The sequence below is a fragment of the Henckelia pumila genome, chromosome 2 (genome assembly GCF_033568475.1).
Source record: "Henckelia pumila isolate YLH828 chromosome 2, ASM3356847v2, whole genome shotgun sequence".
In the NCBI taxonomy this organism is placed as follows: domain Eukaryota; kingdom Viridiplantae; phylum Streptophyta; class Magnoliopsida; order Lamiales; family Gesneriaceae; genus Henckelia; species Henckelia pumila.
The window spans coordinates 159,901,186-159,973,274 of NC_133121.1; the positions used below are offsets into that span (position 1 = coordinate 159,901,186).

Genomic DNA, 72,089 nt, shown 5'->3' on the forward strand with positions numbered 1-72,089 from the left:
AAGAGATAGAGAAAATGACACATGTACCATATGCGTCAGCCATAGGTAGTATCATGTATGGGATGATATCTACCAGAACGGATGTAGCATTTGCTCTGAGTGTCACGAGCAGATATCAAGCTAATCCCGGTCAAATGCATTGGAAAGCCGTGAAGGACATTCTTAAGTACTTACGAAGGACTAAGAATATGTTCATGGTATATGGAGGAAGAGAACTAAAATTGGAAGGCTATACCGACTCTAGCTTCCAAAGTGACGTGGATGACTCGAAGTCAACCTCTGGATTTGTGTTCATGCTCAATGGCGGTGCTGTCTCTTGGAAGAGTTCCAAGCAGGACACCACAGCGGATTCCACCACTGAGGCAGAATACATTGCAGCATCAGCTGCTGCTAAAGAGGCCGTTTGGATGAGGAATTTCGTCCAAGAGTTGGGCGTTATTCCGGAAGTTGTTGGTCCAGTCCCGGTGTACTATGACAACACGGGTGCCATTGCTCAGGCAAAGGAACCTAGGTCTCATCAAAGATCCAAACACGTACTGAGGAAATACCACATCATCCGGGAGATCGTGGAAAGAGGAGACATCACTGTCGAAAGAGTGGCCTCTGCAGACAATATCGCTGATCCACTTACTAAGCCCTTGCCAGGACCATTATTTGACAAACATCGCGAAGCAATGGGTCTACGTAGTATGACTAGTTGGCTATAGGGCAAGTGGGAGATTGAAAGAGTGGGCGCCCAGTGAGCCAACTTGTGGCTAAGGGTTTTGATGACTCTTTGTATAAACAATCTTTTGTTTAATATAATTTACACTTTTATTAATGGCAATGACTTTATCTTTCTTCATATTGTTATATTGTGATATACTATTGTTGTTTTGATAAAGACCTTGAATATACTATAATGTATGTAAGATGTGGTAGAACATGGAGATGTCTATCATGAAACACATCTTATAGTCACTGTGTATTCTAAACCGTTCCTAGTCGATTGAGCCGTCCGATAATAAGGATAAGGATCGCTCGAGTTTGAGACTAGCTTTTGCGATGCAGAGTACCACGTTTCATTGGTAAGGAACATAGAGATGTTCGAAGCATGCAAATGGATATTCATACGATGAATGATCGAACTACCCTATCCGGACTTTCCAAGTGGTTATCACTTATCGAGTGGATAAAGTCCGCGGTTTTGGTTGTACACCATTAGTCCTTTCTACTTGAAACATCATTGAGACTCTATATGCTAGTACTGTGCTTTGACTCGTTTACCGACTCTATTGGGGTCATCAGGTGTCAGGATTGGGTACAGTTACAACACATATAGGAGTCGATGCTTTGTTGTCAAGGATTCACCACATACTTGCGAGTGTGGATATCCTATGCGATCTGAGGAGATATTAGTGTGACGAATCTCTGGCCAGAGTACATGATGTGTTTTAAGAAATGGTTTCTTAGTAGCACATGCGATGTCACTATTTGATCTTCAAGATGTATTGCATAGTTATCGAATCTCGAGCGACTCTTGATTTACCAATGGTTGTTGATTCGATCGGGATATATGGATGAAGGGACCATACTGTACGCTAACCAAAATCTATTGGTTCTTGCAGGCACTATCAGTGATACCTAGGGAATCATGGGGCGATGTTGCTAGGCGCTCTTACCATGATTCGATGGGCAAGTCGGAAATTGTTGTTCCGAGTCACAAGGAGTTGTGAGCCCACGGCTAGCTGTATCCCTGAAACATTGAGGGTCACACAGAGTAATGGATTTTTAATCCCCGTTGAGATAGTTAAATTTAAAGAGTTAAATTTAATGAACAAAGAAGTTGGACTTCTTATTTAAGAGTAGAGGAGTAAGATTTCCTAAAATGACATAGGGATGGGCATTTTTGGAAACCACTGAATTCAGATTCAGAAAAATTTATCTTGACTTTAAAAGGTGCAGAAATGGTTTCTGTACACATTGGTGAAATCGGTTTATCAATCGGAGTCATGATGAATTTTATATTAATTTCTGAACATGCGGGCTTTGCTTGTCGGGCTTGAACTTATGACTAATGGGCCCTAAGCTGTTAGCAGCCTACATTATAAATAAGTTATTGCAGTACAGAAATTACACACAACAGGTCACAAAATTATTTTCGAAAAACCCTAATTTTATTCAGTGTGGCCGCCGCCCCCCTCCCCTCTGCTCGGAAAAATCCAGTCTGTGAATTTTGAATTATAGTCTGGTTTAACGGATCAAATTCATTAATTCTCTTCGTAGAAACTTCTGATAGATTTTCTAGTGCAATCTATCAGAGGGATTAATTATCCGTTCGTGGACCTGATTGAAGAACAGTTCGTCCATCAGTTCTAGGGATATACAACAAGAGCAGAGCAATCTGTTGGTGTCCATAATCTTGCTTCGAGATTGGAGGTAAAAATTTATAATTGTTATTTAATTTTTACACACACAATTTAATCGTTAAGTTTTGATACCCATTATGGAATCGTTCCATATAAAATTTTTAAACTTCCGCTGCACCGGGTATCAATTCTGATTGATCTGATCGCCCCGTTCTCCAACACCCTGGGCCCGATCTATGATCTTGTTTCTTGACCTGAGTGTTTTGGTACCCAGTTCACTTGCATACATGCACGTATAATACCGTTTACTCATACTCTCGTACTGAGCGTTTTATGCTGACGTCCCGTACATTGTTTCTGGACACCCTATTCCATGGGCAGGTTTGCGGTTGGATGAGGCGGGTGGTTCCAGGAGGATTTAGGCTTTGGAGGGCCAGTAATGATGTCTAACTTTACTGTTTCATGTATTTGGGATAATACATTTAAATTCGATATGGTTGTATAATAATTATGTTTTCTTAAGGATTTAATTATGGATTCCGCTGTTATTTTTGATTATTTGATTTGTTAAGTTAAATGTATGCTTAAGCTTCTGATTAGTAGGTGATCACGTCGAGGGTCACTAAAGAGAGTCACCTCTTGATGCGACGGCCCAGCGTGCTACATGCCATGGCGCCTTGACTGAGCAGTCTTCTGGATAGGTTTTCCAGTGCCCATCATTTTACATATCCATGCATGGTATATGTATATTCGTACTTCTGTACTGAGCGTTTTATGCTTACGTCCATAATTTTTGTGTTGGACACATTATTCTATGTGGCAGAGCTTAGATTGGACGTACACGAAGGTAGCGGTCGTTGAGCTGCAGTGGTTCCTTGGTTTTGCCTGTTTTTATATTAGGTTATTAGTTTATGATTTTAGTTTTTTCCATTCGATGGGGTTGAAAAATATTATTCGATTTTAGCCTGGTTGTTTTGCCGGTGATTTGTATTTATGGCTTAAGTTTCTGCTAAAATAAATTATTTACGTTTTAAATTGCATGCTTAATACTCTATTGGTAGTTGATTCCGGTCTGGATCACTAAAATAAACGAGGTGAAAAATCAAGTTAAGTGTTGAGACACACTTAAACTAATATTTGCACGATGTGAATATTTATATATATATATATATGACATACGCTTCTAAAAGGATGAAGAATCATATCGTAGCATGTGTTTCATACCACGTGTGCTGAAGTGACCATCTATATAATGAATAGATGAGTCTCAGCTCATTGTGTGAGATCAATAGGTTTAAATACAAACCTAATCTTATACCCTTAAGACTTTCAATGATTTCTTTAAATTTTATTTAGTGTTGCTACTTTATCATGATACCAATAACTATGGATGATTCGGTAATGCGGTATGTTAGAGTAGGTGCCCGTCGAGCCAAGTGTTGGCCGATGGTCCTTGAGAGAACTCTTATATGACAATCTTTATTTTAATAATATTTGACATTATTTAATTTGGCACACCTTTATCTGTATACCCATGCTAGCTGTAGTGAACCTGCATGGAATCACCTACTAACTGGTAACTAATAGCATGCATTAAACTTAATACAACAAAATACTTAACAGAGTAAAATATGCGGAAACATAATCCATAAATTACATATCAGCTTAGTAAAATATATCCAGGCTTAATACTGTAGTGATACAACCATATCGAAAAACTTAAAAGTAAACATTATACAGCTATATCGAATCCTGCTGTATAATAAACTCCTCAAGGCTCCTGCTCCCTAGTCCTGCCTTGAAATACCAGCTCCGTCCATCCTGCGACCTACCCCATGGAATAGGGTGTCCAAGATAACAACTAGGACGTGAGCGCTAACGCCCAGTACATATACATGAGTAAACATATGTATATATAGTGCATGCAACATGATTACTGGTAAAGGGTGATCTGAAAAGTCATGCTCAGTACCGGCACCACATGAGTGCTGCCACCGCACGGATCAACCTCTGGGTGCAAACACACTCGTCAAGTACACCAGAGTAGTCAGACATAAATGTCCCCGCCGTCGCGGTACTCTCAGTGACAAACTATCTAGTATAGAGCTGAGCGGCTCTATAATCAGGTATATCAAGGTATAGGCTCAACGTGTATATGCACATGACATATGAATATAGAAATCGGTAAATCATATATCATGCCATATAATAATGCCAAATAAATGCAACATATAAACATGTATACTCGCTGGAAATCTCAGTCAATGTGCACGTACCTCTAGGCTAGTTCAAGTATAGTAGATCCTAGGTTCCAAGCCTATATTCAAAAGTTCACCGTATCACTACATAAGTTCTATAAGCCTTAACTAAGCTAATAAGTACTCCCAAAACTTAAATAGATTCCCGAACCATACCTTCGTCCGTAGATAGCCCTTTGGAGTCGCTGGTCCCGGATGACTATAACCACACCTTGGTTATTCTAGAACCTCGATTATAACCGATAGGGCTCTCAAGTGTATAACTCACACTATAAAACTGGAGAAGGAAACTCCAAAATTTGTAATTCAAATTGAAATCGAACGAGTCCTATTTATAGGAAAATTTCTTGTCGAGTTCGGGCCCTCCGAACTGGGGTTCGGATCGTTCGATCCAACTCACTGCCTGCATGCGAGACACTTGGACCGTCTGATCACCACTTCGGGTCGTCCGAAGTGTCCTAAATTTGACACTTGTCAAAAACCATGGCTGAGTAATCCTGCCTACTTGGCACAGGTGAAGTTCGGGCCGTCCGATCCTACTTCGGATCGTCCGAACTTGCCTTAACTCCGAAGTCAACAAGCTCACCTTCGGAGCCCCCGGTGTGCTGAGTTCGGGCCGTCCGAAGTCCTCTTCGGACCGTCCGAACTGGCTCAGAAAATGAAAATCCAATTATTGATTCTGAAGTTTGATTAAGCCTCGAAATTGGTTAATTACCAACCCTTAATCATGTTTAACATATTATTATCTTAAAATAGAATCTGGGTTACTACATTCTCCCCACCTTTAGATGTTTCGTCCGCGAAATAAAATCTAAAGACAAATCAAGATAACAATATGAAACATCAAACCATGTTTTATGACAACAATTGTAATTACATCTTTACATGGTAATCAAAAATACACAGCAAACAACTCAGGATATTCTGCTCTCATATGGCTCTCGGTTTCCCAATTTGCTTCTTCAACGCCTCGGCGCTGCCACTGTACCATCACAAGTGGTATAGTCTTGTTCCGAAAAATTTTCTCCTTCCTGTCTAGGATACGGAGTGGTCGTTCAACATACGACAGATCTGGCTTTAGCTGAACATCAGTAGATTGAATTACATGTGATTCATCAGCTATGTACTGTCGAAGTAACGACATATGAAAAACATTATGTATACTGGAAAGAGATGGCGGTAACGCCAAACGATAAGCAACATCTCCAATCTTCTCCAGTATCTGGAAAGGCCCAATGAAACGAGGTGACAACTTGCCTTTCACACTGAATCTCATCACCTTCCTGAAAGGTGATACTCGTAGGAACACATATTCCCCAGGCTCAAACTGCAATGGCCTGCGATGAATATTAGCATAACTGGCTTGTCTATCTTGAGCAGCTTTGATCCCTCGCTTGATCAAATCTACCTTATCTACAATCTGCTGCACCAACTCAGGACCCTCAACTTGTCGTTCTCCGACTTCATCCCAGAATAACGGAGTACGACACCGTCGACCATACAATGCCTCGAAAGGTGCTATATCAATACTACGATGATAACTGTTATTGTAGGAAAATTCGATCAAAGGTAATTGATCCCGCCAAGATAAGCCAAAGTCCATGACAGAAGAACGTAGCATATCTTCCAACGTATGAACCATTCGCTCTGACTGCCCATCAGTCTTCGGATGATATGCAGTGCTCAAACTCAGAGTGGTACCCAAAGCCTGGTGAAAACTACCCCAAAAACATGAGGTAAATCGCGGGTCTCTATCACTAACTATACTCACTGGAATCCCATGTAATCGCACTATCTCCTGGACATATAAGCGTGCCATGCGATTATAAGAATATTCCTGGTTGTAAGGAATAAAGTGTGCTGATTTCGTCAAACGGTCAACAACAACCCAGATAGCATCACACTGACGTGAAGTTATAGGCAAGTGAGTAATAAAATCCATAGTCACGTGCTCCCACTTCCATTCGGGAATCTCAAGACTCTGCAGTAATCCACCTGGTCGTCGGTGTACAGCCTTAACCTGTTGACAAACCAAACATCTCGAAACAAATTGATACATACTCCTCTTCATCCCTTTCCACCAGAATCTAGTTCGCAAGTCCTTATACATTTTCATGCTTCCAGGATGAACTGATAATCGAATTCTGTGAGCTTGAGAAAGAATATCGTTTCTGAGTTCCACAACATCAGGTACAACCACTCGATTAGATAAGCACATTAATTCATCTGCCTGAAAATGGAATCCAGTGAAAGAGTGGGTGCCCAGTGAACCAACTTGTGGCTATGGGCTTTGATGACTCTTTGTACAAACGATCTTTTGTTTAATGTAATTTACACTTTTATTAATGGCAATGACTTTATCTTTCTTCATATTGTTATATTGTGATATACTATTGTTGTTTTGATAAAGACCTTGAATATACTATAGTGTATGTAAGATGTGGTAGAACATGGGGATGTCTATCATGAAATACATCTTATAGTCACTGTATATTCTAAACTGTTTCTAGTCGATTGAGCCGTCCGATAATAAGGATAAGGATCGCTCGAGTTTGAGACTAGCATTTGCGATGCGGAGTACCACGTTTCATTGGTAGGGAACATGGAGATGTTCGAAGCATGCAAATGGATATTCATAGGATGAATAATCGAACTACCCTATCCGGACTTTCCAAGTGGTTATCACTTATCGAGTGGATAAAGTCCACGGTTTTGGTTGTACACCATTAGTCCTTACTACTTGAAACATCATGGAGACTCTATATGCTAGTACTGTGCTTTGACTCGTTTACCGACTCTATGGGGGTCATCAGGTGTCGGGATTGGGTACAGTTACAACACATATAGGAGTCGATGCATTGTTGTCAAGGATTCACCACATACTTGCGAGTGTGGATATCCTATGCGATCTGAGGAGATATTAGTGTGACGAATCTCTGGCCAGAGTACTTGATGTGATTTAAGAAATGGTTTCTTAGTAGCACATGCGATGTCACTAATTTGATCTTCAAGATGTATTGCATAGTTATCGAATCTTGAGCGACTCTCGATATACCAATGGTTGTTGATTCGATCGGGATATATGGATGAAGGGACCGTACTGTACGCTAACCAAAATCTACTGGTTCTTGTAGGCACTATCAGTGATACCTAGGGAATCATGGGGCGATGTTGCTAGGCTCTTTACCATGATTCGTTGGGCAAGTCGGAAATCGTTGTTCCGAGTCACAAGGAGTTATGAGCCCACGGCTAGCTGTATCCCTGAACCATTGAGGGTCACACAGTGTAATGGAGTTTTAATCCCCGTTGAGATAGTTAAATTTAAAGAGTTAAATTTAATGAATAAAGAAGTTGAACTTCTTAAATAAGTGTAAGGGAGTAGGATTTCCTAAAATGACATAGGGATGGACATTTTTTGGAAATCACTGAATTCGGATTCAGGAAAATTTATCTTGACTTTAAAATGTGCAGAAATGGTTTCTGTGCACATTGGTGAAATCGGTTCATCAATCGGAGTCACGATGAATTTTATATTAATTTCTGAACATGCGGGCTTTGCTTGTCGGGCCTCAACTTATGACTAATGGGCCCTAAGGTGTTAGTGGCCTGCATTATAAATAAGTTATTGCAGTACAGAAATTACACACAACTGGTCATAATTTGAGAGACAGAAAATCGAAAACCCTAGCTCTCTCTCAAAAGAAATTCGGCCGCCCCCCTCCCTTCTCTGCGTGAGAAATTCCGGTCTGTGATTTTGAATTGCAGTCTGGAATAGCGAATCAAATTCGTTTATTCTCTTCGTAGAAAACTTCTGATAGATTTTCTAGTGCAATCTATCAGAGGGATTAAACCTCCATTCGTGGACCTGATTGAAGGAGTTCATCAGTTCCTGGGAGAGACAACAAGAGCAGAGAAATCTGTTGGAGTCCAATAATCTCGATTCGAGATTGAAGGTAAAAATTACATAACAGTTATTTAATTTTTACACACACAAATAATTTAATCGTAAAAGGATTGATACCCACACTATGGAATTGTTCCATACAAAATTTTAAACTTCCGCTGCACCGGGTATCAATACCGATTAATCTGAGAGCCGCGGTTTTTCCAACAGTGGTATCAGAGCCAGGTTGCTCAGATCAAACGATTAAATTAATCGATTGTACAAAAATTTTTGAGTCTTGGTTTTTTAAAACAAAATAAATATTTTAAATAAAAAAAAATTTCGGGAAAAACCCGGGCAGCGATTGGATCGCTGCCCGGTGGGACAGCGACGGTCGCTGCCCCGGGCGGCGCACGGCGATGCCCAAAGGGGGCGCACAGCGCCGCCCAGGGGCGGCGCTCAGCGCCGCCAGGGCAGCGCTCGGCGCTGCCCAGGGGCGGCGCCAGGCGCCGCCAGGGCAGCGATTGTCGCTGCCCTAAAGGGGCAGCCGGGCTGCCCCGTCCCGCGCCCACGGGTGCGGGCCAGCCCGGGAGTGTCCCAGGCGGCCCGCGGGAAAAATTATTTTTTTATTTAAATTAATTTTAATGTGTTAAAATTTTATTTTTGGTCCGGTCAAAAATTGTTTTTGATTGGTTCACGAGGCATCGGATCGAATTGTTCGAGTTAGAAAATTTTAAAATTGATTTTTGGATAAATTTGAATTTTTGGAAAATTTTAATATTTTATCCTTAAATTGAATTTTGAAATCAATTATTTTTGGTACAATTGATGATAAGATTTGATCTTATGTATATATTAAGTAAAATATGATTTTATCTATAAAATTAGATTCTGTAGATAAAATATGATTTTATTTAATAAAAGGTAAAATATGATTTTATATGTAAAATATGATTTTATCCTGTTTAAATTTAAATTGTCATATGCATGATATCCAATAAATTAATTTTGAATTAAATGTTATTGGATAAGGATGATCGATTGCCATGACCAATTTTGTAGGTGTATGTTAGGAATTTACATTTGTTTTATTGTTGTTGGTTTTATTAATGGGCCTGGTTTATGGCCCAATATGAATGTCATATGTAATAAAAGTGGGCTTGGTTTATGGCCCGTTCCCACCCCTAAAATGTATCCCCTACTTGTCATTGCTATTTATTGTAAATACATTAGATTTAGTGGGAGATCAAGATTTGAAGATGGTGGGCCCAGCAGACAATAAAGACGAAGAAATGTAAATTGGAAGCTAATGTAATAGGATTGCATTGCATACTGCATATTACCTAGGATTGGACTAAGACTCGTGATTGGCAACCACGAGTCAATTAGAAATGGAATCGATCATCCTATATATAATATATGATATTATGATTGTATGCATGTTTTAGACATAATTGTATGAATCCGGCAAGCATACAATAAATTGAAAAATGATGAGACAAATTTTCATAATTAAAAATCCCTCATTTTAAATATGATTTAAAATTGATATCAAGATAAATAAAGGAAATTTAAATTTGTTTAAATGTTCCTACCTTCCATCAACGGTCAATGTATGTGATGCTACCCGCGGATACGGTCCGGCTCATATTATTGGGGGGGCCCGTCCGTCGAAAAGCTGTACATTGGATCGACACATGTTGTAAGTTGGGTGGAACTCCCATGGGATCGGCTCATATTATTGGGGGATCCACATGGCGACCGTCCATCACAACTTAATATTGATGGGTCATCTTGACATGTCACTATAAACGGCGTCATATTATTGGGCCCTTATTGGACATGAGGTAAATACATGGGGGTTGCTTTGGAAGCAATTGGGCTCTACCTTTTGAGAATTATGGTTGGCTGATATTATTCGGGACCATAAGTTTGTCAATTGGACTCCATGTTCTCACTAAGGAAAAAGTTTCCCGTTTTCACTAGAGGGTAGTGAAATCGTTAAAATAGTGGGAGTGAGATTCATAAAATTAAATTCGCCTATTTTATGTCTTAGTAAATTGCTTAAACAATCATTGATATATGTCTGTTTTTCTTTTCAGTATTTCATACAATGAATTCGCGTAATCCATTATTCTCGATCCTCGAACAAAACAAGTTGACTGGCGCAAACTATACGGAATGGTTCCGGAAGTTGAAGATTGTCTTGACTTCGGAGAAGATGCTCTACGTGTTAGAGAAATCACCTCCAAAGGAAGCACCAGCTGACGTAAGTCCGGAGGAATTGGCCAAACTTGATGCATGGTGGGACCATGACATCAAGACCAAATGTTATATGCAAGCCTCGATGTCTGATGAACTCCAGAGGCGATTTGAGGACACCGTGAATGCTGCTGACATTCACGCTCAACTCAAGGAACTTTTTGGGGCTCAATCGAGGGCTGAAAGGTTCGCTACTGTTAAGGAGCTAATGACGTGTCGCATGCGTGAAGGGACTTCGGTCCGTGATCATGGGGTATGAGTGATTTGGCTCATACAGAAGTTAGCAACTCTTGATTTGGTGTTGGAGCATGAACTCAATGTGGATTTACTGCTTCTGTCTCTTCCTTCTTCGTTTGACGGATTTGTGGTAAATTTTAATATGAACAAGATAGAGGCCACCCTTGAAGAGATGGTCAATATGCTTGTGACATATGAATCCACACTAAAGAAGGATAAACCAGCTTTCTTGGTGGGCTCCTCATCTTCTGCTAAGAAGGGGCCAAGTACGAAGGGTAAGAAACGTTCTGCCCCACCCAAGAAAGTCGAACCCGAGAAGAAGCACAAGACAAAGGCTTCAAACAATGGAAAATCCAAGGATGTTTGCCATTACTGCAAGAAGCCCGGTCATTGGAAGCGCAACTGCAAGGAATATCTAGAGCAGTTGGGAACTGCAAAGGGTATGTTCTATATTGAAATAAACATTTCACTTAATACTACTTCTTGGGTATTGGATACCGGATGTGGATCTCACATTTGCAATGATTTGCAGGTGATGACAAGAAGTCGCAGGCTTAGAATGGGTGAGACCCAGCTGAGGCTCGGGAATGGTTCCAGAGTTGAAGCTACAGCCATTGGAGATGTTTGTTTAATTTTGCAGAACGGTTTTAAGTTATTTTTAAGAGATGTTTTATTTGTTCCGGATTTAATTAAAAACATTATTTCTGTTTCTATGCTAGATAGAGATGGTTATTCTTGCAATTTTGTGAATGGGATTTGCAATATTTACAAGAATGAATGTTTGATTGGAAATGGACAACTTGAAAACGATCTATACAACTTAAAACTAAAAGACGTTCCAATAAATTATGTTGATAAACCGGCGACAACAAACAAAAGGAAAATCGATAGTCAAAACCCGGCAAACCTTTGGCACGCTAGACTAGGTCATATTTCCTCAAGGAGGATGAACAAGCTAGTGGGAGAGGGCATGTTTGATATGTCTGATATTAACTCTCTACCTACTTGTGAATCCTGCCTAAAAGGGAAAATGACTAAATCTCCTTTTAAGGGGAAACCTGAGCGTAGTCAAAATCTGTTGGATTTGATCCATACAGATGTTTGTGGTCCATTTAGAGTTGGGACTCAACATGGCCACACCTACTTCATTACCTTTACTGATGATTATTCAAGGTATGGGTATTTATATTTAATGAAATATAAGTATGAAGCATTTGAAAAGTTCAAAGAATTCAAGGCTGAAGTAGAAAACAAGCTAGGTAAAAGTATTAAAGCACTTCGATCGGATCGAGGTGGAGAATACTTAAGTACCAAGTTTTTGGACTATCTAAAAGAGAATGGGATTCTCTCTCAGTGGACTCCTCCTATGACACCACAGCTTAATGGTGTATCGGAGCGTCGTAATCGAACTTTGTTGGACATGGTTCGATCCATGATGAGCTTCACTGAGATTCCACCTTCGTTTTGGGGCTATGCGCTTGAAACGGCGGTAACAACGTCCACACTAAAGCAGTGGACAAAACACCATACGAGTTATGGAATGGCAAAGCTCCTAAGTATTCGTACTTAAGGATTTGGGGATGTCCTGCTTACGTGAAGCAGACACTGGGAGATAAGTTGGATAGTCGATCCAGCTTATGTTATTTTGTAGGGTATCCGAAGAATTCAATCGGATATTATTTCTATTATCCTGCTGAAACAAAGGTGTTTGTTTCTAGGAATGCCACCTTCTTGGAGAAGGAGTTCTTATTGGATAAGAAAGGCGAGATGATGGAACTCGAAGAAGTTCGAGAAGAACCCGAAATACAAAATAACGATCCTACGCCTCAGGAACCATTACTGGACACGCCTGAACCTAGAAGATCCGCGAGGACTTCTAGACCTCCTGTTCGATATGGTCTTCTTCTTGAAGGGGATCAAGATGAACCCGACATTGGATGTGATCCAAGAAACTTCAAGGAAGCAATTTCTGATGCGGATTCAAATTTATGGCTTGAAGCTATGCAGTCTGAATTGGATTCAATGCATACAAACCAAGTTTGGTCTTTAGTAGATCCTCCTGATGGAATTGTTCCAATAGGGTGTAAATGGATCTACAAGAGAAAGCTTGGGCCTGATGGTAAGGTATTGACCTACAAGGCGCGATTGGTGGCGAAAGGTTACACTCAAAGACAAGGAGTTGACTATGATGAAACTTTTTCACCAGTTGCAATGTTCAAGTCCATAAGAATCCTTATTGCCATAGCTGCATGGTATGACTATGAGATATGGCAAATGGATGTGAAGACTGCTTTTCTTAATGGAGACATTAAGGAAGAAATCTATATGAAGCAGCCAGAGGGGTTCACATCCATGGGAAGCGAGCATAAGGTATGCAAGCTTCAGAGATCAATTTATGGTCTAAAACAAGCATCAAGAAGTTGGAACCAGAAATTTGATGAAACAATAAAAGATTTTGGTTTCATCAAGAACCCGGAGGAACCGTGCGTGTACAAGAAAGTAGTTAAGGATGCTGTGACATTCTTAGTACTTTATGTTGATGACATCCTACTCATTGGGAATGATGTAGGGATGTTGCAGTCAACAAAGATATGGTTATCAGGTAGATTCTCGATGAAGGATTTGGGTGAGGCATCCTACATTCTTGGGATACAGATCTATAGAGATAGATCTAAGAGAATGATAGGACTCACTCAATCAACCTACATCGACACCATATTGAAACGGTTTTCAATGGATGGGTCCAAGAGAGGACATCTACCCATGTGTCATGGAGTTTCTCTATCCAAGTCTATGTGTCCCAAGACGGATGAAGAGATAGAGAAAATGACACATGTACCATATGCGTCAGCCATAGGTAGTATCATGTATGGGATGATATCTACCAGACCGGATGTAGCATTTGCTCTGAGTGTCACGAGCAGATATCAGGCTAATCCTGGTCAAATGCATTGGAAAGCCGTGAAGGACATTCTTAAGTACTTACGAAGGACTAAGAATATGTTCATGGTATATGGAGGACGAGATCTGAAATTGGAAGGCTATACCGACTCTAGCTTCTAAAGTGACGTGGATGACTCGAAGTCAACCTCTGGATTTGTGTTCATGCTCAATGGCGGTGCTGTCTCTTGGAAGAGTTCCAAGCAGGACACCACAGCGGATTCCACCACTGAGGCAGAATACATTGCAGCATCAGCTGCTGCTAAAGAGGCCGTTTGGATGAGGAAGTTCGTCCAAGAGTTGGGCGTCATTCCTGAATTTGTTGGTCCAGTCCCGGTGTACTGTGACAACACGGGTGCCGTTGCTCAAGCAAAGGAACCAAGGTCTCATCAAAGATCCAAACACGTACTGAGGAAATACCACATCATCCGGGAGATTGTGGAAAGAGGAGACATCACTGTCGAACGAGTGGCCTCTGCAGACAATATCGCTGATCCGCTTACTAAGCCCTTGCCAGGACCATTGTTTGACAAACATCGCGAAGCAATGGGTCTACGTAGTATGACTAGTTGGCTATAGGGAAAGTGGGAGATTGAAAGAGTGGGTGCCCAGTAAGCCAACTTGTGGCTATGGGCTTTGATGACTCTTTGTACAAACGATCTTTTGTTTAATGTAATTTACACTTTTATTAATGGCAATGACTTTATCTTTCTTCATATTGTTATATTGTGATATACTATTGTTGTTTTGATAAAGACCTTGAATATACTATAGTGTATGTAAGATGTGGTAGAACATGGGGATGTCTATCATGAAATACATCTTATAGTCACTGTATATTCTAAACTGTTCCTAGTCGATTGAGCCGTCCGATAATAAGGATAAGGATCGCTCGAGTTTGAGACTAGCATTTGCGATGCGGAGTACCACGTTTCATTGGTAGGGAACATGGAGATGTTCGAAGCATGCAAATGGATATTCATAGGATGAATAATCGAACTACCCTATCCGAACTTTCCAAGTGGTTATCACTTATCGAGTGGATAAAGTCCACGGTTTTGGTTGTACACCATTAGTCCTTACTACTTGAAACATCATGGAGACTCTATATGCTAGTACTGTGCTTTGACTCGTTTACCAACTCTATGGTGGTCATCAGGTGTCGGGATTGGGTACAGTTACAACACATATAGGAGTCGATGCATTGTTGTCAAGGATTCACCACATACTTGCGAGTGTGGATATCCTATGCGATCTGAGGAGATATTAGTGTGACGAATCTCTGGCCAGAGTACTTGATGTGATTTAAGAAATGGTTTCTTAGTAGCACATGCGATGTCACTAATTTGATCTTCAAGATGTATTGCATAGTTATCGAATTTTGAGTGACTCTCGATATACCAATGGTTGTTGATTCGATCGGGATATATGGATGAAGGGACCGTACTGTACGCTAACCAAAATCTACTGGTTCTTGTAGGCACTATCAGTGATACCTAGGGAATCATGGGGCGATGTTGCTAGGCTCTTTACCATGATTCGTTGGGCAAGTCGGAAATCGTTGTTCCGAGTCACAAGGAGTTGTGAGCCCACGGCTAGCTGTATCCCTGAACCATTGAGGGTCACACAGTGTAATGGAGTTTTAATCCCCGTTGAGATAGTTAAATTTAAAGAGTTAAATTTAATGAATAAAGAAGTTGGACTTCTTAAATAAGAGTAAGGGAGTAGGATTTCCTAAAATGACATAGGGATGGACATTTTTTGGAAATAACTGAATTCGGATTCAGGAAAATTTATCTTGACTTTAAAATGTGCAGAAATGGTTTCTGTGCACATTGGTGAAATCGGTTCATCAATCGGAGTCACGATGAATTTTATATTAATTTCTGAACATGCGGGCTTTGCTTGTCGGGCCTCAACTTATGACTAATGGGCCCTAAGGTGTTAGTGGCCTGCATTATAAATAAGTTATTGCAGTACAGAAATTACACACAACTGGTCATAATTTGAGAGACAGAAAATCGAAAACCCTAGCTCTCTCTCAAAAGAAATTCGGCCGCCCCCCTCCCTTCTCTGCGTGAGAAATTCCGGTCTGTGATTTTGAATTGCAGTCTGGAATAGCGAATCAAATTCGTTTATTCTCTTCGTAGAAAACTTCTGATAGATTTTCTAGTGCAATCTATCAGAGGGATTAAACCTCCATTCGTGGACCTGATTGAAGGAGTTCATCAGTTCCTGGGAGAGACAACAAGAGCAGAGAAATCTGTTGGAGTCCAATAATCTCGATTCGAGATTGAAGGTAAAAATTACATAACAGTTATTTAATTTTTACACATACAAATAATTTAATCGTAAAAGGATTGATACCCACACTATGGAATTGTTTCATACAAAATTTTAAACTTCCGCTGCACCGGGTATCAATACCGATTGATCTGAGAGCCGCGTTTTTTCCAACATCCAGATGTATTAACCCCATTGGCTAGACGTGCCAAACGCTGAGTCTTAACATCAGATATCTGAGCATCTCTGATCCGAGAATACAATGCTGGCTCAGATAGAATAGTATTCAATCAAATCCCATTTCTCCCTTTCCTGTGCTTGAGTGTAAAACTCAATGAACAACACTCTTGTATCATATGAGATATTTGATTAGTCTAAAGTACAGACAGTCTCACCTGCCGACTCAAGGCATCAGCAGTAAGATTAGCAGAACCTGGATGATATTTGATTTCACAATCATAATCCTTCAGAAGATCCATCCAGCGTCTCTGTCGCATATTCAACTCTGCCTAAGTGAATAAATACTTCAAACTCTTGTGATCCGTAAATATCTCAAATTTCTCGCCATAAAGATAATGCCTCCAAATCTTGAGTGCAAATACAATGGCGGCTAACTCGAGATCATGTGCTGGATAATTATTCTCATGCGTCTTCAACTGTCGAGAAGCATAGGAAATAACATGTCCATGCTGTGTAAGAACACATCCTAACCCCTGACCAGAGGCATCAGTATAGACAACATAACCTCCTGATCCAGAAGGTAGAGCTAACACAGGTGCAGTAGTAAGACGTCTACGCAGCTCGTGAAATGACTCCTCACAATTCGAGGACCATATCATCTTTCCGTGTAAGCTATGTCAAAGGCCTGGCCAACTGTGCAAAATTCTCGATGAACTGACGGTAATAACCCGCTAGACCCAAGAAACTTCGAATCTCAGCAACCGTCGTCGGACGAGACCAGTTCAGCACTGCCTCTATCTTACTTGGATCAACAGATATCCCTTCACTAGAAATTACATGACCGAGAAACACTACCCGATCAAGCCAGAATTCACACTTGCTTAATTTCGCATATAGCTGCTTATCTCGTAACGTCTGTAAAACAATCCTCAGATGTTGTGCATGCTCATCCTTTTCATGAGAATAGACAAGAATATCATCAATGAAGACGATGACAAATCTATCCAGATATTCTCGAAATACCTGATTCATCAGATTCATAAAGACTGCCGGTGCATTCGTCAAACCGAATGGCATCACCATAAATTCATAATGCCCGTATCTGGTCCTGAAAGCAGTCGTAGAAATATCTGAGTCTCGTACCCGCATCTGGTAGTATCGAGATCTCAAATCTATCTTCGATTAAACAGAATTACACTGTAATTGATCGAACAGATCATCAATCCGCGGCAAAGGATACTTATTCTTGATGGTGACACGATTCAACTGCCTGTAGTCAATACATAATCGCATCGATCCATCCTTCTTCTTGACGAACAAAACAGGTGCTCCCCACGGAGAAACACTCGGACGAATATATCCCTTATCAAGCAGATCCTGCAACTGCTGTTTCAATTCCCTCATCTCTGACAGTTCCAGACGATAAGGTGCTCGAGATATAGGCATAGTTCCTGGTACTAGATCAATACCAAATTCAACCTCTCGAACCGGAGGAAAAACAGGAATCTCATCAGGGAATAAATCAGGAAACTTGCTGGCAACCGATAACTGATCGATACACGGACTACTCGTGGACATATCAGCTGCATAGATGAGGTAGCCCTCCCCACCTGACTCTAAGACATGACATGCTTTCAAAGCCAAAACAAGTGGCATCGGAGGTCTCGCACCCTCTCCATAAAAGTACCAGCTATCACCCTCATCCGGATGAAACTGTGTCAGACGCTGATAACAATCCACAGTTGCGTGATACAAAGTCAGCATATCTATTCCCAAAATACAATCAAAATCTGTCATCGCTAGAATCATCAGATTAGCAGACAACACGTGACCCTCAAACTCTAGAAGGCAACCCATCACTAGACGCTTAGTCACTACCTCCTGCTCTAGCGGAGTAGATACAACTAAATTCATATCTAATGATACATAAGGTAATATATGTCTCTTAACAAAATGGCTAGAAATAAAGGAATGCGATGCTCCAGTATCAATTAAAACAAGTGCAGGAATACCACATAACAAAAAGGTACCTGCCAACATGCGATCGCTTCCCTCAGTAGCCTGGTCTTGAGACAGAGCAAACACCTGCCCTTGTGAGTGTGGACGGTAACCAGAAGAACTCTGTGGTGCTGGCTGCTGACGTGGAAAAGTAGAAGCCTGAGATCCAACCTGTGATCCCGATCCACTAGCAGAACCCATACGCTGAGGACAATATCTCCGAAGATGTCCCTGCTCACCACAAATATAACAAGCACCAGTAGCCTTCCGACATGAAGCTGCAGGATGTTTCCCTCCATAGTGGCTGCAAAATTCCTCCTTCTTCTTCTTCTTCCCGAAACGGAATTTAAGTAGATATCTTGATTCAAGCCTTGCAGAAAGATATCATACTTAGACGCATCACTGTCACTGATATGAGGACTGAAAGGTAGTAGATCAAGAAATCGTTGCTGATATTGATCAATAGTCATTGATCCTTGCCTCAAAGTAAGCAACTCCATCGATCGTGCCTGGCGAACAGCTGGAGGAAAATAAAATTTTTGAAACTGCTGACAGAAATCTCCCCAAGTCACCTGTCCTCTCTCAGTACGTGCCTGAGCAACCTTGGCATCCCACCAAAATCGTGCTCGATCCTCTAGAATGAATTCTAGAACTTCCAATTTCTGCTCCTCAGTGAAATCGAAAGCTCGAAAAGCACTCTCAAGTTTGGACATCCAACTTCTTGCTTTTTCAGGATTCTCGCCTCCCACCAAGGGTTTTGGTCCTACTTGCATGAACTTATTAATAGTGTAGCGACGTCTACCCTCATGAGGATGATACTGATCATCACGATGGCGATGATGACGATGTTGACCACCTCCCTGGTCAATACTACCGTGACTCTCGTCAGTCATATCCTGAAAAGAATTTTACATTAAAATCCCAAATGCGCAATAATTACTCAAGACTAAACTAAATCCCAAGTACTAATTCCCAAAATCTATGCATGCTCTGATACCAAAAATGTAGTTACCCTGCATGGAATCATCTACTAACTGGCAACTAATAGCATGCATTAAACTTAATACAACAAAACACTTAACAGAGTAAAACGTGCGGAAACATAATCCATAAATTACATATCAGCTTAGTAAAAATATCCAGGCTTAATGCTGTAGTGATACAACCATATCAAAAAACTTAAAAGTAAACATTATACAGCTATATCGAATCTTGCTGTATAATAAACTCCTCAAGGCTCCTGCTCCCTAGTCCTGCCTTGAACTACTAGCTCCGTCCAACCTGCGACCTATCCCGTGGAATAGGGTGTCCAAGATAACAACTAGGACGTGAGCGCTAACGCCCAGTACATAAACATGAGTAAACATATGTATATATAGTGCATGCAACATGATGACTGGTAAAGGGTCATCTGAAAAGTCATGCTCAGTACCGACGCCACATGAGTGCTGCCACCGCACGGATCAACCTCTGGGTGCAACCACACTCGTCAAGTACACCAGAGTAGTCAGACATAAATGTCCCTGCCGTCGCGGTACTCTCAGTGACAGACTATCGAGTATAGAGCTGAGCGGCTCTATAATCAGGTATATCAAGGTATAGGCTCAACTTGTATATGAACATGACATATGAATATAGAAAAGCGGTAAATCATATATCTGCCATATAATAATGCCAAATAAATGCAACATATAAACATATATACTCGCTGGCAATCTCAGTCAATGTGTACGTACCTCTAGGCTAGTTCATGTATAGTAGATCCTAGGTTCCAAGCCTATATTCAAAAGTTCACAGTAGCACTACATAAGTTCTATAAGCCTTAACTAAGCTAATAAGTACTCTCAAAACTTAAATAGATTCCCGAACCATACCTTCGTCCGTAGATAGCCCTTTGGAGTCGCTGGTCTCGGATGACTATAACCACACCTTGGTTATTCCAGAACCTCGATTATAACTGATAGGGCCCTCAAGTGTATAACTCACACTATAAAATTGGAGAAGTAAACTCGGAAATTTGTAATTCAAATTGAAATCGAACGAGTCCTATTTATAGGAAAATTTTTGGTCGAGTTCGGGCCCTCCGAACTGGGGTTCGGATCGTCCGATCCAACTCACTGCCTGCATGCGAGACACGTCGAGTTCGGACCGTCCGATCACCACTTCGGGTCATCCGAAGTGTCCTAAATTCGACACTTGTCAAAAACCATGGCTGAGTAATTCTGCCTACTTGGCACAGGTGAAGTTCGGGCCGTCCGATCCTACTTCGGATCGTCCGCACTTGCCTTAACTCCGAAGTCAACAAGCTCACCTTCGGAGCCCCCGGTGTGCTGAGTTCGGGCCATCCGAAGTTCTCTTCGGACCGTCCGAACTGGCTCAGAAAATAAAAATCCAATTCTTGATTCTGAAGTCCGATTAAGCCCCGAAATTGGTTAATTACCAACCCTTAATCATGTTTAACATATTATTATCTTAAAATGGAATCTGGGTTACTACACTAGCTGCATAGATAAAGCCCATGAATATACAAATAGTATAAATAATATGAGATGGTCATGTGATGACTATCATGAAACTCATATTTGGAATACTGTATATTCAAAACTGTTCCTAGTCGATTCAGCAGCCACAAAGAAGTATAAAGATCGCTCGAGGTTGAGACTAGTATTTGCGATGTGAGTACCACGTTTTATTGGTAGGTAACATGGTGATGTCCAAGCATGTAAATAGGTGCTCCTTGTAGAGTGCACTGAACAACCCTTCCTAAAGGACTTTTCAAGTGGTTATCACTTATCAAGTGGAATAGTCCTAGTTTATGGTTGTACACCATTAGTCCTTATGACCCGGGACAACATGGAGACTCTATATGCTAGAGCTTCACTTTGACTTGTTTACCGACTCAACTGGGGTCATCAGGTGGCAATGTTGGGTGTTGTGTCGAAACATATAGGAGTCAATGCATTGTGGTCGAGGATTCACCGCTTACCTACGGGTATGGATATCCTGTGTGTTCTCATGCATATATAGTTTGAAATCTCTGATCAGAGTAAGTGGTAATAAGAAAGGGTTTCTTGAATTGCACCTTCGATGCAACTAAGTCATGACACATAGTTATCGATTCAATGACAACTCTCGATAAACCAATGGTTGTCGAATCGGACGAGATATATGAGTTGAAGGAACCGTACTGCATGCTAACCATAATTGAATGGTTCTTGCAGGCACTATCATTTGATACCTAGGGAGTCATGTAAGCGATGCTGCTAGACGTTTAACATGATTGATTGGGTACTATCAGACTTGAGTTTTCTGACGTTCTTATTATCAAGGAGTTGATAAATAAGAATGGAGCTATATATGGTATGCTCACATAAGGGACTTGTTGATCTCAAATCACATGGAGACGTGAACCCACTGCTAGTTGTATCAATGAACCATTGAGGGTCACACAAGTACTAGCTTACTAGATCCTGTTGAGAATAAAATTAGTTCAATGTGTTGAACAACTTATAAAGGAGTTTATAAGTGAAATAAATTAGAAGTATGACTTCTAAAGGAGAATAAATGGGAAAGCAACTTTAAATTTGTGAATGTGTTCCAAGATTAAAAGTTAACTTGAATAAAATAATTAATTTTGAAAATGGTGATTTTTGAAATTATTATTATGAACTTAATTAAATTAATTCAAGTTTTGAATTAATAAAACACTAGTGGGCCTTGTAGAGTCTAAATAATTAAATTAATTCAAGTGTTGAATTAATTAAACACTATTGGATCTTGTAGAACCTAAATAGAAATAATGTTAAATAATTATTATACTAGAGGGCTTGAATGAGTTAAGTTGGATTTAATTAATTGATTAAACTTAAATGGGTTTGAGTTTGATAATTAATTAAATATTAATTGATTAAACTTAAATGAGTTTGAATTTGATAATTAATTAAATATTAATTGATTAAACTTAAATGAGTTTGAATTTGATCGTAAGTGAATGATTGTATGCACTTATCTGAAGTGAGCTGTGTAATCGAAAACGAAAGAGAATGAAATAAATATTTTCTAACCGAGTGAGAAATTGATCTGCTCACCCAATTTTCAATTTTTGCGACAATTTTTGTCAAACGAAAATAGTACACATACAAATTCGTAAATCCAAAATACAATCTCAAAATGATGAAAAATGGAATATATACAAAATCGCACAAATTCGTAAACTCATGAGATAATTCGAGGCGGAAGAAACATGGAATATTATAAAATCATGAATCAAAACCAACAACAAATATAGAGATTGAGAGGAATAAAACTACCTCTTTTCGTATCCGAGTATGGTGTAAATTGGGAGAAGAAAGCGTCCGTTTAATTGAAGGGTAGTGAGCAGAAGCGTGAAAACGGGGAGAGAATGTGAAGAAGTCTGCGGGACGTGAAGTGAGAAGTTGTGGGTAAAAAATATTGTGTAAAAAAACTGAATAAAACGTAAAAAGTAATGGTAAAGAAGAAGGGTAAAACCGAAAATAAAAGATGGTGTCTTCATAACAGTTAGGGATGGCAACGGGGCGGATTTGGCTAAATCCGAGACCCGCTCCGCCTCCCTTTAAACCTACCCCGCCACGCGAACCCGACAGGTCCAATCCGGGTTAGACCCGTTGGACAGGCCATAAATTAATAAATTTAAAATTTTAAAAATTAATAAAAATAATTAAATTTAATTTAAATATATTTAAAATTTTTAAAGTTTAAAAATTAATAAAAAATTATTAAATTAAATTTCAAATATATATTGATAATATTTAAGACAAAAAAAAATATTCTCAAAAGTTAAAATTTATTTGTAATTAATTAATAATTATTAGCCAAAAAAAATTATAATGATACATTTTTATACTAAACCTATCATAATAAAATAAATTCATTTCAATCCAATAATATTATACACTCAAATTATGGATAATATATTAATTATTTAGTATAAAAATATAATTATATATATATATATAGAAGTTTTAAGCTGCCCAACAAATTTCTGTCCACTTCGTCCTCGAACACTAAAATCCGGTGTCGGGTTTTAGTTGTTTTTGTTTTTGATTTTTCGCACCACTAAAACACGACATCGGATTTTAGTGATCGGACACGAAGTGGACATCATTTGTTGAGCAGCTGAAAATTTTTATATATATATAATTTGGCGAGACGGGTTCGGGGCGGGTTTGGCCAAACCCGGGACTCGCCCCGAACCCGTTTAGGCTAGTCTACACCCGCTCCGTCGCAACGCATTTGATGCAGAACAAGACTCATTGTCATCCCTAATACCAGCAGTTTCTATACTCCTCTCAAATAGAAAAAAATAGTTGAGATATAGATATAGATATAGATATAATATCTAATTTTTCAAAAAAAAAAAAAATTTATTTAGTGTCAAAAATATTTTGGTAGAGAGATGGTGGGAACTGGGAAAGGTCAGAGATGACTTTTGAGTTCTCTTTGATTATTCCTGTTGTGCTGTGCTGCTGTGTTCTCCTGAGTCATCACTCCTTATCCCTCAACAGCAGTTGACTAGAGCAAATCTTTGCTCACTCGGGTAAGAACTCGTCAACATTTATTTATTTATTCTATTTCCCATGCTGAGAAATTAGTCTCCGCCACCGGAATTTGTGGATGATTTAATTATTTGGCCAAAAGTCTGTGTTTTTCGACGAATTAAATGATCATGTACAAAAATACTTGGGGCGCTGTTCTGATCATGCTAGTATCTGTGTGCTGGATTCATGCCTGCAGGGGTGGCGACGCATTTGGGACGTTCGGCTTCGATATCCACCACAGGTATTCCGACCATGTCAAGGATTTCTTGGACTTTGATGGGCTGCCGGAGAAGGGTTCGTTTGATTACTACGCCGCCATGGCCCACCGTGATCATCTCTTCAAGGCCCGCCGTCTTGCCGGCTCCACCACTTCCCCCGCTCTCACCTTTTCTGGTGGAAACAGTACCTATCGTCTCAGCGCTCTTGGATTGTACGACTGTTTACGTTTCTTTTAGATTTATTTTGTTTCTCTACAATATGGTTTTGCCTTTGTCCCGTTGCTGACTTTACTGGTTGACCCCATATCAAATCTTTATTGCATACGGTGATCTCTTTTCGGTTTCGTTTTCGTGCTTCATCAAACTGAAATGAATGATATATGGGTTACTTGTATTTGGTTATTATTGGCTATTGTGCTTTGGAGTTGGAAATCTATGATGCCAAGAACTTTTGCTTGTTTATTTGTTGTTAGTCATGCCTAATCAAGTACAAATCAATGGTGGTTACTTAATACGACCACATCGGGTCGAGCGATAAAAATTTTGAGAGTACTAGAGTTAACTTCACTTATGGTCACGATGGTTTCGAAAAGAGTTACTTTTTGTGATTATGTTTTCATTTTGTCTTATATCAAGCATTGTAGTTTTTTCTGCTTCTATTAAATGCTATGCAATTCTTGTATCTAAGTGCTTAGTTTTTGTTGGCCTTGCTTCATATATAACCGTGTATTTGCAGCTTGCATTACGTATTTGTGGATGTGGGAACACCTAACTCAACATATCTTGTTGCACTGGACACTGGCAGCGACCTGTTTTGGTTACCTTGCGATTGTACCAGCTGTGTACGTAGCTTGAATATATCAGGGCAGGTATGCTATGAAAAGTTGGAGTTAATCTTCCAATAGTTTCGAAAGTTGTCCATTTCTTTTTATTTCACTTGCAGTTCATATTTGTTGATTCGGAATTTTAAGATCTCGTGTTGTAGTTTCCGGAGTCTAGACTATGTTGTGTTTCCTTCATAAGCATTACAAAGCTCACGCTTCCAATTCATTCCCCGAAAATATTTTATCAGGAAATATTTTGCATGGAAACAAAACCATATATACAATAATACAATAGGTGTTTCCCTTTTCAAAGTTCTTCCTGCAAATAGGATAACCCTTGCCTATATATCTTGTTACTTGTACTGTCGTACATTCTCATTATCTCATTCATGTGGATTCAATGAAGAGGAACAAACGATCTGGACAAGTACTTTTGTTGACCGGTCTTTGTTCTCTGCTTGAAAGGATACAACCACTCCGTTTACACCGGAGTGGTTGTATATTAATGGTTGATTACATATGAAAATTTAGTTTATAGTAGGTATAATTTTAGTTAAACTACGGTACTAAGCGTAAATAGTGCTTAAACCCAACCCTTTCTCATTCTCACGTTTGATTGGAATCGTGGTCACATGGTCGGTGCAATATTTGCCCATCTTTTCTCTGATGTTGCCAATGGTTCCTGGGTGGCCTAACATTCTGAGTATTGATGAAATGGATGATGAATTCTATGGATCCGAAATTGGATCAAGGTATCTATTTTGATAAGAACTTCGATGAGATATAGAAAATGTGTGGATATACTCTTTACACTTGGAACATATCTTGAGAACTATCAGCCTATCACGTCCTTCAAATGGATCGGGAAACATATGTTCTCACTAAAGCCTTTTCAGAAGTGAGCTTAAGTCCTTATTTGGCAGGATATGAACAATGTGCGTGTAACTCACTAAATTGAGGAATAGTGTTTGTAAGTTAGGATTTTTGTCCCAATTTTTCGAAGCCCGAAAAATTGTTGCAGTAGTTGCAGTTCATATTTACTATTTTCTAGTTTGTCATTTTGGTTTATTATGTCTCGTTTCTGTAGGTCTGCTTCCTCTATTGAAGTTCTCTAAAATAGAGGAAAATGCTTGCCAGTTTAACTTGTACATTCTCATTCATGAAATTCGGTAGGAGATTTATTTTCTTCTAAAAGCATATGTCAAAGCAGTGTTTATTTGATGTTTAATTTACTTCAAAGCATACACCTGACTATAGATAGAATGTGTATTTTTTATTTAGTGGCTAGATACCCACTGTTAAGTTTTTTGGCGAGTCCACCATTGTGGGTGTCAATAATATCTTGATCTAGGTAATTCTTTTCCTGGAATTCATGGCTTCACGTTGTTTTTGTGTGATTTCTATGAAACAGAATATAGATCTAAACATATACAGCCCGAATGCATCTTCAACTAGCATGCCAGTTCCATGCAATAGCCCGATTTGTGGGGCTAGAAGAGGGTGCTCGATCAGTCGGAATGCTTGCGCGTATCGAGACGTATATCTTTCCAGCAATACATCATCGGCAGGGATATTAATAGATGATATTTTGCATTTGGTTTCAGATGACAGTCAAAAGACACGTGTTGAGGCCCCAATTACATTAGGGTGGGTGCTATCATTTCCTTGTCAAGAAAAATTATCTTGAAATTTATGAGTCACCAAAAAACATGGCATGTATCCCTCACGAGAATGTTCTTTTATCTCAATCTCTTGTTTGGTATCTTGAATTTCAGCTGTGGAATAACTCAAACTGGTGATTTTTTGAATGGTGGCGCTCCTAATGGTCTCTTTGGGCTCGGGATGGATAATATATCCGTTCCTAGTATTTTAGCTAGCAAAGGGCTTACCGCAAATTCTTTCGGGATGTGTTTTGGTCCCAATGGACTTGGAAGAATTGATTTTGGTGATAAAGGGAGTCCAGACCAAAAAGTAACTCCATTCAATCTTGAACAATTACAGTAAGCAGTCATCTTTACTCCCGCAATGGATGGATGACCACCCACCCCACCCCACGCCCTGGTCTCTTCATTAATGTTCCGAATTTTCTGCAGTCCAACCTATAATATCACTGTGACGCAAATAGTTGTGGGGAACAGCTCCACTGATTTAGAGTTCACGGCAATCTTTGACTCTGGCACCTCATTTACATACTTGAATGATCCAGCTTACACAGTTCTTACAATGAACGTAAGTCTAATGAGCAAAACTCTCTTTCCTAGTGGTATTACTGTTTCCTCAATAAAAGTTCAAATGTTTCTCTTCTGTTTCAGTTTGATTCACAGATAACTGAGCCACGTTTTCGGCCGAGCACCAAGTTTATCTTTGATTATTGCTATGAGCTGGGGTTAGTTATATTGATGGCAAAACACTTTAATTCAGCTCATGTATTTTATCATGTTCCATTTTTGGTTCATTGTTTTCCATTGTATGCAGTTCAAATCAAACAAGCTTTGTCATTCCGGATATGAACTTGAGAATGAAAGGTGGAAACACTTTTTTCCTTAACGACCCAATAATAATAATTAGACACAGCGTAAGATTCTTGCATTGGATCAGTGTTCGAGGATTCCATCAAAGAAATGTGTTGACATTATCTCTTCTGTCAGGGCGGGATCGCATTTTGTATGGCCATCGTCAAAAGTGGGGATGTTAACATTATTGGACGTGAGTATCATGATTATAATATCTTTATCGCTTCACGTTACACATCTTCTCATGTGTTGGCAATGGATTTTCACTTGTCATCTTATTTAAACAACCCACTCCACTGAAGATTTGACATCCTTTTGCTGTCTACATACTACTGGATTTTAATAGAAATTGCAAGAAAAAACCAAGTATATTGGATTCATACATATATACACTATCAGAAGGTCCATTTGATTATCTTCTTAAACTGTTTTGTCTTGAGATTGCGCTTCATAAATGAAAGATTATAGCGAGTTACCATCTCTTTCTTTTCTACAATATCCATTTCTAGTGTTTCACTAAACTGATTTATCACCTCCAGTAGCTCGAAATGTACCTAAACATCTTCAACGTAACTTTGTCGCTATCTCAAAATTATAGCGTCGTGCAACCTATTTGTCTGCTAGAAAAATCAAACCATCATAATCTTCTGTTGTAGCAATTGTTTTTTATTCAACATTAGCCCTACTCTGTTACGGCTGACCGATACTTTCTGGTTTCCAGAAAATTTTATGGCTGGATATCGCATAATTTTTGATCGCGAAGAGATGGTTTTGGGTTGGCAAGAATCTGACTGTGAGTTGCTACACATTTTTCATATTTGCATTTTTGTTCTTGGAAGTGCATGGCACTGACATTGACTTTCATATTTGTTAACCACAGGCTATGATTCCGGCAAGAATACTCTGCCTATAGGCAATAACACCAGGAGCGATGCTCCTTCACCTTCCATATTTCAGCCCCAAGCCACGCCTAGCAATACGCCTCATAGCTCTCCCCCATCGGCTCCATCGCTGGGATCATCTCCTCCGCCTCCACAAGGAAACAGTGCGGTCCACCTGAGTTCCATCAACAACAATCTGTTAGTGGTCATATTTACATTTCTTTTCCATTACTTTATCATCATCTACTCTTGAGTTCCTATCAACCATGGCGTAGTATATATTACTTGAGAAATCCAGACTCTTGTTACAAATGGAGCATCATGTAATACTGGCATATGATTTTGTTTGGGCATATTTTTTTTAATTACAAAAAATCCGCAGTCTCTGTCATTTGGATTTTGTTGTCGATTCATCATTGTTCTTGTTAAATAACAATCTATATGTAAATATAGGTATAATTATATTCAAGTTTCTAGTCATTACTAGGAAAAAAGCACGTGCTACGCACGTGATATCACGTTGTATTTAGTCAATTCAATTAAATATCATATTAATAATTAAATATTTGCATTTCGCAATTAATATACAATTAAATTTTTTTATACCTGGTCAAATATGAATAGAAAGTTATATTAATTAATATTGAGTTATCAGCAATATAATACAATGAGACGATAATTTATTATAGAGAAATTTTATATAACTACACATACTTTATAATTAACTCGTTTTCTAATCAAAATTTATTAAATTATTGCAGTATATTTGTAAACAAACGAATATTAAAAAATAAATAATAAATTAAACCAAGTGAAACATTTAAAAATTGTATGTCTTACATATTTAACATTATTTACTTTTCAATAGTATTTTAATGGTTTTATTGTATATAATATAACGTATGAGTGAATAAATCTTAAAACCAAAAGACAAGGTGTTCTCTAATAATCAATTTATATGTAATATGGTGAGCAGATATGTAAAATTATTTATACATTCATCGTTTGATTTGAGTGATAGGATAAGTAATCCATAGATAAATAATATAATGTAAATTAAAAATAAATAAGAAAAAATAGTTAATACATTATTTGATTTGATGAATAGATTATAATTATTTGATTTAATTGATGTAAAATTATTAATTAATAAATAGATAAATAATATGACGAAAATAAGGCGAAATTGATTGGGATAAGTTATACATATATTAATAATGCATCAAACCAAACAATGCTTTTATCCAACTTAAATCATAATATATAATTGTTTCAATTAATTGACCCAGTAATTATATACATAACATGGTAAGGAGATATGTGAAAATTTTTACACTAACTTTTTCAATCTAATTTAAATACTAATGTCAAGTTATAGACTTATAGCAATAGAGAGGCATGAGTAATAATAAATCTATATAACTTTAAAGTGATTATTAGTTATGAGTATTATATTTGATACATAAATTTTTTATTGGTAAAAAAAATCAAACAAAACACTTTTTTAAAATGATAAAATTTAGAATGTGGATATAATAATAATAATAATAATAATAATAATAATAAAAAAAAAATATAAAGCAATAGAATAATAATCATAGGGATGTATGAGTAATAATGAAATCTTTATAACTTAAAAGTGATTATAAGTTACAATATTCTACTTGATACATTTATTTTTTTATTGGTAAAAAATGAAAGAAAACTAAAAAATTATTTAAAATGATAAATTTTAGAATGAGAATTAAAATAATAATTAAACTTATTAAGTAACGTAGATTATTATTTAAATTTTTTATATATTTTTTATTTATTACTTATGTTATTTTATTTATATTTGTACTCAACTCTTAAAGTAAATTATAGTAAAAAAAAAAAAAAGGGAGGCAAGATTGGTATCCACTTAAATTAACATGTCATTTGGTGTCAACAATATTGAGAGAAATGTTATAGTTAAATGTATTAATATAAATAAGACAATGATAATTATTGATCGATGAGAGCATCATATTTAGTTATTATTATAGAAATATAATACATCTCAAAATTATTGTGTATAAATTATTTATCATTAATTAATTAACTAATTAGGACAAATTTTTGGTTATTTTACTTTAAATATGTGAGTCATTAGTAGTAATGATCCTTTATTAGTATGAGTTAAATAATGGAGCAAAAACAACTCTAGTTATTGTGTTTTTGGTTTTATAAACCTCATATTGCATTTATAAAGTTAACTGCAAAGTTAACTCTATATATTATTTTAACATAAGTGCAATTAATGAATAAACTATATATTTTGATATAATTTATTTATTATTTTAAAATTATTAACTTCATTTCGCACTATTATAATAAAAAATAACTAATTAATCAATTAAAATTTTTTAACAAAAAATGTAAACTACTACAAAAGTTGTGTTTAAATTATATATATATATATATATATATATATATATATATATATTATTAAGTGTTGGTGATTAAATCGAAATTTTGGTGATTTAATTAAAAGGGAACAGATTGAACAAAACCAAGAAATAAATAAATAAGTTTATTAAGGTCATCCGAAAGCAGATCAAGTTATCGAACAAGTAACCAATCCAAATCGAATAAGATATTTTGATCTAAATACGTTCGAAGTTATTTTCGTAACAGATGAAATATTAACTCCATAGAAGAACAACCTAGATCGATCAAATTCAAAGCAAATATATTCAACCAGATCAAGTTCTCATGCCTTCTGCCAGATCGAGTTGAATCATACTCGGCCAAGATCAAAATCTAATGTATTCATCCAAATCAAGCTTGTTAGGATCGAAACACAGTGTGAGAAGGGGGGGGGGGGACACTTTTTAAAACTTAAAGATAACTTCAATCTGCTTGTTAAAACAAACAGAAGTTTTGTTTGCTTAAAATCTTTGTTCTGTTCGAAATATCTGATTAGATCAGACGTAAAAATCTTCTTCGCAGAATTGAACTTTGAAAAACTAATGGCAGATCAAATAAAATGAATTCAGTAAGTAAAGGGACAGAGAATTTTTTATGGATGTTCGGAGTTTAATATCCTATGTCACCTCTTCTTCTGTTTTCAGAAAGATTCCACTAGAAGAATTTGATTTATACAACACTTTGTACAAATCTTATCCAATCAACTCTTGAAAGAAACTTCTAGCTATACTCTCTCTCGAAGCAGATCAAACTCTGCTCGAGTTGCAGAACGAAGTCACAAAAGTGTGCTTCGTAAACTTGATTTGGTAAGCTACAAGATGCTTTAATCTGGATCAATCTGATATGATATGAATGGCTTTGAACTCGATCGATTTTGATAAACTGTCTGACTCAGAGCTTCGAAACTTTGATCTGGTAATTTGAGTTTCTGAGTTAGATTATAGAGTGAAGGATTTTTGACTTTTCGGATGAGTTGATATAAAATCTTAAATTTGTGGTTTCGTATGTTGTTCACTCTGTGTTTGAATCTTGAATAATCACTTATTTATAGTCTTCAAAAATAGCCAGTGAGCCGCCAACATCTTCTGAGAATGATCCGCCAACATATCTCATAAATTGGCTCAAAATCTTGATTTTGTTGGATATGACAACCAGCGTTCAAATCTTCATTAAATGCCTTTGTCTTCTAGCTCAACAACCTTTTGAAAAATAGCGGCAGCTGATCTTGAATGGTTTCATCCGATTGTTTGATCTGGTTGAAGACATTCAAGCTTGATTTGATTGAAGAGTAAATAATTGATCTTGGCCGAATATATTTTAGCCAAGTATGATTTGAACTCGATATGGAAGAAGGCATGAGAACTTGATCGATCTGGGTTGTTCTTCTAGAGGATGACCATTTGATCTGTTAAAATATTAAAATTGTAAGAATACATAGGTCAAATGCTTGTTTGATCTGGACTGGTTCAACTTACCGGAAACTTGATCTAAGAATTAGTAAGGATCAATTTTGTCTTGTTCGATCTGTATGAGTCCATTGTTACCCATTTGTTTGATCTGAAATTCTGCTTCCATTTCTCCTTAATGATCTTATCAATTTAATACTTGGTTTTGTTTGATCTGTTTTTAATCACCAAAACTTTTGATTTAATCACGAACAATTTCCCCTTTTTGGTGATGTCAAAACCAAGTCGTTTTTGTCAATATTCAGACTGATTAAAGAATTCATATCAAAAGCTTCATTTCATAGATCGAATAATAATCTTTGGACAATAATAACCACTCATCAGAAAAAATGGCTAAACTATTCAAAATCTGCTACTTCTTCCCTTTTTCTTTTGACTCTTTGGAAGTGGCTGCCTTTTTCCCTTTTTTGGCATCACCAGTCTCATGTAGTAGATCAAGAATGATCGTGAGTTGCGTATCAAAAGTGTCGTGTAGTTCTTGAATCTTAGTTTCACTTGTGGCCTGAATGTTGTCAAATATTAAAAGAATATCATTATTTGATCTTATTTGTGCTCTGTGCATATGATTGATAGCACCAGATATATCTTCAAATTTGTCCAGAACATTCCTCTTGAAGGCATCTAGATCTGCGAAGTTGCGGGAAGTATCTATTTGCAATTCAGAAACAATGTTGAACAGTTGATTGAGAGAGTCAGATATAAACTGGGACGACATCAAATCATTATGTTGTGAAGAAGAAGCATTGTCTTGAGTAGATGCCAATTCATGTACTTTAAACTCTTCAGTGGCAGAAGAAGTAGGAATAATATCAGTCTCTTGGATTTGATCTGATAATGAAGAACTCCTTGGAGGAATAGCAGTTGGAAGAGAAAAAGGTGTCTCTGATTTTTTTGTAGAATAAACTATTAACTCCTTCTTGAAAAAAATTGGCAGAGGTTGGAACAGAGGATGGATTGGATCAAGTTTAATTTCCTTGAGTATTGAAGGAAGTTTCAGATAAGGCATTCTGTCTGATTCCAGTATCTTCTTCTCAGTCAAAGATTTTGCAAAGTCAGCCTATAGTTGTTCAACAGCTGAAACATAAGTTACAATGGCTGTGGTCGGATCAAAGTCTAGCACTGTAGAGAAAGGTGGAATCACAATGTGTTCTAGAGGCTCAACAATAAAATCCTCAATTAAAGGGCCTTTAGAAATAGGATCTTCCATCCGAGATTCAACCATAGATTCATCAATAGTTGATTCTTCAATCTGAATCTCAACCAAAGGTTCCTCAATCTCAACCAAAGGTTCCTGAGACGACCCTAGCTCTGTAAATATAAATAATAAATAAAGAATTACGGAATTTTTCGAAAAAATTTTCCATGACTCGTTTAAAACTATTAAAAAGCCAACCTATCACAAACAGCAGTTCAAACAAGTGAAATAAACACCTGATAAAAATACAAATACGATAATCATAGGATCTAAAAAGGGGAGTTAATCCCACACAGTTGCGGAATAATAAACTGTTAAGTTTACATGCCAAAAATTCTAAAGCATGGAAAACACATCCTGCAAATAACTGAAAGTGTATGAAAATATTTCAACTCATAAATAAAAAGGGCAACATCAGAGTTTTGTGAAAAGCTAAAAGCATGTCGGTCAAGGGCCTGCACCACCGGTGACCTCGCCCTGGGGATCCTGCCCCTCAACCTCAATGTATTAGTCATCACCTGAAAACAAATAAGTGTAGTGAGCCTAAAAGATTCAGCAAGAAAATTGGGGGGGGGGGGGGGGGATAACGAGTACTACATAAATACAAGTACATGCAGATTAAAAATAACTTGTAATAAAATAATTTTGCGCCCCTAACTTAAATAAATGATTTCTGAATGAAATGAGTAAACATGAATGAAACATGTGCATGGCTAAGTCGAACATAAATAACTGAATAAACTGATCTGAACATAGTCATAAATATTGAACTTAGATCCTTGGATTGTGACTCTGTGATTTCGATCATGATCATGGCTGCAGTGCACTATGCCGCAAGGAGGTCAGGATAACACCCAATCCAATCTTGCCCTGTATTTGGTAAGGGTGGCCAAGATATCTCTCAACCTCACGCGAGCACATGCTAAGGTAAGGAAACCCATAATGATTTGGTAAGGGAGGCCAAAACGTCTCCCAGCCCCATGCATACACATGAATAAATGTAGTCACAATCATCTCACTTCGTTCGTAAAATACTTTATTTCCTTCATGAATATGAGACTTAGCATGCATATGTAAATATTTGAACGGTAATCATGCAAATGACTCACACATGGATGATCGGGATGGTGATTTAGGAGACAAACCAAATGATGTAAATTTAACCCATAATTTGCACTTAAACAAATTCAAGCGGTTCGCCCATAAAATTTGTAACTTGTTCGATTCTTATTCAAAAAGGATTCCGCTTGAAACCATGACTCCATGACACTTAGAACTAAGTATAGAAATCATCCTCGAAATTTTTTTCCTAAACAACCATTTTATAAAAATTCCATTTCCGGACAGCCCCCCTCCTATAACTTCAAAATTCTGCGCCCCTAACTTAAATAAATGATTTCTGAATGAAATGAGTAAACATGAATGAAACATGTGCATGGCTAATTCGAACATAAATAACTGAATAAACTTATCTGAACATAGTCATAAATATTGAACTTAGATCCTTGGATTGTGACTCTGTGATTTCGATCATGATCATGGCTGCAGTGCACTATGCCGCAAGGAGGTCAGGATAACACCCAATCCAATCTTGCCCTGTATTTGGTAAGGGAGGCCAAGATATCTCTCAACCTCACGCGAGCACATGCTAAGGTAAGGAAACCCATAATGATTTGGTAAGGGAGGCCAAAACGTCTCCCAGCCCCATGCATACACATGAATAAATGTAGTCACAATCATCTCACTTCGTTCGTAAAATACTTTCTTTCCTTCATGAATATGAGACTTAGCATGCATATGTAAATATTTTAACGGTAATCATGCAAATGACTCACACATGGATGATCGGGATCGTGATTTAGGAGACAAACCAAATGATGTAAATTTAACCCATAATTTGCACTTAAGACAAATTCAAGCGGTTCGCCCATAAAATTTGTAACTTGTTCGATTCTTATTCAAAAAGGATTCCGCTTGAAACCATGACTTCATGACACTTAGAACTAAGTATAAAAATCATCCTTGGAATTTATTTCCTAAACAACCATTTTATAAAAATTCTATTTCCGGACAGCCCCCTCCTATAACTTCAAAATTCTGCACACCTTCCTTTATATGTCTAGAACTCGACCGAATCTTAACCGAATTAATTTCCGCTTTCACCGAAATATTCCTAACATTCTAAAACAATTCCAGACCCGTCCCCTTAACCAAATCATGAGATATACTCAGCCTTAACCATAAGTTTCCGGACATCCCCAAACACTCCTAAAATTCTGCTCAAGACTCATGATCAAACTCAACCCAAAACTTAGCTATAATTCTCCCAACTTCCAGGCCACTAACCTAGGACCATGACCAACATTTAACCTCATTTCAAGCACTTACAACTCACCTCAAATATACCTATACTCAGCCCAAAAGCAGCCCCCCCCCCTAGCCACCATCAAAACCGAGCCCCTCTATTCTAGACTAGTTCAAAGTTTCCTCAAACCAATTTACAATCTAACTTCAACCCATCCTAAACACTACCATGTGACTACATTTCACCCATGGTAGCCCTCAATCCACCATCCAAATCAACACAATAAAACCCCAAGTTTTCGAACCACGTGCCATAAAATTTCTGGAATTTCGAAAACAACATGACATTCAAGCATACAACATTTCAAATTCAATATTTATTTCAATCTCAACCAATAACATAATTATCAAACATAATACGGGGAAATCTCGGCTACATATGAAGGCCGAACAGGGCATATACACATATACATTTCAAAGGTTCGTGAGATGCAATTCACACAAAACATACAAATCCACATGGTGACGGGAAAAAGAAGCCATAGTCTTGCCTAGTTAGAAACCAAAATGTAAGAGCTCAACTGAGCTGAACCCGAAACGAAGGGAAAAAGGGCTGCTCGAGCTGGAATCCGAGCTTATAAGGGAAAGAAGCAGCTCGTTCAGCTGGCCACGAACACGCATCGCCAAAAAAGAAGGAAGGAGAAGAGCTGCGGCGGCGATCCAAGGAGAAGAGGGAACAGCCGATCCTTGAGCTTGGGGAAGGATAAATGAGTTTGAGTCGTGAGGTGTGTGTGTGTGTGTGTTTGAGACGTGAGTTGAGTGTATGTTGAGAGTGCAATGTGATGGAGGCTAGGGTTAAATCTAAGTCCAAGTGTATATGTAGGTAAACCCTAGAAAAAAAAATGGGAGTGTTATGAAATTTTGGAAAAAGTGCTACACACTTTTAAAGTGCCAAGACAATAAAGCAATTAAGTGTTCAAATTAAATCGCACTAAATAAAAAAAACAAACTTAAAAATCCTAATTTAAAATATTAAATTGATTTTACTAGTCCGAAAAATAAAAATGCTAATTTTCGCAAAATTTAAAAATAATAAATTCTAATGCGCGGGAAAAAATATAATATTTAGCCAATTAACACATAAAATTAAAATAGTTAAAAATCATAAATATTAAAGACTGATTTAGGCATGAAACTTAAATTAAGAAATTCTAGGCATCACAATTCCTCCCTCCCTAATATGGAATTTCGTCCTCGAAATTAAGACTTACAAAAAAGCTCTGGGTAACGAGTCCTGATATCCGCCTCTGCTTCCCAAGTGGCCTTTTCATCCGAATGATTCTACCATCTCACTTTGACCATAGGAATCGACTTTTTACGGAATCTCCTCTCCTGTCTATCCAGAATCCGGATGAGCCTCTCCTCATACGTCATGTGAGGAGATAACTGAAGAGGTTCCAAGTTAAGCACATGAGACTGATTTGAGATGTACCTCCTCAACATTGATACATGGAGACATTATGGACTCCATTTAGGTTAGGCGGCAAGGCCACCCTATAAGCCAATGCCCCTACCCTGTCCAATATCTCAAAGGGTCCTATAAACCTTGGTGCCAATTTTCCTTTCTTCCCGAATTTCATTACACCCTTGATAGGAGCTACTCAGACAAACACATGGTCTCCCACCGAGAACTTAAAGTCTCTTCTCCTATGATCGGCATAACTCTTCTGCCTGCTCTGTGCAGTCCTCATCCTATCGCGGATCTTGGCTACAAACTCGGCAGTCTGCTGAACAATCTTGGGTCCCAACTCTGACCTCTCACCAATCTCGGTCCATAATACTGGTGATCTACACGGTCTCCCATAGAGTGCTTCGTAGGGTGCCATACCAATGGTGACCTGAAAACTGTTGTTATATGCAAATTCCACCAATGATAACCTCGACTCCCAACCATCATGTAAGTCAATAACGCAAGCTCTCAAAAGATCTTCTAGAATCTGAATCACCCTCTCGGACTGTCCATCCATCTGCGGGTGAAAGGCGGTACTAAATAAAAGATTCGTACCCAAGGCTGCATGAAGACTCTTCCAAAAGTCGACGTAAACCGCAGATCTCTATCAGACACTATGGAAACAGGGATACCATGTAGTCTGACTATCTCCCGGACATACAACTCCGCATACTGAGTCAAAGAGAAATTCGTCCTTACTGGCAAAATGTGTGCCGACTTAGTGAGACGGTTAACAATAACCCAAATAGCATTCGAGCCCCTCACTATCCTCGGCAAGCCAACCACAAAATCCATGGTAATATTCTCCCATTTCCACTCGGGAATAGAGAGTGGCTTAAGTACTCCTGCAGGTCTCTGATGTTCTGCTTTGACCTGCTGGCATGTCAGACACTCTGACACAAATCGGGCGATATCACGCTTCATGCCCGGCCACCAATACAACTGCTGAAGGTCCCGATACATCTTTGTACTGTTTGGGTGAATAGAGTACGACGATGTATGTGCCTCTGCCATGATAGTCACTTGCAGAAAATCACCTGCGGGCACCCAAAGTCGACCTCTAAACCTCACAATCCCATCTACCACTGAATACAAACCACTGGCTCTCTCGTCAGCTCTCTGTCTCCACTTACTCAACTGCTCATCAAATGCTTGAGAAACTCTGATACGGTCAAACAACGTAGTTTGCACTATCAAGGCTGACAATCTAGGAGCTCTACCCTTGGCATAGAACTCTAGTCCAAATCTCTGAACCTCATCCTGCAACGGTCTAGATACCTTCAAAGAGGCAATCACTCCTGTCTTTCTGCTTAATGCATCTACGACGACATTAGCCTTACCCGGATGGTAACTAATGTCACAGTCATAGTCTTTCACCAACTCTAACCATCTTCGCTGCCTCATATTCAACTCCTTCTGGGTGAAGAAGTACTTGAGGCTTTTATGGTCGTTGAATATCTTACACTTCTCTCCATAGAGATGGTGTCTCCAAATCTTGAGAGCGAACACCACTGCTGCTAACTCCAAATCATGAGTAGGGTAGTTCTTCTCATGCTCCTTCAACTGCCTAGAAGCATAAGCAATAACAATATCTTGCTACATAAGCACTGCCCTAAGTCAACTTGGAAGCATCAGTATAAACCAAAAAATCTCCCTCTCCTGATGGCATAGCTAATACTGGTGCTGTTGTAAGAGCTTCCTTCAACACATCAAAACTCTCTTGACACTTTGGCTTCCAAATAAACTTGACATTCTTCTTGGTCAATGATGTCAAGGACACAACAATTGATGAAAAACCCTTGATAAACTTCCTATAGTAACCGGCCAATCCGAGAAAACTGCGAATCTCCGATGTGTTTCTACGGACAGACCACTCCTTCACTGCTTGAACCTTTGAAGGATCCACTTCCACTCCACTCTTGGAAATAATATGGCCCAAGAATGCTACTCTCTCCAACCAAAACTCACATTTCTCAAACTTGGCATACAAATTTCGCTCTCGAAGTACTTCAAGAACTATCTTCAAATGCTGCAAATGTTCTACTCTATCCTTCGAGTAAATGAGAATATCATCAATAAAGACAATGATAAACTGATCCAAATACGGCTGGAACACGCGTTTCATAAGATCCATGAAGACCACGGGCGCGTTCGTCATTACGAACGGCATCACAAGGAACTCGTAGTGGCCATAACGAGTCCTAAATGCTGTCTTGAACACATCAGATTCCTTTACCTTCAACTGGTGATACCCGAAACGAAGATCAATCTTCGAAAATACAGAGGCTCCTTGAAACTGATCAAAGAGATCCTCAATCCTTGGAAGTGGGTACTTGTTCTTTACCATCACTCCATTCAGCCCTCGGTAATCAATGCACAATCTTAGGCTTTTTCACAATGAGGACTGATGTGCCCCATGGAGAGAAACTAGGGCGTATGAATCCCTTATCAAGCAACTCTTGAATATGCTCTTTTAGTTCTTTCATTTCCATAGGAGCCAATCTATACGGTGCCTTAGATATTGACACAGTATCCGGTACCAAGTCAATAGAGAACTCGACTTCTCTATCAGGCGGAATACCTGCGACATCGCCTGGAAACACATCCTCAAAATCTCTGACATCGTCAACATATGAAATATCTGGACGTGCTGGCAACTCTGTCAAAGATATACTGGCTAAGAATGCCTCACATCCATCATGCACCAAATGCTTAGCTTGCATGAAAGATATAATCTGAGTCCTCCTCGAACTCCTAGTTGTCTCAAACCAAAATGGTTCTTCTCCCTCTGGTATAACCATCACTGATCGCTGCTAGAAGTCAATCACCACATCATTCTTCGTCATCCAGTCCATCCCAAGTATCATGTCGAACTCAGGCATGGGCAACACTATCAGATCTGCACTCACTGATTGACCTTGCAATAGAAGCTCAAGATTCTTCACTATATTCCTCGTGGACAGTTCTTCCCCTGATGGGATGGTCACTATGAATCTGCCAAACAGCTAGCTCTTCACAATCAATACCCCGCTTGCGGGTGAAAGCCTCCGAAATAAAAGAATGTGTAGCCCCTAAGTCTAACAAGGCTCTAGTGGCTACACCGGCTACTAAAATTCTACCTGCCTTAAAGGTGATTACAACCACGGAAAGATTGAAAGCAATTAAAACAAGTCCTACTTAGGTTCATTCTAAGTCATCGAATTCCCAAATTCAGAATTATTCATGTCAACAAAACCAATTAACACGAAGCATGCAACCTAATAAGTTCACATTCCCCAAAAGAAAATCTCATAATAAAAAATTTGCATCTATGAATCAATTAAATCACCCTTAATTAAAAGCTCTAAATATTACCTGTGATGAGCGTGGTATCAGGATCGGCCTCCTTGGCCTGCATCACATAGACTCTCCCCTGAGTCGGCGTCTTGCTTAATGGGCAATCCGAAACCACGTGTCCTAGCTTCTTGCACCGATAACAGACTCCGGCACTGCCATACACTGTCCATGATGAGCACGATGGAAATTCGAGCATATCGGTCTCTTCCCAGTCTGGGGAGGAGCAGGTCTCTGCGCCTGGTGACTCTGAGGTCTCTAGGCATGATGCCCCTGGGTTCTATGGGCCAGATGCCCTTGAGGTCTGAATGGTCCTTGCTGACACTGCGGCCCAATGAACGGCCTCTTCCCGTGCTTCTGCTGCTGTGGACCATGAGATGGAAGTGGCCTCTTACTATGTGCCTCAGTGCTGATGTCTCTCAAAGTCTGCTCAGACCTCAAAGCTCGTCTGAGCGCCAAAGCATAGTCAGCTGGCTCCGCCATGAGTACATACCTTCCTACTTACATTGTAGCGAGATATCTTTACTTGGGTTAATCGGCGACAAAAGGAAGATTTAATATTTGAGCGACTTGATCATTTTGTTATCACGTTTGAGAGGAGATTGTTATTCTCTACGGCGAGATATGTTTCGTTGGATTTATATCATTCGGATCATCGGCCATTATTATTTTCTTTGGGGATGTCTTTGGCCGATAATGTAGCAGCAGCTATTTGTGATAGGAGATTTCAGTACGAGGCTTTGTGGTCTTGGGAGTTGGACTGTGAAGAGGTGGTTCGTGAGGGTTGGACTGGGCATGGTAATGTTCAGCTGGTGTTGCATGATAGAATAAGGAATTGCGCCGAGTTTCTTCGGATTTGGGAAAGAGACATGTTCAGATCTCTACCTCGCAAAATTAAGAAAAAAAGGGAGGAGTTGGAACAAATCAGAATTCAGGAGAGGTGGTCTTCCGAGTTTGATCGAATTATGGAGTTAGAGAGGGATATTGAGAAGCTTAGTAGTCAGGAGGAGATCTACTCGCGACAGAGGAGTCGAGCAGATTGGTTTGCTTTGGGGGATAAGAATACAAAAAATTTTCAAATAAAGGCAACTATGAGGAAGGCTCAAAATCAAATCTGTGGGTTAATGTCTTCTCATGGGGATTTCGTATAGGATAAGGGAGGTATGACTTCTATAATCTTGGATTATTTTGATACTTTGTTTACATCTTCTAATCCAACCCTGGACTCGATGCGGTAGGTGATTGATTGTGTAAAGACTACAGTTACTAGTTCTATGAATGAGCTGTTGGGTGTTTCGTTTACGAGGGCAGATATAAAATAAGAATTATTTTATATGAATCTAGATAAATCTCCTAGGCCAGATGACATGTCGACCATGTTCTATCATAAATACTGGCAGATAATAGGGTAGGATGTGTTGAAAGCAGTCCTTGCAGTTCCTTATTAAGTTAGTACTACAGGCCATTCCTATGTCTTGCTTCCATCTCCCTAAGGCTACCTGCTCTTCGTTGGAAAAGGAGTGTGCTAATTTTTGGTGGGGAATGGAGAATGAGAAAAAGAAGATGCATTGGAAGACAAGGAAATTTCTTTGTCAGCCAAAAAATGTGGGGGGGTCTTGGTTTTAGAAAATTGGAGATGTTCAATAAAGCTTTACTGGCTAAGAAACTTTAACGTATCATTCAAAATTCGGATTCTCTAGTAGTGAAGGTTCTTAAAGCTCGATATTTTAGACACGTGGACATAATGCAATCGTCCTTGGGTAGTAATACATCGTCTATCTAGCGAGCTCTGGTCTGGAGTAGAAGCCTTTTGGAGGAAGGATTATTTTGGAGGATAGGGGATGGAAAATCCATTGATGCGTGGCATGAGAAATGGATTCCAAGATTGCGATCTAAGCTATCGATGGGCTCGATCCACCTTCCCGAGGGTTCAAAAGTTAGTGCTCTGACCCTGAATAATTAGTGGGATGAAGAGGTAGTTCGGAATGTTTGTTCGCCGTATCTGGTGCAAGATATTCTCTCTATTCCCATTTTTGGGTATAACTCTAAAGATAGGAGATCTTGGAAGTTTGATATGAAAGGGCAATACTCTGTCAAAAGTGGTTATCGTGTTGGATATGGATTAGAGGATCCTCCATATCATCATTCTCTTTCTTGGGTACTGAAAAATGGTGGCAATTTCTTTGATCCCTTGCTATCCCTCCAAAAGTTAGAGTGTTATGGTGGCGGGTTTATCATAATTTCTTGCCTACTGGAGTTAATCTTGTGGCTCATAATATCCCGACTTCCTCTTGATGTCCTCTATGCTCATATTATGCGGATACATCGTGCCATGCAGTATTTCTGTGTCCAATGTTGAGGAGGTTTTGGAAGAGAAATGACGTGTGGGTTGCTATGAAGCAGAGTAAGCTTTTGAGCTATGTGTTTGTTTGCTTTTGGTAATTGAATTTCCCTGACCGTGGCCAAATTGAGGAGTTTATTTGCCAAGCCTGGATCAAATGGGGGAACGATGTCGAGTGGTACATAGCAACGATCAGAAGGAAATGCGTGATGGAGTGTTGAATGGCAAGCTGCTGTTAAGTGAATATCAAAGTGTTGTACAAGGGTGCTCGACATCCATTCCTAAAGCTCTGCTTCCTTCTCCTTATTCGTGGTCTTTACCACCCTCAGGGAAGCTCCAATTAGATATTGATGCGATTTTTTATGAGTTAATAATAGATGGGGTATTGGTGGAATTTCGAGATCAGGAGGGACAATCATTGGTGGAATTTGGAAAGCATATTATGAAGCCAAGTTCTGTGGTTATGAGAGAACTCTTATCGATCAAAGCAGGACTGGAAGTAGTGCGAGAAAAGGATTTATCCCATGTGATGATAGCTTCGGATTCTCTTTTGGCAGTGCAAGCAGTCACGTTGCCCAAAGATAATCTTAGCTATGTGGGTCTTTGTGCTACAAAAATTAATGTGCTTATGGCCGAGATTGAAAATACCTCAATTTTTCATTTTCGGAGATCGGCCAATGAAGTGGCTCACTCTTTATCTAAATTTGTTGTGTAAGGCCCGGGATTATTTGATTTAATCCAAAATTATTTAATTTTAATTCGAGTATATTTAATTTGGAAATATTTAGAGTTGAGATTTAAATTCTAATATTCTTAAATTATTTAGGATTGGAATTGAATTAAAAAGAGGGCTGAGGACTGAATTGCAATTTGTGAAGTTTTTAGGGGCTAAATTGCAAATAATCTGAATTTATCCAAATGTTTAAGGATTATTCAGCATGTATACGTGTTAAACTCATATTCTATTCAGAAAAATGGAGCAGAAGCCGAGACCTTCTCTTTGCATTTGATTTTCTTGAATTTCAAAGTCACGTATCTTTTGATCCGATTGACCGAATTTAATTCCGAATATAGTTCCGAAATCCTTGTGACGAGGGCTTCGATCTGGTGTAAGTCTTTAATTATTTCGGCATGTTTTGAAGATTGAAATCTGGTAGAGATCAGAATTTAATTATATTTATGTATTCTTCAGCTTTTATACATTTCGGTATTGAAACTGGATCGAGGATTGATTGTTGTATGAACTTGTGATTATTCCAGCATGTATTTCGACTTATATAGTAGATGGTTATGCTGAGTTTGATGGCTTGTTAATGATATGAATTGATTCGAAGTTGATATTGGTGTCGATATTATGTCGGTTACCGATTTTCAATCGCTACGCTGTTGGTTTATGATTTGAGACCTTTTTGATAGCCTAGGATTGAGCTGAGATGTTCTTTGAGATGTTGTGATGTTGTAGCATCTGTATTCTTCAATTTCAGATTGGTATTGAAGGCTAACAACTCAAGAACTTTGAATTTGAACCGAAGAAGAAGAAGTCAAGGTTTGAAGTGATTTGATTGTGAAGAGTGAATGAAGTTTTGATTGATGAAGTTGAATAGAGTTTGATCTACTTGTTCTTATTGTTATGTTTCATATTTGAAGCCTAGATAATCAACAAGAACGAGAAAGGTATAAGATAACATCGAGTGTCAGGAATTTGAAACTCGAGAATGACGCTTCTTGAGTTATTCCGTCAAATCACATACTTGTTTATCGTTTTATGATTGATGTTGTCGATCCATGACAGGTAGTGGATATTTATTTGATATGAGATGATATGTTATACGAATTGATTCTTGCCAAGGTTTGATGAACCATATTTTTGAGTCAGACGACTACGATAGATGGATATCCATGTTAAGATCGGATACGAATCTTGATGGCAATGACGTTATATGAATCAATTCTGTATATATTTATGCATTGATTACTCTATTCTCGAGATGAAATGTTAGAGTTGATATGATTTATGTTACGCATATATATGTTGATTATACTGAGATTGTATTCTCATCGGACGTTTCCGGCTGTTGTTTTGTTTTGTATGTGTGCATAACAACAGATGGGGTAGGAGCTAGTCAGAGACGAACTTGATAGCTCGGGAGCGAGATTTAGCGAGTGTGGACTCGGGTTTTAGCTGAAGTATGATAGCTGAATAACATCAAACTTGTTAGGATAAATTTAGAACTTGAAGCACATGTTTGAGACTTTATGTAGCTTATAGTTTAATGTCCGTTTGATGTAATAAACGCATGGATTTATGTTTGAAACTTTATGTATGTATATATGCATGTTTCAGATTTGTTAAACCATGATTTGAGTTGGTTTTGAATGATTTTGGACTGGATTTTCAGACTTGACAGCAAAAGAATTTCTGATGTTTTTCTGTGCAGAGAGGCCGCTCGATCGGTTGAATTTCACCGATCGAGCGAGGCCTGTAGTTTTCAAACAGAAATTTAAAATCTTGAAGGCCGCTCGATCGGTTGAATTTCACCGATCCAGCGAGGCCAAGTTTTGCTCAAACCCGAGACTTTGCATTTCTTGCTCGCTCGATCGATAGGATTTAACCGATCGAGTGAGGTGCCCTTTTAAAAAAAAATTTAGTTCTTGGTTTGAGTATTCTTTTAATTTATAATTAATTGTTAATTAATCTTTACTTGCTCTAAGATGAGATTAGCAACCCGAAGTCCCTACAACAGGTGTTATTAAAGCATAAGTTTCTCGTACTGAGAATAGATGAGCGGGTAGATCGAGTCCTTATTGATTGCTTTATTTACTGATTGCATTCTCGCATGGTATATGTTTTACTGTTGTCCCCTTTTATTATTGCATGATTATGTGATTACATGGTAAGAGTATGCTCTATAGTTTTCCGACTTACAAGATATCCGAATATCTGAATTGAGTAGTCGCATGTATTGAATGAGTATGAATCCGAACTCGATCTCTTGACGATGCATGAAAGTTCTAATCAGAGGAGTGACTAAGACAGAATTGTGTATATGATATATTGAATTGTGCACTAATCTGTTTGATTATTAGATATACCTCCCCGTCAAGTACCGATCCTCGACAGACATTGGCAGTGAATGAGCCAGAGCAGACTAATGCTGCACAGACAGTGCCACAGGTACCAGTGACAGCACCTGAACTAGGACAGGGTAGTACTTCTGCTGATACCATGAGTGCAACTGCAACTCCCATGGAAACACTGTTGAAATGATTTCAGTCCTTTAAACCGCCAACATTACAAGGAACTGAGAACGCTGTTGATTGTGAGAATTGGCTAGAGTATATCGAGCAGTTATTTGAATCCCTTGATTATACAGACGACCGACGAGTCAGACTTGTGATTCATCAACTACATGGCCTTTCAAAGAATTGGTGGATAGCGACGAAGAGAGCGTTTGAAAACCGAGGTACAGTTATCACATGGTCTGTATTTAAAACTGCTTTCTATCAACGGTTCTTTCCTATTTCTTATCGCAAGGACAAGGGAGCAGAATTTTCAAGTTTGCAACAAGGGCAATTAAATATTGAAGAATATGTTGCAAAGTTCACTAGCCTACTAAAGTTCGCTCCGCATATTGCTGCAAGTGATGAAGCTCAAGCTGATCAATTTATAAACGGGCTGAATCTAGAAGTGTTCACTCTAGTGAATGCGGGACGACCAAACAACTTTGTCGATGCTCTTAATCACACAAAAGGAGCTGAAGCAGGGATATTGAGGCAACGAGGAGTACAGTTTGTGCCACAGCTGGTGAAACAACCACAAGAGCAGCCACAAATGCCACCACCACCTCGATTTGATGCAGGAGGTAGAAGTAGTGGTAAGAAAAATTTCTTTAAGGAAAAAGGGAAACAGTTTAAACGATCAGGAGGTAGCTCTTCTAGTTCAAGTGGATCCCGACAGTCTAGAGCTGGACAGAGATCTGATGTTTACTGTACCAAGTGTGGGGGTCGTCACACTAGTGAGCAATGTCGAGGAGTGTTTGGAAGCTATCATATTTGTAATCAGACAGGTCATTTTGCACGCATTTGCCCACAGCATGGTTCTAGAAGTGCACAGAGTCCGAGATCGTCTAGACTAATAGCACAAGCTGGGAGACAAGGATCCTCTGTGCATTCGTTTCAACCACAACTAGCAGCACAGGGTAGAGCAGGAGGAGGAGATCAGACAGTGAATCAACCTCCAAGACAACAAGCTCGAGTGTTTGCACTGACTGAAGAGCAAGCACAAGCTGCACCTGATGATGTGATTGCAGGTAACTGCTCTATTTATGGTTATCCTGCTTATGTGTTATTTGATACTAGTGCATCACACACATTTACATCTGAGCAATTTGTTGCATTACATGAATTTTCTGTTGAGTCATTAGCTACTGTAGTATCCATTTCTTCACCTTTGGGACGAATTATTGTATCAGTGAAATCTGTTAGAATTTGTATGCTACAGTATGAGGGTAATGAGATTGAATTGGACTGTATTGTGCTTGGTTTGTCTGATTTTGATAGTATTATCGGCATAGACACATTAACCAAGTACAGGGCTACAGTTTATTGCTTTCAGAAGATTGTGAGGTTCAGACCGGAGATGGCATCCGAATGGAAGTTTTATGGTTAGGGTTCACGAGCCAGAATTCTTTTGATATCTGTTCTTTCTATGACTGATTTATTGCAGAAAGGGGCAGAAGAATTTCTGATTTATGCAGTTGATGTATTGAAACCTAGCCCGAAATTGGCTGATTTGCCAGTGGTTAGTGAGTTCGCTGATATTTTACCTAACGAGATTCCGGGATTGCCTCCGTTTCGAGAGGTAGACTTCAACATAGAATTGATGCCAGGTACACAACCAATATCGAAATCACCTTACCGTATGGCACCAATTAAATTGAAAGAACTGAAAGAACAACTTGAAGATCTTTTAGCCAAAGGATACATTAGACCGAGTGTCTCTCCTTGGGGAACTCCGGTTTTGTTTGTTAGGAAGAAGGACAGATTAATGAGATTATCTATTGACTACCGGAAATTGAATAAAGCAACGGTAAAGAATCGATATCCTTTACCTCGTATAGATGATTTATTTGATCAATTGCAGGGTTCGTCGGTATATTCGAAAATTGATTTACGATCTGGTTATCATCAACTGAGGGTAAGAGATGAGGATATCCCTAAGACTGCATTTAGAACCAGGTATGGCCATTATGAATTCATAGTCATGCCTTTTGGTTTAATGAATGCACCAACAGTATTTATGTGATTGCTGAATAGAGTATTTCAAAAGTATCTAGATGACTTTGTGATTATCTTTATCGATGATATTTTGATTTACTCTAAGAATCTGTGTGATCAAGCTGAACACCTCAGAACTATGTTGAGAACTTTATGAGAAGAGAAATTGTATGCCAAGTTGTCAAAATGTGAATTTTGGTTGCAAAAAGTCATTTTTCTTTGTCATATTATTTCAGGAGATGGTATTTCAGTTTATCCAAGAAAAGTTGAAGCAGTGATCAGTTGGCAGAGACCGACATCTGTGCCAGAAATTCAAAGTTTTATGGGCTTAGCAGGTTATTACCGTCGATTTATCAAAGATTTCTCGTCTATTGCAAAGCCTATTACTCAGCTCACACAGAAGAATGCACCGTTTGTTTGGTCTGAATCTTGTGAAGTTAGTTTTCTTGAGCTAAAGAAAAGATTGACTACAGCACCAGTCTTGACAATCCCTTCAGGTACTGGTGATTTTGTTGTGTATTGTGATGCTTCTCACCAAGGTTTGGGTTGTGTTTTGATGAAGAAAGGGAATGTTGTTGCTTATGCTTCTCAAAACTATGAACCACATGAAGTCAGATATCCAATTCATGATCTTGAATTGGCAGCTATCGTCTTTGCATTGAAGATTTGGCGACATTATCTTTACGGTGAGAAGTTCGAAATATTTTCTGATCATAAGAGTTTGAAGTATCTGTTTTCGCAATCTGAGCTGAACATGAGACAAAGAAGATGACTTGATTTATTGAAAGACTTCGATTGTGAAATCAAATATTATCCAGGAAAGTCAAATGCAGCAGCAGATGCCCTAAGTAGGAAGGTATGTGCTTTATCCTTGTCTACTATAGGTGTATCTAATTTGATTAAAGATTGCTGTATTTCTGGATTAATATTTGATAGAAAACCAATGAGAATTTGTGCTATCTGTGCTGAGCCTGAATTGTTGAGTCAAATTAAAGAAGCGCAGAAATCAGACTTAAGTGTTCAGAAGTCGATAGAAATGATTAGATCAGGGCATAAATCCGAGTATAAGGTCAGTAGTGATGGTATTTTGTATGTGAATAACCAAATTGTTGTTCCCAATCTTTCAGATTTGAGACAGAATATCTTGAAAGAAGCCCATTGTAGTCGATTCAGTGTACATCCTGGAGGCAAAAAAATGTATAATGATCTGAAAAATCAGTATTGGTGGAAACAAATGAAGTCTGATGTGACTGAATTTGTATCAAAATGCCTAAATTGCCAACATGTGAAGGCTGAGAGGAAGAAACCAGGTGGCTTATTACACAGTTTTTCTGTTCCTGAATGGAAATGGGACCACATTTCCATGGATTTTATGACAAAATTGCCACGATCATCCCGAGGATGCGATGCTATTTGGGTGATCATTAACAAGTTGACGAAATCTGCATGTTTTATTCCATATCAAATGACTTATCGTCATGATCAGATGGCAGATTTATATGTTCGAGAAGTAGTACGATTACATGTTGTGCCAAATTTGATTGTATCTGATCGAGATCCTAGATTTACTTCGCACTTTTGGCATAGCCTACAGCAAGCTTTAGGTACGTATTTACATTTGAGTATCGCTTATCATCCTCAAACTGACGGAAAATCTGAACGAACTATTCAGACTCTTGAGGATATGCTTAGAGCTGTAATACTGGATTTTTGTACTACATGGCAAGATTCATTACCATTGGTGGAGTTCTCTTATAACAAAAGTTATTAAACTAGTATAGAGATGGCTCCATTCAAAGCACTGTATGGAAAGAAGTGTCGATCACCACTGTATTGGGATGATGTGTCAGAGATACCTGAATTGGGAACAGATATGACCAGACAGATGACTGAGAAGGTAAAGTTGATTCAGCAGAGAATGAGAATAGCGCAACATAGACAATCCAGATATGCGAATATTCGACGACGGCCGTTATGTTTTGAACAGGAAGATAGAGTGTTCTTGAAAATTTCACTGTTCAGGGGCACAGTCCGATTTGGCAAGCGAGAAAAGTTATCTCCACGATTTATTGGGCCGTATGAGATACTCGAGAAGATAGGCAATCTTGCTTATCGAATCGCTCTTCCTACATCTTTATCAGGTATCCACGATGTATTTCATGTCTCGATGCTTTTAAAGTATCAACATGATGAATCTCATATCTTGCAACCTGATGAAGCTGAATTAGATGAAACTCTTAGCTACTTTGAACAGCCGATTTAGATACTTGATAGAAAGGAAAAAAAAACTCCGAAACAAGACCATTTCATTGGTGAAGATTAAGTGGAATCGGCATGGAGTTGAAGAGGCTACATGGGAAGTTGAAGAAGACATGAACCAGAGATTTCCCCATCTATTCCACTGATGTGAGTTCTTATTCAGTTTTCTGTTATTCTTTATTCTTATGTGTATACAGACTGCATATCTAGATTGCTTATGAATTCGAGGACGAACTCATGTCTTAGTGGGGGAGAAATGTAAGGCCCAGGATTATTTGATTTAATCCGAACTTATTTAGTTTTAATCCGAGTATATTTAATTTGGGAATATTTAGAGTTGTGATTTAAATTCTAATATTCTTAAATTATTTAGGATTGAAATTGAATTAAAAAGAGGGCTGAGGACTGAATTGCAATTTGTGAAGTTTTTAGGGGATAAATTGCAAATGAGCTGAATTTATCCAAATGTTTAAGGATTATTCAGCATGTATACGTGTGAAACTCATATTCAATTCAGAAAAATGGAGCAGAAGCCGAGACCTTCTCTTTGCATTTGATTTTCTTGAATTTCAAAGTCACATGTCTTTTGATCCGATTGTTCGAATTTAATTCCGAATATAGTTCCGAAATCCTTGTGATGAGGGCTTCGATCTGGTGTAAGTCTTTAATTATTTTGGCATGTTTTGAAGATTGAAATCTGGTAGAGATCATAATTTAATGATATGTATGTATTCTTCAGCTTTTATACATTCCGATATTGAAACTGGATCGAGGATTGATTGTTGTATGAACTTGTGATTATTCCACCATGTATTTGAACTTATATAGCAGATGGTTATGCTGAGTTTGATGGCTTGTTAATGATATGAATTGATTCGAAGTTGATATTGGTTTCGATATTATGTCGGTTACCGATTTTCAATCGCTACGCTGTTGGTTTATGATTTGAGACCATTTTGATAGCCTAGGATTAAGCTGAGATGTTCTTTGAGATGTTGTGATGTTGTAGCATTTGTATTCTTCAATTTCAGATTGGTATTGAATGCTAACGACTCAAGAACTTTGAATTTGAACCGAAGAAGAAGAAGTCAAGGTTTGAAGTGATTTGATTGTGAAGAGTGAATGAAGTTTGATTGATGAAGTTGAATAGAGTTTGATCTACTTGTTCTTATTGTTATGTTTCAGATTTGAAGCCTAGAGAATCGACAAGAACGAGAAAGGTATAAGACAACATCGAGTTTCAGGAATTTGAAACTCGAGAATGATGCTTCTTGAGTTATTCCGTCAAATCACATACTTATTTATCGTTTTATGATTGATTTTGTCGATCCATCACAGGTAGTGGATCTTTATTTGATATGAGATGATATGTTATACGAATTGATTCTTGCCAAGGTTTGATGAACCTTATTTTTGAGTCAGACGACTACGATAGATGGATATTCATGTCAAGATCGGATACGAATCTTGATGACAATGACGTTATATGAATCAATTATGTATATATTTATGCGTTGATTACTCTATTCTCGAGATGAAATGTTAGAGTTTATATGATTTATGTTACACATATATATGTTGATTATACTGAGATTGTATTCTCATCGAAAGTTTTTGGCTGTTGTTTTGTTTTGTATGTGTGCATAACAACAGATGGGGCAGAAGCTAGTCAGAGACGACCTTGATAGCTCGGGAGTGAGATTTAGCGAGTGTGGACTCGGGTTTTAGCTGAAGTATGATAGCTGAATAACATCAAACTTGTTAGGATAAATTTAGAACTTGAAGCACATGTTTGAGACTTTATGTAGCTTATAGTTTAATGTCTTTTTAAATATTCGTTTGATGTAATAAACGCATAGATTTATGTTTGAAACTTCATATATGTATATATGCATGTTCCAGATTCTTTAAACCATGATTTGAGTTGATTTTGGATGATTTTGGACTGGATTTTCAGACTTGACAGCAAAAGAATTTCTGATGTTTTTCTGGGCAGAGAGGCCGCTCGATCGGTTGAATTTCACCGATCGAGCGAGGCCTGTAGTTTTCAAACAAAAATTTAAAATCTTGAAGGCCGCTCGATCGGTTGAATTTCACCGATCGAGTGAGGCCAAGTTTTGCTCAAACCCGAGACTTTGCATTTCTTGCTCGCTCGATCGGTAAATTTAACCGATCGAGTGAGGTGCCCTTTAAAAAAAAAATTTAGTTCTTGGTTTGAGTATTCTTTTAATTGATGATTAATTGTTATTTAATCGTTACTTGCTCTAAGATGAGATTAGCAACTCGAGGTCCCTACATGTTGTTTCTTCTCATACACTTTTTTCTTGGGTGGTTGAGAATTTTCTTAGTTGGTTGATTAATTACTCTTATGCTAATAATTATAAGTTTGAATTTTGTGTTTTCCCTTTTAGAAATTTGGAGAATTTTTTAATTAATCTAAAAATTACAAGTTCTTTTTTTTTAAAAAAGTTTTAAATTCATTGTAAATATTAAATATAAAAATATAAAAATAATATAGAAAAATAAAATATGATAATAAAATCTTTTTTTAAAAAAAATAATCTAATAAGCTCGGGAGAGGAGAGGGAGTATATTTGATTCTCCTCCTGGAGTGGTGTAATCTCTCATTCTGCTTCCAATTCCATCTTGTAAACTAGAATCGATGTCACTCGTTGCTCGGACTCTCACCCTCCTTCCTATACACGCTCATCCCCATTTCATTTCAACCAAACCCAAACGCATCATCCCACAGATTTACATCCAATGCAAGATCGATAGATACAGTAGTAGGGAAGCCCAACAACCCATTAACAATCCCTCTGCGGCTCAGAGGAAGAAGGGCTTACATGGAGCCTCCAGGAGGTCTGTTATCAAGAAAAGCTTTACCCAGGAGCAGGTTGAGTTCGGGACTCTGGTTTCGAGCGACCCAGTTGTTGGGATTATCGGAGGTGGAATGTCGGGTATTGTTTGTGCTCTTTACTTGGAAAAGAGAGGAATAAAGTCCACTGTGTTTGACACGGTATGTAAATTGCAAGAATTCGTTTTAATGTTTAGTGACTGTTTGACGTTATTTAATTCGCGGAGGGGAAAACTATTGTGGTTGAGGAGACGAGAGGAGCTGAAGAGTGTAAAAATGGAAAAACAGTCAAGAAATAGTGGATAGAGTTAGATGAGGACCGGATAAATTAGGTTACTCAAAAATTTGAAAGAGGAAGCGTTGTTAAAAATGATGTTCAGTAATGAGAGAAGCTCTAAATAATATAGCATTAACATTAAACAGTGCCATTTTGTTCGAAATCTCAGTGGTCTTTATTTGTATTTGTCCCGTTTTATCATTTGTATTAACTTGGTCAAAGTGTTTCCTGTTTTATGTTTAGCTTTTTAACGAGTAAGAGGTTGTCAGCAAGTTTATGAAGTTTCTCATCCCGTTAGCTACATTAGGGAATGCATGGGTTTGGAGGAAGAATGGGAACTAGAATCATCGACCCTGATCCTTTAATATTTGATCATGCTGCTCAATTCTTCACGGTTACTGACCCGAAGTTTGCCGAGATGGTTGATGGCTGGTCAAAAGAAGGCCTTGTTCGTCAATGGCATGGTACAGTTGGAGAGCTTGAATCTGGTGGCCATTTTGTTCAACTTCCTTCCATGCCCCCTAGATATATCGGTACCAATGGAATGCGTCCTCTTGCAGACTACATACTGTCACAGGTGCACATTTCTTAAATTACCTAGTCCTTTGCTATAGTATACCTTTTATTTTTGCTTGATTGATTGGTTAAGAACTTCACAAAACTGGCTATTATCATGGCCACATAGTTGTTGAAAGACTCTCTTATGCATAGTGGCACTTGAAAGTGTGTTACCTTGTAGTATTAATGACTTTTTAATATCGTTGTTCATTATGTGCTTGAATAACAAAATAAAGAACACGAGAGCACCAGAATTTTAGTCTATGAGGTGACACCTAGGTATAAAGCAAGTCCATTAAAGCAAAAAGAATGCTACCATCACACAAGGACTTCATCAAAACTAAAAGACTCCCTCTTTTCTAATGATAACTTTATGATGAACACGTTTCAATAGACTTAACTTGGCAACACAACTCATCTTCAACTTCACCTCAATCGAACTCCTTTCGGTAATGCGGATTGTTCTTTCTCGAAAACGTCACCTTCCTCTTCCGATGAATGAATCACTAAACTTCGTATTTGTCATGTGTGTGTGCTCCACTTAACAATTGAAACTCTCAAACTCAGAAAGAATAAAATGATGCTGACAGAAACTTGTCGTTTAGTTGTAGCGACACGGAATGAACATTTTGCTTTTTCTTCTTCAAAGTCGTGTCTAACAACTGATACTCAGAATAATATAGTAATTAGCCTGCGCATATCTTCTCGAAATCTTCAGATAATCAGCCAAATCTCGCATGCAATTCATCATTATCAGTGACAGTTATGAAAATTTGCGGCACTATCCTGGACAATTTTGCAGTATATGTTCATCTCTAACCAGAAAACATAAGAGAGATGATAGATCAAGATAAGCCTTCCCAAATCTAAAAAAATGTTCTTGAAATATCCCATGATCAAGCTCATCATTATCCAAAAGAGAAATATCAAACATTCAAACTACATCAACAGTCCAAAATGATAAAAAAACACTATTCAGATATAATAAAATTCACAGTCCAAAAATATCAGAACGAGCCAATTAAAATTACCGATAACATTACCATTAAGTCACTCTAGTTTCACAATGAGAAGCTTAAGGTTTTAAAAGTTGTGGGGTGCACAGAATGGGAAAATGAAGTGGTGAATCAATTTTTTTAAAACAGATCGATCAGAATGCAATGATAGTTTAAAAGGTACGAGCTAATTCGTCTAAGACTCTAATTTCAATGCTAATCTACTTGTGGCAGTTTGTAACCTTATCTTTTGCCTTATGCTTTTCTATTTCTCATTTAAATAGGAGTTGGTTCATTTACTTTTCTTAGTGATTTCTTAGTATTTTTATCTCAGTTTTTATGTAGTAAGCCTGTTATTTTTATTTCATTGTTGTTCAGCATCTCTAAATAAGCCATCATTCTGAACTCTTATGTGAAAATAATTCTTGAAGCCAAAATCGTCGAAAATATATTCACAAGGCAACCCCAAACTTTTTAGGGAACTTGATATTAGCTAACATTTAAATTTCAGAGATGCTTCATTTTGTAAACCATTGAGATATCGTTGATTGAGTGATGAGATAAATAATACATACGTAATATAATGCAATAAAAAATAAATAAGAAATGATTGTTAATATACTATTTGATTTGATTGATAGATTATAGTTTATTTGATTTGATTGATTAAATTTTATATATAAATGAGAAATTACAATTTCGTCCTTTTAACAATAAATAAAATATGAATAATATTATTTATAAGAGATAATATAGTAATTTAAATTCAATGATTTGATTGATGTAAGATAAATAATTAATGGTTTGATTGATGTAAAATAAATTATTAACAGATGGATAAATAATATGACAAGAAGAACGCGAGATTGGATAAGATAAGTTATACAAAGATTAATAATATACCCTACCAAACGGATATATATTGTATTATAAATGTCACAAAGATTTTTTAAGCATTAGGCTAAAAAGTACTTGTGTAATTTTTTAAAAGCTTCACTTCAGAGTACCTAAATCTTGTCAGTAGCTTTATTTCCTTGCCTTTTATCATTTTTTTCATTTCCATTTTTGCAGAAACAAGTCAAATAATGTTGGTATGAGGTTAAAAAATTGAAGGTACTTCAATTGTTGAAGTTAGCATCGAAAAAAATGGAAGTTGTGTTTGTCACCTTGAGCTTCCTTTAAGTTGTTGAAACCCTCATTTATATAATTTGAAGTTTATGTTATGAGTAAAACTTGGCATGGTGTAGACTTCTATGGTGAATGTGGTGCGTCCTTGCTGGGTAAGTAAACTGGAGCCATATAATGGGATGTGGCACTTGAGCGAGAAGGGGAAGCCTTGTGGACACTTTGATGCCATCGTTATTGCACATAATGGCAAGTATCTCAGTACTCTTCCATGATATATTCTCTGTTTTAGCTGGAATACTTTGATTTAACTTCTGTACAGAAGCCATTCCATCAAAGAACAGGATTACACATAATTAAACTGTTGAAGCATGTGGGCTGTTGGCACAGTTCTTTATTAAAGAGGAACTTGCCAAACTAATTCTGTGTTACTCCAAAATTCTGTTTCTCCTTTAATAGTTGTTATGTTAAAGGTTTATAATCAAGTATTTGGTTTAAATATGAATTTTTGCTGCAGCGTTTTTGTTTCGTTGATGTGCATTGGTTCTTATCTATGCCAGATAGGTTAAACGAGATGTTCGTTGTCTATCATATCATATGTGACTGCTCCTACTATCAATTAAGTCCCAGAATGATATTTACTTTCTCATCAAAAGTCACATTTTTACGGTCAAGTGACAGTTTCCTGGGTTGCCAATACCTTAACTTGTCGGATGGTTCCACTTTGACGATACCTAAGGCATCCACAATTAATTTAAATAACTGCTAAGATATAGTAAAATTTTTGAATCAAATTACTTCACCTTTTACTTAAATGAGAAAAACAATGGATATCCTTGAAACTTTTATATTTGCCTAAATGAATTTGTTTTTTCCCTGAGTTTCCTTTGAGCAGCAGACATTGATGAATTTGATATAAAACATATGATTAACTGGTTGTGCATCTTCATCCATTTGCCATGCGAAACTCCAGGAAAATGTGCAAATCGCTTGCTTGCTGCATCAGGCTTACCTCTAATTGCAAGACAAATGAAGGTATTTGGAGCCACTTTACTCAACTCCTTCCTGAGGTTAATTTGCCCCCTGATGATCAATCTTCCTCTTATTTAACATTCATCAATTCATTTATGCAGAGACTTTCTTTGAGTTCAATATGGGCCCTTCTCGCTGCGTTTGGGGATCCCCTCCCTGTCTCCTCCGTTGAGCAAGCAATTACTTTTGAAGGAGCCTTTGTCACAGGTGTTGATTCTGTCTCTTGGATTGCAAATAATACGAAGAAACTTTTAGGTCCAGAAAGCTCTGGCCCTCACTGTTGGACCATTTTGAGCACAGCAGCATTTGGAAAGCAAAACAAAGTTCCACAGGTCCGTCAAATTCTTTCTTGCCTTCGCCTCGTGATTGTTTTCCACATGGTCGAATATTGACCAAACTGTTGATGTTTTGGTTCATGACATAACTTAGATTTCTTGGAGGGGTGGTGGTGTAAGATTTAGGGTATACGAGAAAACCGATCTGAAGATACAGCATCGGACAGTTTCCTTGTGAATTAACTAGCTGTGTTTGGAGTAAATAAACATGTCAACCTTAGTTCAGTCCCATATGAAATTTTTTTTTAAAAAGAAAAATTTTACATTAATGACTCTGCGTTCAAAAAGGCCGCATCTGGCTACAAATTTCAGGAATAATCTGGCCTTCCTGACCATCAAATTGGAACCTAATTACTGTAGATCAAAATTTCAATTTGTTTGAAATTATACAAACATGATCACAAAGGAACACGTTTGTTGTTCTTTTGAATCTTTTCTTACTGTGTTGAAACCTAGGGGCTCAAGTCAGTGAGGTCCACAATGTTGATATTGGAATATTCTGGCAGCCGGCAACTTTAAAGGTGTTGTGTAATCCAGTTTCCTGAGCAAGGTTATTGAACCTTAGATTTCATGGATGCTATTCTCATTCATTAAGGCAACTCATACTCTCAAAGAACCTTAACAGTGCTGGAAAGTCAGTTTCAATAAAGCACTTGCATTAATTAGTCAGTTCATGAGTGGATGAGCTAAGAAATACAAATGGAAAATGTAAAGCCCATGGCATTTCCAAGTTGTTACCTGCGACTTTCTTATTCTCTCTCTCTCTCTCTCTCTCTCTCTCTCTCAAAAACTTCCTCATGATTCCATTTTTGTTGCTGGAAAGTGAATGTTGTCTATATTTGCTCGTCAGGAAAGTATTCCTTCTGCTACAGCAGAAAAGGTGAAGGAACTCATGCTTGAAGGCCTTGAGAATGCATTAGGACTGCAGAAAAGCTCGCTTAAAAGGCCTTTCTATAGTCGATTACAGTTATGGTATGCAAGCATGCATGCATGTGAATAATGATTTCTGCATTTCATGTCTGTTCCTGTTTGTTTCTCAAGATATGGCAGACCTAAATTTTGAGCTCTCCACCGTTGGCAATGACCAATTTGAGTATTTTTTTATCTATTTAGTTTTCTGCGTATCCATAATGGAGTACATTTTGTTTAGCATATATTGAAACGGGCGTGCATATGAAAATGGATCTGCTGTTGTCGATACTGCATCACAAATATGTCAAAACTGAAGCATAATTCGAACACCCTACTTTACCTAAACCAGCAGCAGCTTTGTTTTGTTTTTGCAACATTTTGAAGCAAGATGTTTTACTATTTTACAGGGGCGCTGCTCTTCCCACTAATTCTCCTGGCATCCCCTGCATCTTTGATCCACATGGAAGAGCTGGCATATGCGGTGATTGGCTACTGGGATCGAGCATAGAAGCTGCTGCCTTAAGTGGCATGGCTCTAGCTAATCATGCAAGTCTTTTAATTTTCTGGTTCATCGTTTCTTTTTTCTGCACAATGCTTTTTCAGTCGGTGCTAATTTATTCATATGATGATCCAAGTTTTGGGACTTTCATGCAGATTGCGGATTACTTCCAAAGTGGTGGAACATGCCCTGATGATTTTGCTGTAGGGTTGCACAGCAATTTCGAACCAATCATTGGGCACGACATAGGGCAGTTTCCTGGGTTGGAATCTCCATGCTTGGCTACGTAGCATATGAATCAATCTCATCCACCAAGTAATTATGTGTTTCCTTTGGCAAGTTTTTCCCTGGGCGAATGCTGAAATCCTATGGAGAACGAGGATCGAGCACTTGCAAGTCCTGCCCCTCTCATGGGTTTAACTTGACATTATCTCATCATTGATGTAAATGATTCGACGTGTATTCCATGGTGAAAAAACATATACAACCCCTTTTCAGCCATCGGATTTGTAATGGAAGTGATATCTCCACTGCACCATCGAATGAGTCTTGACGCATAGGATGTCGGAGAAATATTCAACAATTTTTTGGCACTTCAAATTTGAGAATAAATAAAAAGTAATACTCCTTCCTATTCGATTATATAATTATATAGTCCTGTATTTCTCAACCAAATAAAGAAAAATTATTGGAAAAGTAAATTATATAAAAAAATTTGTTTAATATATATTTAAGAGTGAATTGTCCTAAAATTCCTAATATCCTTCCTAACTTTATTAGAACTCCCTAGGCAAAAGATTCTTTACTATAACTCCCTAGGACCACCAAACTTGAATATTTTAATATTTAATTCTTGTGCTAGATTTATGCTAATTTATGCTTGAAATCTATAGGTTATAAGCTTAACTTGTAAAGGTTTTATGCTTGAATCTGGAGATTTTGTGCTCATTTGCAGTATAAAAAATTATGCGAAAAAATGGTATCAAAGCTTTAGGTTAATTATTCAGACATAATATTATTCGTTAATTCATGTTTTTCTTTGTTGAGGAGAAAATTTTACAAAAAGATGACTTCAAACGAAGGTTTGAATCAAGAGGATTTTATTCATACGAAATCCTATAAACAAGTTAATCTATTCACAATAGATTACTTACAACAGGTTGCGACTAATGCTCTCAAATTTGAAGAGATAAAGAAAAATAATTTTTAACTCTAAATTTTTAGAGATTACCCCAGATTCCTCTAAACTCTCCGGAGATCTTAGAGAAATTCAAAAGACGGTACAATATTACAACAATCAGTTGTATGAAATACCTCGACAAATTGAAGAAATCCTTAAGAAACAAGAAGAAATTCTTGGAACTCTAAAGGATTTTCAAAATAAAATCCTAAACCTAGAACATACTTCTGGTTCTAGAAAAGGAAATACAGGAGAAAGGTTACCACTCTCATTTGGTACCGAACCTTTGTTACATCAGAAAGGTAAAACCAAAAGGGTTCAAAAACCTTTAACTAATGATGAAATGATGATTAATCTTATAAAAGCAGTATCAGAGAAAAACACTATCTGATGACTACTTTGGAAAGATTAAATCTCGAGGATCTACAAGATCTTGCGGATTCTTTTGCGAATCTCAAAGTTGTAGATCTAAAAATGAATTCCCCTGAGGGTGAACAACCCATGGGAAATCCCCCAAGATATGTGGTAAAAACAGAAGAACCACATAGTGAGTTCCATGTGGGAGAAAATTCACATCCAGCAGGAACCAGATCAAGAAGGAGTAAAATACCACTACATCAAACTCCTTATGTAAAAATTGTTTTAGACCCGATACATCCTTATGGGGTTATGTTAAACCTTGATGTTTTGGACTTCAAAAACAGAGAAGATCTTATAGATGATTGGACGTCAGCTATGAGAATTGCAGCAGGGACATTAGATCTCAATAAAAAAGGATTCATTAAAATTCTAGAAATGAGTCTAATGGGATCTGTCAAGATCGCATGGGAGATGACTATGTCAGATACGAAGGAATCAATCTTAGCAGGAGAATCCCTCAGCGAGATTGGAGAAAGAATGGCCACCCTATTTAAAGCACAATTCATAGGGGTAGAGTATTTCAATAATCAAGATACAGAGAAAAAGAGAAGATATACTCAAGCTCTGTATAGCCTCGAGTTACATGATATCTGTTTAGTTGATGAATACATTATGTTATTCACTAAATACAGATGGAATTCGGGGGTCGAGAAAAATGTAGCTATTTAGCTATTTTTTGCAAAAATGCCAAGTCCCTGGAGAGAAATGCTGATTAAAGAATACGTTCCAGGTAATCTTGATACATTGGCAAGACCCGCGTCCTTTTTGAAAGGAAAATTGGCAGAATGGTGCCATATGGCAGCATTACAAAAGAACTACAAGAAAATAAGGGGTATAGATAAGCGTACACATTTGTGTTGTAGAGAAAATGATCTTCCAACGATCATTGGAAATAGAACACAGGGATTTAAAAGAAAAAAATTCAGAAATAATCCCTATAATAAAAGAATGAAGAGTTCTTGGAAACCAAGAACATTTTGGTCCAAACAAAAAGCCAGATCCTATAGATCAGGTAGAAGAAGTTGACCTACAAGAACGTCCCCAGCAACAGGCTCATCACAAAGTAGGGGAAAAACACCATCAAGAAGAACTTTCAGAAGAACTTATACAAGGGCAAGTGAAAGTTTCAAGGATTGCAACTGCTGGACATGTGGAGCAAAAGGACATATATCTACAAATTGTCCAGAAAACGAGAAAAAAGGAGTCAAACTCTTTGAAGCAACACCAGATATGGATGATGCGGTTTTCTTTCAAGATCTAGTCCAAGTATATCAATTTGAGGATATCCCCTCATATGAAAGCATATAAGAAGAAGAGATATTATTTATTCAAGAAGTTTCTGAGGATGAATCAGAATCAGAGTAAAGAGGAGGTCTTTCGACATTAAACACATGAAAGTTTGGCTGGGTTCTTTAGTCAAACCACGATATCTCATAATATGGTTCAAAGGATTATGAGAGAAAATCCAACACTACAGAAGTACCAAGGATTTTCGGCAGGACAAGTTGAAAGAGTTTTAGGAAACCTAGGGCTAAAACAAAGAAGACATAATTTGATTTATAAGGTATCCAGAAGGGAAATAACGATTCTTATGGAATTAACCAGTAATCAAATTGAGATGCAGTTGATTCCCTTTGAAGAAATTCGAGAGAAATTACAGAAATTAAAAGCAGAAGTAGCAAAGACAATGTCTTGGATTCATATTGGAGCAATCCAGATTATGATCAAAGCTACTTTTAAAGAAGGAATAGATTCACCCATAGATATCGTAGTATGCGATAAAAGAATGGGGAATATACAAGATGCGGTTCTAGGAACTATCTCAGGAAATTTGTGCGCAGAAAAAATTGTGGGAGTTATTTATCCAAGAATAGCCTACAATTTAGCTGATAGAGATTTTAGTCGAGCCTTGACGTTGCATCAAAACTTCAAGGAAAAAAGACTAATGAAGGAAGGTAATAGGCCATATTCTATTACATATCAAATTTCATATGCTCTTTCTAATACTCACCATTCTGAATTATTTATTAGAAATGAGTTCATTGAAATTCCAGAGATATTTGGGAAAGTTGCTCATGCAATATACCCGGAAAGAATCGAGTTTCCTTTAATCTAGGAAACAAACATTCAAATTCAAGACAGACCTGTTTTATACAGAGACCTTAAAATAGAACCCGAAGGTTATCTTTCCAAAGAGACCGAATGACAAGTAGGAGATGGGACAAATCTCCTATTCAAGAAATTCCAACAGAAAAAAGGAGTTTTCTATAATAGGAAAACTTAGATCTCCAGAAGGATGGAAAGAAGTGAAAATAGTATTCGAAATTGCAAGTCATCGGAATCAGTTCCCTTGTAACTCGATTTACTATTTGGAACAACAAGAAAAAGGAACTTACCAAGGAGTGATAAATATTGGAGAATTGGAAGTTCAAATCTGTGGAATTCCAAGAAAAGAGATGGATCAGCTCATTCTTGGCCTAGAATTTTTGGAGGACCATAAACCATGGAAACGCCTTGAAAAAGGAATAGAGTTTATGGCAAAATAGAAGACTTGGAGGATTCAATAAAACTTCTACTAGATGGAAAACCAAGAGAATTGGATAAGGGACAATCCCTTAAACAGATTCGAAAACTCTGTTTACAAACAGAGGAAGAAACAACTATTGAAATTAGTAAGTCATGAACATGATTTACTAGGACGCATCGAAGAAGTAGAAAGAAGTAACCATACTCTACCTTCTGAAGCCTTAGGAAAACTAAAGGTGAAAAGTCTTAATCGGATTACTGAGTTGCAACACAGTCTGTTAAAAATGGCAGGGCCATTTAGTAATCCCTTTAAAAAATGACAAGAAGTCCTTTCTCCATATACATTCCAATAGGAATGTTGTATAAACAATATAAGGTTGAATACTTTGCAGCTTATATTGACTCGGGAGCAAGAATTTGTACAGCAAAAAGAGGAGTCTTCCCTGAAGAATGTGAAGAATAATTGCCAAAAATTGCTGGACGGGATTTCTTTAGAAGAATTTTAATTCTTTGAAAATGAATAAAACAAGCAGAAATCCTCATGGGAGGAGCAGGTCAAATACCTTGGTACAAGGTAAAGACACCACCAATCTATTTCCATGATACAGGAGCTGATATCCTATTAGGAAATAACCTATTACAAATGTTTAAGAAGTACACACAAGATAATGAGTCAAGAAGACTTATGTTCACTACAATTTGTGATCATAAAATTATCGTTCAAAGACTCAAAGTTGCTTTTTATCGACAATTGCCGATAATATTTCGCAGCCAGCGTGGTGATAAAGGACAACTTTTTCACCCAAAAATGAAAGATCCAAGAAGGTTTAGAGAAACCATGTTGAAAATAACAACAGAACAAGAACTCCAAACAGAGGATATGGAGCTTCTCAAGGTGACTCTAAATCACAGAGATATAGAGTTAGAAAATAAGGTATCCCTTGAAGATGTCAAAAAGAGGCTAAAAAAAAGTTACAACGAGCATCCTTTGGCATGGTGGGATAGAAATCAACTCAAAGTTAGTCTTACTCTAAAGGAAGGCAAAGAGTATGAATTCGTCAGATATAAGCCTATCCCGATGAACATAACAGATCAAAGGGATATGAGAATAATTATCAAGGAACATTTGGACCTTGGTCTAATCAAAGAAGGAGTTTCACCATATAGCAGCCCAGGGTTTCTGGTCAGAAATCATGATGAAATAAAAAGAGGGAAACCCAGGTTAGTTATTAACTAGTAAAATCCTGGAGTTTGATGGGTACTTCATACCGAGTAGAGAACACCTAATTAGCTGTGTACGAAATGCTAGAGTGTTCTCAAAATTTGATTGTAAATCTGGATTTTACCAGATTCGAATGGAAGAAGGCAGTAAAAAATTCACAGCCTTCTCTACTCCACAAGGACACTATATTTGGGAAGTTATGCCTATGGGATTGGCTAATGCACCCCAGATATTTCAAAGAAAGATGGATAACCTTTTTAAAGATTATTTCAACTTTATGTTTGTTTATATTGATGATATTCTTATAGCATCAAAAAATATAGACGAACACGTTAAACACTTAGAGATTTTCTCTAAAATTTGTAAACAAGAAGGACTGGTCTTATCTGAAAAGAAAGCAGTCATAGCAACAAGGAAAATTGAATTCCTTGGTATTGAGATTGATGAAACTGGAATAATTCTACAACCCCATATTGTGGAAAAGGTAAAGAATTTTCCAGATAAACTCAAAGACATAAAAAAACTCCAGAGTTTTCTTGGAGTAGTTAATTTCGCAGGGATATTCATTAACAACCTAGCAATGTACAGAAAAGTGTTCAATCCTTTGTTAAAAAAGGATGCTAGGTTTATATGGACCGAAGACCATACTCAAGGGGTAAACCAATTAAAGGAGATATGTAAGAATCTCCCAAAAATGGCTATACCCAAAGATGAAGATGATCTGGTTTTATTTACGGATGCTAGTGACGATTGGTGGGCAGCAGTCCTTACCAAGATCACTCCGGATGGAGAAATACCATGCAGATACTGTAGCGGTCTTTTTTCAGAATCAGAGGCCATCAGATGGCATATCAACGAAAAAGAATTTTATGCAGTTAAAAGGGCTTTCGAAAAATGGCCATTATTTTTACTTGCTAAAAAATTCATGCTAAAGGTTGATAATACCCAGGTAAAAGCTTTCTTAAAAAATAAGATTGAATCTAAACCTGAGAAAGCTAAGTTATTAAGATGGCAAGCATTATGTCAAAATTATATTTTTGATATTGTTATTATTAAATCTCATGAAAATATTCTTGCAGATTTCTTAACAAGAGATGGAAGGCAGTGACGTGGATTCCATCATGAAAATGCAGAGGCATCTCAGGGAACACCTTGGGTTGCTTCAAACCGAGCTCAACCAGTTAGCCATTAATGCTGAAATGGCTGGCAGGTTACAACAAGCTGATCGGATCAAAGTATCTAATCGAATTACAGGGTGTATGCAAGCTCAAACACAACTATGGGCTGCTATTCAAGGGCCAATTGTGAAGGCCATAGAGAAACCATTGGTTTCTCATAAACAAGATATGCTAAAACCATTGGTTTTACAAAAACAAGAAATACAACCACCGATTGGAAAACAAGATGTTGAGGAAGCTAAAACTCAAGAAACAAGTGCTAATCTATCATCAGCTTTTGATGATCTAGATGAAGCAACAATTGATGAGGATTCCTCATCAAGTCAACCCTCCGCCTCTGAGGTAAAATAGGAAGAGATCAATCTTAGGCCCAACACTAACAAGGGCAAATCTAAGATCGATACTAATTCAGCTATTATTTCTCCATTTCAGGTTTATCAACAGAGGTGGGAGAAATTAAGTACAAGAAGTGAAATTAACCCTAACACTTGCAGGGTTGATGTTGCAGGGATATATCCAAGGGTATGGCTAAAAAACAATGTCAATCCTAAGGATGTAAAGCTTTGGTATGAATTTGGAGCCTTGGCCTCAGTTTATACAACGTCACCAAGCTTCCCGGAGATATCACAGTTACCCAAATGGATCCAGGAAGCAGTCCAAGAAACATGGGCAAATAACGACCATTTGTCTAGAGGAGATGTGCTTGAATTATATTTCTTTAGTGCAGCTCCAGAACCAACAGGGAAAGGATCACATGAACCCTTTCATTTCATCAAGCTAAGGAGACCTGATATGAATAATCAAAGATTCATTAAGGACCCTATTCCTGAGGAAATACCATTAGTGTCCACTTTTGGAGAAAATGAAATCTCAACCAGAAGGGCATGGGGTATTTGGGTTTGTCTCACCGAGATGGACAAGGTCAAGTTTTCGTTCAAATTTTATCAGAATTCTGTGAACGGATCATTCCTGTTAAACACAATGACAGGAAAAACTACGGCTTTTGCGGAAGAACTCTTCGAAAAGAAGAGAAACTTTTTATGGAACAACAAGCTGCCGGGGAGTAAAGAGACTCGTCAAAAATTTTGTAACATGGCTCATATTGGAAGATGGTCAGAGGACATCTGCCCAGAGTGTCCCAACCAGAAGGAGCCAGAATTCGGAAAAAACTTCAGACCTCGAACGGATCGAAAAGATTTTTCCGAGACAAGAAAAGGTGGACAAGGACCACCAAAGATGCGTTTTCACAGGGGCCTACTTCAAAAGCAAAAGATACCCCGACAACAATAAAGCAGGCATGTGAGGAGAATAAAGGCAAAAGAAAGTGGCAGGCATATGATTCCTCCACTAGTAAAAGATGCCATCAATAATGACATAAAAAATACAAGACAGCTGTCTCCTCCACTAGTAAAAGATGTCATCAATAATGGCATAAAGAAATAAAAGATAGCTGTAAGATTTCCTGAAGTTTCTCGGTGAAACGAGTGGAACCTCAGCTATAAATACAAGCGTTCAAGGAAGCTGAAGATATCGATCATTCCCTTCAGTTTTCTTACAAATAAATTGTTGTAATATTTCTCTTTCTATTGTATTAAGTTTTCTTTCATGTATTTCAAGAACAAAGCTACTATAAGTAGCTAAACAAGTTGTCTTCTCCTCTTCAAAGGAGTTGATTTATGTAATAATATTATGTCTGAATAATTTCTTTAAAGCCTCTTGTTCTTTCATGCTCATATTTTATAATTAAATTTATATATCATACGCCTTAAGGTAGAAAACGAATTAAGGCTGTGCTGGGTGTCGTTGAAGGAGCTTGTGCAGAAACCATCTGTTGCGACTGCGTGGTTGGAGTGTGAGGAGCACTTCGTAAAACTCGGCAGGTATGACCCGACGACATTTTGGTCAAAGAGTTATTTGAATATAATTCATCTTACGGAAGCATGTTGGACCCTAATTCAGAGTATATCGGCTGGAAACCTTGCGTAACTGATAGTCTTACATGGCCGGGACTGGTTCGATAGGTTAACAATGCCACGTACAAAGGATTAGTTACTAAATAATATTTAATTCAAAAATGAGGACCACTAGGGAGTTGAAATAAAAAAAATTATGGTTAGGAAGTTAAGATAAATTTTTAAGGGTTGGTAGGGATTTTTAAATCATTTACCCTATATTTAATTTATTCAAAAAATAGTTACACAATTTTTAAAATATACTTAATACAGATATATAATAAAATAATATAAAATTATTATTAAATATAATACATGTCTGGGAAAAAAAAGGGTGTCGTATATAGTCGAGACGGGGGAAATATATATAATTAGAAGCAACACTTGTGTTTATACTCCCATATTACTTAAAATCTCCCTGCAACGGTCTGCATCCGACCCACCACCTCACTCCTACTCATCGGTGACCTTTTGAGCAAGGCATGGGCAGATGATTAGATCCACAATAGATCTAGCGTGGATCGGAGTTGCAGATGACGATTTCATCACAGATCTGGGGAGTAATGGTCATGGGTCAAAAATGGCGCGAATCGGACTCTTAGTCATAGTTTGGTAGTGAGTTGCAGGCGATTATATATGGTGGTGGAAGATCTCGGGATGCATCGATTCGAGGGAGGGAGAATCTCTAGGCCATGAGAGGTCACAGTGTTGGTGGTGGTGCTCGGGTTGTGGCATAGAAAAGAGGAGTCAACGTTAGGGCATGAAGGTGATTAAGTGATGTGGTGGTGAAGATAATGTAATTTTTTTTTAAAAAATAAATAAAATAATACATAGGTTCCAGTTGTACGCCACGTCAGCTGGTGTCCATGGATCCCCGCATCCTACCTATGCGTCAGCTGCGCGCCAAATCAGCTGGCGTCCATGGATCTCTTGTTAAGATTATGTTCCCAGATTTTGATTATCAAAAATGATAAATATAAGGTCCAAAAGTCCACTAGCTCAATCAAGAAAATTTTAAATGATTTATATATAGTTTTATGCATTTTAATTATGAAATTTAAAGTTATGTTTTAATTTATGTGATGTTATGTCTATGTCTGATATTTAATGTTTTGCCAGTTAGTTAAATGTTTCCAGGTTTGGAGATTAATACTGGGCTGAAGGAACGAGACTAGCATACCAACGAAGTCAAGAGAAAATGTTTCACGTTTATTTTAATTTAAAATTAGTAGAGTGTATTTTAAAAATAGAGGGAGTGAATTTTTTTTTAAAAAAAATTGGTGTTTGCAACTAATGGGCCGACTTTCAAACCCATTAGTTGCAAAATTCTGAGCATGTCTTTCCTCTCAGATTTTTTGTTTCTCTCACGCCGCCTACTTCCTTCTCCATTTTCTCTCGTTCAAAATCTCCATTCAAGCTAGGGCAAGATTCTTCACCGTTCGAGGCTAGATTGCTCCCAAAATGCAGGTTAAATCCAAACTTCGACGATCAGTCAAGTTTTTAATGTTTTGAAATCACCATTCAAGAGTATAGGTATTTTTATTATGAAAACTCATGTGTATGTGTATATGTTGTTTTATGCATGATTTATGAGAGTTTTAAGATCATGATGTAGAGTCGTGATGTGTGATTCCTTCCTGATGGCTTTAATGAAAAGTTCTTTGAGATTTAGACGTGCAAAAATCAGAAGTTTGTTGTGCGTGTGTTGGATGTGAAGTTTTGAATCAATCTTTTGAAATATGGATCGTTTGATGGATTCCTTTCGTGTTTTTTTGAATGTTTTCTTGCATGTAATCGTTCTTTTCAACGTGTAGGTGTGTATTTTCTCATCAAGGAGTCGAAAGGGATCTAAACGGAATGTTTGGTATGGTTTTTAGTCATGTCCATGTAGCGCCGACTGCCTGGAAACCCCAGGCATATCGCATCGCGCCTAGGCGCAAATTTCTTGTTTATGACTAAAAAATTTCTTTTTCGCATTTGAAGTCCAAAATTCAAGTTTATGACCTTTTAAGCTATTTGAAGTGTTTTTAAGATGTTCTATCGGAAAAATTTTTAAATTCGGATGTTCAAGACGGACAGAACGACTCACGTGGATCGATTAAGCTATGTAATGCACCTATATGTTATATTTCTCCATGAAAGCTATGTTTACTATGAAAGTCATGAATTTTTTTGAATTATCATATGTGTGAATGATTTTACATCAGTTTTAGAATGCATGACTTTTTGTACGAAAGTTTTAAAGAGCATGAAATGATAAAATTATGAGAAGTATGATGAATGTTTTGTTGATGATACATGAAAAATATTTTGATGTTCTATGTGTAATAGTGGTGGCAATACAGGATTGGTACTTCGAGATGAGCTCCGGAGGGGCCTTTTCAAATGATGTCATAATTTTTATTTCGCTTGATATTAGACTATGTTTATTTTCATAAATTCTGAATTTTATTTCTTGGTATTTTCAGGTACTATTTGTTGTGAATGCATCGCATTCGATCCCAGGAGCTATTACCACATGATTTGGAGATCAAACGCACGCTCAGCAGAATCCGAAAGACCAAGAGATCTATAAATCTTGAACTTGAAACAGAATCTGAATCAGAAGAAGAAATGGCGGACAACAAAACTGTTCTAGACATCATTCGTCCACTTACTGAAGGCTATGGATCTAGCATCGTTCGCCCTACTGTCGAGGCGAATAATTTTGAATTGAAGCCTTCAATCATTCAGATGATTCAACTGCAAGCAAGATTTGGGGGTACATCTGTGGAAGACCCCTACGCTCATCTGGAGCCTTTTTTGTCGATCTGCGACACTTTTGTTGGAGAACGGTGTTCAGATCAAACAGAATTGATACCCGGTGCAGCGAAAGTTTTAAAAATTTTATATGGAACGATTCCATATCATGGGTATCAAAACTTTACGATTAAATTGTGCGTGTAAAAATTAAATAACAATTAAATTTTTACCTTGAATCTCGATACGAGATTATGGACACCAACAGATTACTCTGCTCTTGTTGTATATCCCAGGAACTGATGGACGAACAATTCTTCAATCAGGTCCACGAACAGAAATTTAATCCCTCTGATAGATTGCACTAGAAAATCTATCAGAAGTTTCTACGAAGAGAATTAACGAATTTGATCCGTTAAACCAGACTGCAAATTCAAAATTCACAGGCTGGATTTATCCGAGCAGAGAGGGAGGGGGGCGGCCACTTTGAGAGAAAAACAGCTAGGGTTTTCGAAAATTGTGACCTCTGTTATATAATTTCTGTACTGCAATAACTTATTTATAATGTGGGCTGCAAATAGCTTAGGGCCCATTAGTCATAAGTTCAAGCCTGACAAGCAAAGCCCGCATGTTCAGAAATTAATATAAAATTCATCGTGACTCAGATTGATAAACCAATTTCACCAATGTGCACAGAAACCATTTCTGCATCTTTTAAAGTCAAGATAAATTTTCTGAATCCGAATTAAGTGGTTTCCAAAAATGCCCATCCCTATGTCATTTTAGGAAATCTTACTCCTCTACTCTTAAATAAGAAGTTCCACTTCTTTGTTCATTAAATTTAACTCTTTAAATTTAACTATCTCAACGGGGATTAAAAATCCATTACTTGTGTGACCCTCAATGGTTCAGGGATACAGCTAGCCGTGGGCTCATAACTCCTTGTGACTCGGAACAACAATTTCCGACTTGCCCATCGAATCATGGTAAGAGCGCCTAGCAACATCGCCCCATGATTCCCTAGGTATCACTGATAGTGCCTGCAAGAACCAATAGATTTTGGTTAGCGTACAGTACGGTCCCTTCAACCATATATCCCGATCGAATCAACAACCATTGGTAAATCGAGAGTCGTTCGAGATTCGATAACTATGTAATGCATCTTAAAGATCAAATAGTGACATCGCATGTGCTACTAAGAAACCATTTCTTAAAACACATCATGTACTCTGGCCAGAGATTCGTCACACTAATATCTCCTCAGATTGCATAGGATATCCACACTAGCAAGTATGTGTTGAATCCTTGACAACAAAGCATCGAATCCTATATGTGTCGTAACTGTACCCAATCCCGACACCTGATGACCCCAATGGAGTTGGTAAACGAGTCAAAGTACAGTACTAGCATATAGAATCTCAATGATGTTTCAAGTAGTAAGGACTAATGGTGTACAACCAAAACCACGGACTTTATCCACTCGATAAGTGATAACCACTTGGAAAGTCCGAATAGGGTAGTTCGATCATTCATCGTATGAATATCCATTTGCATGCTTGGAACATCTCTATGTTCCATACCAATGAAACGTGGTACTCGGCATCGCAAATGCTAGTCTCAATCTCGAGCGATCCTTATCCTTATTAACGGACGGCTCAATCGACTAGGAACTGTTTAGAATATACAGTGACTATAAGATGTGTTTCATGATAGCCATCCTCATGTGCCACCACATCTTACAT

The 72,089-nt window shown here is 37.8% G+C and overlaps 3 protein-coding genes across 4 annotated transcripts; all 3 read left to right on the forward strand.

Moving 5' to 3' along the window:
* The first annotated feature begins 23,832 nt into the window (after nucleotides 1-23,832).
* On the forward strand, nucleotides 23,833-28,969 carry LOC140880461 (aspartyl protease family protein 1-like). 2 transcript variants are annotated; one of them, XM_073284925.1, is made up of 11 exons: nucleotides 23,833-23,967; nucleotides 24,165-24,398; nucleotides 24,923-25,055; nucleotides 26,422-26,657; nucleotides 26,786-27,010; nucleotides 27,104-27,239; nucleotides 27,323-27,396; nucleotides 27,486-27,585; nucleotides 27,659-27,716; nucleotides 28,245-28,316; nucleotides 28,404-28,969. In XM_073284925.1, exons 2-11 carry the CDS (start codon nucleotides 24,286-24,288, stop codon nucleotides 28,655-28,657), a joined length of 1,401 nt encoding a protein of 466 aa, XP_073141026.1. In that variant the 5' UTR covers nucleotides 23,833-23,967; nucleotides 24,165-24,285; the 3' UTR covers nucleotides 28,658-28,969. The 2 variants fall into 2 exon arrangements, with proteins under 2 accessions (XP_073141026.1, XP_073141025.1); XM_073284924.1 differs by lacking the exon at nucleotides 23,833-23,967 and having other exon boundaries at nucleotides 23,980-24,398.
* Nucleotides 28,970-41,343: 12,374 nt separating this feature from the next.
* On the forward strand, nucleotides 41,344-41,814 carry LOC140878792 (uncharacterized). Its single transcript, XM_073282410.1, has one exon. It carries the CDS (start codon nucleotides 41,344-41,346, stop codon nucleotides 41,812-41,814), a length of 471 nt encoding a protein of 156 aa, XP_073138511.1.
* An 11,324-nt stretch (nucleotides 41,815-53,138) lies between these two features.
* Nucleotides 53,139-59,747, forward strand: LOC140882286 (uncharacterized). Its single transcript, XM_073288206.1, has 8 exons — nucleotides 53,139-53,559; nucleotides 53,982-54,251; nucleotides 56,475-56,601; nucleotides 57,326-57,387; nucleotides 57,486-57,716; nucleotides 58,570-58,691; nucleotides 59,039-59,177; nucleotides 59,286-59,747. Exons 1-8 carry the CDS (start codon nucleotides 53,203-53,205, stop codon nucleotides 59,418-59,420), a joined length of 1,443 nt encoding a protein of 480 aa, XP_073144307.1. The 5' UTR covers nucleotides 53,139-53,202; the 3' UTR covers nucleotides 59,421-59,747.
* Nucleotides 59,748-72,089: the final 12,342 nt, after the last annotated feature.

Excerpts from the sequence above, each read along its gene's own strand:
- LOC140880461 (XM_073284924.1), top strand. The coding sequence starts at position 24,091 with ATGATCATGTACAAAAATACTTGGGGCGCTGTTCTGATCATGCTAGTA. Across the intron at positions 26,658-26,785 it reads GAGGCCCCAATTACATTAGG|CTGTGGAATAACTCAAACTG; the intron begins GTGGGTGCTATC and ends CTTGAATTTCAG. Across the intron at positions 28,317-28,403 it reads GGGTTGGCAAGAATCTGACT|GCTATGATTCCGGCAAGAAT; the intron begins GTGAGTTGCTAC and ends TGTTAACCACAG.
- LOC140878792 (XM_073282410.1), top strand. The coding sequence starts at position 41,344 with ATGTCTTTGGCCGATAATGTAGCAGCAGCTATTTGTGATAGGAGATTT.
- LOC140882286 (XM_073288206.1), top strand. The coding sequence starts at position 53,203 with ATGTCACTCGTTGCTCGGACTCTCACCCTCCTTCCTATACACGCTCAT. Across the intron at positions 56,602-57,325 it reads CATCGTTATTGCACATAATG|GAAAATGTGCAAATCGCTTG; the intron begins GCAAGTATCTCA and ends GCGAAACTCCAG. Across the intron at positions 57,717-58,569 it reads AGCAAAACAAAGTTCCACAG|GAAAGTATTCCTTCTGCTAC; the intron begins GTCCGTCAAATT and ends TTTGCTCGTCAG.